The sequence below is a fragment of the Sciurus vulgaris genome, assembly GCF_902686455.1.
Source record: "Sciurus vulgaris genome assembly, contig: HiC_scaffold_629_arrow_ctg1, whole genome shotgun sequence".
Lineage (NCBI taxonomy): Eukaryota > Metazoa > Chordata > Mammalia > Rodentia > Sciuridae > Sciurus > Sciurus vulgaris.
The window spans coordinates 12,036,938-12,109,026 of NW_027632956.1; the positions used below are offsets into that span (position 1 = coordinate 12,036,938).

At 40.5% G+C, this 72,089-nt stretch overlaps 2 protein-coding genes across 3 annotated transcripts; both read left to right on the forward strand.

The window, feature by feature from the left end:
- Positions 1-18,744: 18,744 nt before the first annotated feature.
- LOC306652105 (uncharacterized protein) lies at positions 18,745-31,999 on the forward strand. 2 transcript variants are annotated; one of them, XR_013761307.1, is made up of 3 exons: positions 18,745-18,964; positions 27,472-27,770; positions 31,797-31,999. XR_013761307.1 is itself a non-coding variant. In XM_079125166.1 (3 exons), the coding sequence occupies exons 1-3, from the start codon at positions 18,779-18,781 to the stop codon at positions 31,943-31,945; spliced, it is 456 nt and encodes a 151-aa protein (XP_078981292.1). In that variant the 5' UTR covers positions 18,745-18,778; the 3' UTR covers positions 31,946-31,999. The 2 variants fall into 2 exon arrangements, 1 of the variants encoding a protein (XP_078981292.1); XM_079125166.1 differs by having other exon boundaries at positions 27,472-27,592.
- A 22-nt stretch (positions 32,000-32,021) lies between these two features.
- LOC306652101 (GRB2-associated-binding protein 2-like) lies at positions 32,022-39,130 on the forward strand. The gene is made up of 5 exons (XM_079125158.1): positions 32,022-32,047; positions 33,764-33,843; positions 35,423-35,517; positions 36,907-37,171; positions 38,824-39,130. Exons 2-5 carry the CDS (start codon positions 33,804-33,806, stop codon positions 39,030-39,032), a joined length of 609 nt encoding a protein of 202 aa, XP_078981284.1. The 5' UTR covers positions 32,022-32,047; positions 33,764-33,803; the 3' UTR covers positions 39,033-39,130.
- Positions 39,131-72,089: the final 32,959 nt, after the last annotated feature.

Sequence of the window (72,089 nt, forward strand, 5' to 3'; positions counted from 1 at the left end):
TGAGTGAGAATGCTCCCACAACTCACTCCTGTGATGTGCAAAGAGCTCACATCTCTGTGTTCTTGCCAAATGTTTAGCTGGAGTCTATTTGTGAGGAAACAATCAGCAACTCAGAAAAAGGGGCATTCTGTGAGTCAACTGACTCCAGACTCCGAAAACAATTGAATCCTTAAAAACAAACCAGAAAAAAGAGGAGGGGCCATTCTGTCCCAAGACAAATACCACAGGCAAACCTTGAGTGGATCTTAGTACACAATAAAGCATGCCAGAATAAAAGAGGGAATGCCTTAGGTAGGTAAATTAATGGTAATTCTTAAGGCATGCCATTGGTACAATAGCTATTATCAGTAAAACATGAACAATAATACTACTGTAAAAAAGTGTCCTTAGCCTTTTGAGCTTCTGGGATTATGGGTAAGTACCACTGTGCTCAGCAAATGCTGTGTCTTTTTAAGCTCTTGTGATATAATCTTAATTGGGTTGTGATAGCAGAAATATCATTTGTATTACAATTTGTTCTTTCTCTTTGTATTTGCCTATAAGTTATAAGTTCTTTGAGGACAGGGGCTTATTCTGGTCTTTTTCTCTGACCTTTAAACTATGTGATACATGGTAGGAATGCAGGAAGTATTTGCTTTGTACCACAGATAAATTGATGAATGGCCAGTGATTGCTTTGAAGGATATCCTTTATGGAATGATAACCCAAGTACACCAGTGCCAATCATGCAAAGTGAAATGAGAAGAGAGGTGAAGATGTCACTCAAAGTCTTGTTTCTGAACTGACCTCAAACACACTTGGGTAAAGAAATATGCAAAATAAAAAGAGCAATATTTGTTCAAACCTTTTGGCAATATGTACATCAAAGCATAGTCCTCATTCCACAGCGCCTGAAGCTAAGACTCATGGAGGGAAAGTGACTGGGGCTCAGTGGGGTTCCCACTCTATGCCTCCCCACTAGGGACTCTGTCTTTGGGGAGGGTAGAGTTGTGAGGTGTGAATCTCAGCACTGCCTCAGTGTTAGACTCTCCTGCTCCCCCTTATCCTGACCTGGTTGACCAAAGGTTACTCTGGTCTCAAGTGACATATGTGGCACTAATAAAAACCAGTGAGCATTAATCATATCTTCTTATTCTGTATCATTGATACTTTGACATCTTTGGGTCTTACTGATCCAGTAGAAACTTTCCTCCACCTCCAAACTTAGCTAATTCCTAGAGATGGCAAACAATTCTTGCCTGAGTAGGCTTTTCAGATGTGAGCCAGCCAAAGCATAGCCCATGCCCTCAACAGCCTCCTTTACTGAGATCCCACTCCGTGGACCACCATCCACCTGTCCTAATCCCCTTTGGATCAGACAGCAGATTATAAGGGTCAGCACTGTGTACCAGAGCCTACTGAAATTATTTAAGTCAGGCAACTCTAAACCTATCTACCCAACCCTACCTCTTCCTTCTCATGGAAAGCACACTAAGGACTCTTACTCATATTTTCCTTTCCCTTCCTCTGTCTCTGACTAATCCCAGTGCTCCAACCCCCATATGGCACTCATGCCATGTGGTGCCCCCTTTAACTGAGAAGAGAACATAACAAGCTACCTCTTCAGTGGCAGCTTACTCTGAACTTTTGGACTTACCACACCTAAACAATAATGAATACTATGTTTTAAAACACACATATTTTATGGACTTGAAGATTTGACACCGGACTTTAAAGACACTCTGGGGTATGGAATCTGCCCATTGATAGGCTGCCTATTCCTCTCACCTTCAAATAGATTGATTTTTCTAATTTCCTGTTTACTTGGTAGGAGTTTTTGTACAAGGGATTGAATAAAGGGTGCTTAACCACTGAGAAACATCCACGCCCCCCGTTTTTATTTTGATATAGGTTCCTTGCTAAGTTGCTCAGAGCCTCACTAAGTTGCTGAGACTGGCTCTGAACTTGAGATCTTTCTGCCTCAGCTCCCCAAGCTGCTGGTAATGCAGGCATATGCCATTGTTCCAGGCTACATGATAGACCTCTTAAAACATCACATGTATCATGGCAGTTGCTTGCTTAAGATACTACCATGACATTCCAGAGACCAAGGTTCTAATAGCCTGGAAGGACCTGCACCCTGCAGAATTGTTCCTCCAATCTTTGGTGTTCCTGGACACTTCCAGGACTTATCAATTGATAGACCTCTTCCTGCTCTCTGAAACACTTTCCCCCACTAATCCCCACAGCACAAACTCTCACTTCTCTCACATCTTTCCTCAAATGCCACCTTCATAGTGGGGATACCCTGTCTTCCTTGGCCTACTCTCCTTGGTGCCATCACACTTATCACCCTTTAATATACATTATAATTCATTAATTATGCTGATTGCTTTTTCTGTCTTCTTCCTCTTTTTACCTCCCTGAAATTACTTGTCAGCTCCATAGACTGCAAACTTTGGTCCTCTGATAGATTCCAAGGACCTAGAAAAGGAAATGGCACAGAGTAGACCTAAAATAAATATTATTGAATAAATGAATGGCCTCATAACACTTTGTGAAACAAAATAGCTGCTTTGTTAAAAGACAGTTTGAAAAAAAATAAACCTTGCCAATGGCACCTTGACCCTCTTCATATTGTCCAAATATTAAGCACATTGATAAAAATACGTTTTGGGGGAGGTTGTCCATCAAGGATCCTGAGAAGTGTCAAATGAATATCACTTGTGCTCTGGGCAAGATGGAGACACAGAATAAGAAATATAATTATTCAACCACCAAGAAAATGCAATCGGGGAGAAAGTGTCATTAACTGGGTAAAAAAATCAGGCCTGGTTGATGGATCTTGTAGGAAGTAAAACAGTCTATTTTCAACAGGCAAGAAACACATGGAAGTAATATGTTAGATGTTCAAAGAGTCCTTCACCCTTAGTTCTTTATAAAAAAAAATGTTTTGATACCCATAGTTAGCATAGTATGGGGTGGGAAGTGTGGGTTGTTCCAATGAAAAAGAAGATTCTATAGGGGCAGGGAGGAGACAGAGTCAACTCTGACAAGAATAGTATCAGCTGCCAGTTTCAGTAAGTAGCACTGGTGATGTTTTTATAAGTGCTCTGGAGGAAAATATGACCAGTCATCGGCAATGCAGCATGTGACCTTGGAACTTTCCAAGTAGTGGCATGTCATGACAATGAAGACAGACGTCAGAGGTGTTCAGGGTTGAGCATGTGGGCAGAGAGGTGGTAAATGAGTCACACTGGGGCAGATTCTGGAAATTCATTGAAGGAAAAATAAAGTGGAGAGGTCAGCTCTCATCAAAGGAAAGGACCAAGGAGGCACTCAGCACTGCTGCTGGATCACCTCATCCATCACAAGGAAGTAAATCCAGCCATAAGAAGGCATAGGTCATTATTCTTTGGATATCTGAAATGCCTCCTCTTTCCTCTTCCATTGTTCTCCCTCCCTAGCCTGCCCCCTTGGACTAGATATTTCTCTTAATTTTCCCTGTCCCCTCTTATAACTCTGTCCTTTTGAAAATCATCAAGCCCTCTACTGCTAGTGCCACCATGTCATGAATTCTCTGTACCCATTAATTTTCAACTGAAAAATCTCCTTCTCTAGAGGTCTTCCCCAATCATGCATCTGGCCATGGCTTCTCAGCAATAATGCAAGCTTTCTACTTAGACCACCAAAAAAACTCTTGTTAACATGATCTGTTTAATGTTCATATTATGCACCATGATCTTGCAAAAACAAGTGATGTTTCTGACACTATACATGGTTAATGGTTACTGTATTTTTGGAATGCATTAATGGAGTTCATGGGGAGCAGATCAACTTTCAACCACAAGACAGACCCAAAGAACAATAAATAAATGACTTCTCCATAGATGTGCAAACACATTCTCACACACTCTCAACCCTAACCCAATACTCTGTGCATTTTCTTATCTATAGCTTGTGAGCTAGTACTGTTTTGTACATGTATGTTCTGCTTTTAACATTTTCATAATGCTTGAAATAGAAAGGAAAGAACCCCAATTGGTGGGTAAGTTTTAATTTTGTCTCATATACCTGATTATTTTCATTTTTATCTCTTTTTTCCCTATTCCTTTTCTTCTTTCTTCCCCTGCTTCTTCAGCCTTTTGCATCTCTATCAAAGTTCATGGCATCACATCAGAATGGGCTACTCTGGCAAATGTTTACTCAAATGTTTACCATACTTAAAATTAGAAGAAAGAGATTTATAAGATAGAAAATTGTTGTTAGATAACTCACTCCAACCCCCAAATCATGAGCTTTTCCTCCTCTTTGCACATTCACACACTCAGTAGAGAATGAATCTGACCAAGAGATGCCAACAATTTGATGTTGTCCTCCATAGAGACAGCACTGATGGTGTAGGCCTTCAGCAGAGCCTGGACCAGACACCCAATGCCTTCAAACTGACAATACAGCAAGACAAACATGACTGTCACAAGCTAAGGATCTTCAATGACTGGCTCCTGGGAACATCAAATGATGGTCTTAGAGATCAACTGCTGAAGTCTGGCTGTAGAATCATTGTGAGCAATGTTCAAAGGGAAAACAGAGGAGAAGACATCAGTTGGACATTTCAGCACCATATGCAACAACTCCAAGTTGCCACCTCTATTTGTACTGGAACCAAAGTAGCTCTGCCAGGAAATGTTTCCTTCTTAAATTTTTATTTTGTAAATTGATTCTCTAGGAAACAGAAAATAACCATTTATTCATGTACATTCCCTTTTTTCCCTTCCATTGGGTGATATACAGAAATTTTGGAAAAACTAATGCTTCCTTTCTTCTGTTTGAAAGGTGTGGGTTTGAATTGCCCTCACTAGAGACATTACCTTTTGTGTACAACCCATGTCCTTCTTTCTCACTCTTATTTCACCCTCTGGGTTATGAATTCTTGAAGACCATCACTGGACTGATAGACATGCTCAACTGCTTCCAAGGTGAGTATCAATCCATTGATGGAACCACTGTATAGTGCCCTTTGGCAATAATTTTCTCTGGGAAATCTTTCCATTTGTTTATCTTTAATATTCCAAAAGGGAATGGTCTGTCAATTGCTGAACCTCTAGAAAGTATGTTGTAAGACAGAAAAGTGAACTGTTGGCATCTCTTGCTCAGATCCATTTTCTACTGAGTGTGTGAATGTGCAAAGAGGAGGAAAACTTATGATTTGTGGGTTGGGGTGAGTTATCTAACAATGATTTTCTGTCTTATAAATCTCTTTCTTCTAATTTTAATCCCAGTAACAGTGTGGTAGGCATATGAGTAAACATGTGGATGTCAGGATTATAAGATTGTTTTATTAGGAGGTAGTTTTATATAGAGATTATGTTTTTAGACTAAATAAGAAAGTTGCTCAACAGCCAAAGAAGCCTATTTTACAGCTAGGTGCTCAGGTAGTGGGACATGGCAGCAATTAGCTTAGAAAATACTTTTACAAAAATCTCTCAGTAGTGTGCAGTTATATTTATAAGCATGGGATAAGAAAGTCACATTAAAGTCTGTGGCAGTTTTGGGCAAACACTTGGCAGTGGGAAATATATTTCAGAATTTGATTTAAAGCCTGTCATTAGAAGACTTTCTAAAGTTTTTATCCCAAAGGTGTATGTGAAAGGAGAAAAGAAGGAATTCAGAGAGAAAGAGTAGGACACAAGAAGGTTTAGTGATTACAGTACTGCAGTATGTGCATGTGTATCTGAGCAGTCACTAATCCACCTGTAAAGTTTAGGGATGTGACAATAAGATGGTATCTAAATATTAGGAAAAAATAATCTATATGATATTTATGAGGAAAATACAGAAAGAAGTAAAAATCTGGACTGCAGAAGTGTTAAAAAGTGATTTAAAAATATTTCAGCTAAACAAAGCAAAACAAAAAACACTGATGTTACATAAATATCAGGCAGGATAGACAAGAAAAGAAACTGCTGACTGAATTAAGTAGAATGAAGGAAGCAATGAAATCGATCAAGGAAACCTAGAGTAGGCTCTTTGAGGGAAAATCAAATAATTAAATAGAACAACCAGGTTATGTCATTGACAGAACTCAGAAATATTCCTTAGGGAAGAAAAAAGGTGTATAAAAATGCAGGTTGCTACATATCACTTATGTATATTTTAAACTTAGCAAAGCTTCATGGTGCTTGCAAACCCATTGCCTAGAAATGATGAAAACAGACTAGTAGTTCACAATACTGTTTCCACAATAAGAATAAGTGTACTAATAAGATAAAGAGGGATGAGAAGAGTTTACACACAGAGGCAGGTTATACTCCTATGTACAACTTCATGAGCATGGGTCTTATCTGGACATGGCCTCCTTAGTAAGTCATCTCAACCAAAGAAACAGGAAAGTCTTCCAGGAAATGGAGACCACTGTTTTTTTTAAACAAATATATAGAAGAAATATATGCCATTAGTGATCAGATTTAAAATAATACTAAATTTGCAATTTTACATTAAAATTTGAATACAATTCAAATTTTGTGCTATTAGAAATTATTCACACAAAGGACAATGTACCTACAGGAAAGTAGAACTGAACATGTAGTTAAAGTTCAGTAATGAATGTTTATCATATGACAAAAGGAATGAGCAATTCAATTAAGCATATCAGGTGAAGAGTTTCTGTTGTCTTACAGTCTTTGTGTTATTTTCTTTCTATCAAATGTCTTTTCTGGAAAATGCATTGATTTGATTTTTGATGAAATTGTAAATGAGAAATTCTGTACAGAACTTAGTAAACAGAACTGTCAGTATCTCCTTTGGGGGATATATAGAAGTGCTGAAAGTTAACACTCTCCTAATTTGTTCTTTAATTTAAAATTTTAAGTCTAATCCCACCACATTATAAGTCTGTGACACAAGCATGTCCTTCAGACCCTGTCATTGCTCCTGACCCAGATCATGGTTGGGTCCACTAAATTCCTAAACCAAATCAGTACTCAGCAGTGATCCTCTGGATGATCACCAATCACACTCTCTCTTTTTATTTTGATTCATTGTACACAAATTGAGTACAATGATTGTTCCTCTGGTTGTACATAAGGTAGAGTCATACCATTCGCATAATCATATATGTATATAGGGTAATGATATTTGTCTCAATTCTATTATCTTTCCTTCCCCTGCCCCCTCCCCATCCCTCATTTGAGTCCCAATGCACAAGAAATAACAGCAGGAATCAATAATTGGGATAGATCCAAACTAAAAAGTTTTTATTCAGCAAAGAAAACAATCAACAATGAGAAGAGAGAGTCTACAAAGAGGGAGAAAATCTTTGCTGCACACACTTCAGATAGTGCACTAATCTCCTGGATCTATAAAGAACTCAAAAAACTATACACCAAGAATACAAATAACCCAATAAATAAATGGGCTAAGGAATGAGCAGACATGTCACAATCTCTTGTCCACCTCCCCAAGGTTTCTTGACTACACAGAGAAGCTTCAGGACCAAGTTGGTGTGTTGATTTAGACTGTGGAATTGAGGGTTTTGTGAACATTATAAGAGTTTCCTTATATGGTGGTACCCTGCTGGATCTTTTCATTTCCCTGTCAGATCCGTTGTTCACACTGGCCATAAATGACCAGGGATTAAGTCAGAAAATTCTGTGTCTGGGAACTCTAATTCAGGGAACCTTCTCAGTTGAAGTCAACAATACTGTAATTTAGTGTCTTTAAGTATTTCTTTCTTGAGCCAGGCATGATGGTACATGCCAATTAATTCCAGAAATTCTATGAGCTCAGGAGGTTGAGGCTGGAGGACAGACCTCAAGTTTGAGGCCAGCAAGACCTTGTCTCAATATAAAAAAAAAAGGGCTGGGATTGTAGCTCAATGGTAGAGCACTCCTGGGTTAAATCCCTAGTCACAAAAAAAGAGTATCTTCTTGAGTGTGACTTTATTCTGTTTTTAAACATGAAGTTGATGTCAAAGATTTATGACATGCAAAATTCTGTTTATTGAATATTCTTTTGTGTTACATAAGATGATTCACAGCCCACATATTTCACCTGCTGTATATGCTGTGGTTACTTACCTGCTTTGTGAGCTTGTGAGTTTGTCAGAATTAATAAAATTATGATTGTATGATTCATGCTTCATAATATTTTATAGGAAGAAATATTACATCATAGGCAGAAGTGTCTGTCCATTGTAGATATATCAGCTTTATGTTTTCACCTTTCAATTAATCTAAGAAATTCTATCTATTCATCCTCAAGGAATGAAAAATGGGAAATTCTTTCCTACACTTAGAGCAAAGACTCATTTTTTAATGAAGCCAGTAAAGTTGGTCTTTCGCTTTGCCTTCCATTTTCTTGACTATTTTTAAAGCAGTTTTATGTTAAGAGGAAAATTGAGAGAAAATTTAAACAATATATGTATTCCACTCTCCCCTATCTCTATGTACAAGTGTATGTTTTCAATGCACCTGGTGTGCACAATAAATGCATGGCCATTCAACCAGCTGTTTTGACAACACATGGCAGGGCTGAGATGCATATGCAAACACATGTTGATAATTTTTATTTTTTCCACTAGTGGGCAAAGGACTGAAACTAAAGCAAATTCCTCCAGGCAGTTCTTGTTCCCCCAGTTTAGCTAATCATCTGTTACCTAAGCAGCTGCATTCACCCAGGACCAGGTGAGTTGTGCCTGACTTCGAGCTTAGATTAGCACTCTTCTTTTGCCATGTGACCAGGATACCCAACTTCCCGTCCCAGTGTACTTTGCCCTGAGAGTCTGGTTCTCATGTGATGGACAGTCTTGAGAATCCAACCCCCATCCCATCTGGTGGTTTGTTTCTGGGATCTGTCCAGACCCTCCCATACAGAGGTACTCTGCTGTCTCAACAAGGCATCATGCCAGCATCTGATGATGGAGATTGATGTGCCCAGAATGGCTCTCTGCTCCATGCTCATGCCCAACACACCTCCCCAACTCAATGTCTGCTTGAAAGGCCCTCCACAGTAAGCATTTCACCACCAGATGCAGGCTCCAAGGTTTCAAAATGCCATCCTGCCCATCACACAAGGACCGTTCCCACACAGAGTTCAAACAATGCTCATCCATTTTGTGTCTCTGCTTGTATCTCAGGAATCATTAATTCCATTGTGTGCCACCCAGCCTGCCTGCCCACTTAAGTCAAGCCTGGTCTGCAGCATCACTATGTCCCTGAGTCAAGTACCCTAACCATGAACTGTTTCAAGCTGACAACGCTTTAACAACCATTTGTAAAATTCCTGAATACTTCCCTGCAGGGGTCCCTCCAGAGGATATCACTGATCTATTCCCCAGTTAGAGCATTCACTGCTGGTTTCTTTAACCACTAACTCCAGCACCAAGTCCTCAGTTCTTGGTCATTTGGGTGCTGGCTCATCTCTAACTGGGGAAAAGATCCTGGAAGCAAATTCTGTCCCTGGGTCCTTTTTGGCTGGGAGATTATGTGTCTTACTCACTGCTGTACTATTCTGTACACAGGTTCATTACTGAGTTTTCAGTTGCTGTGTGTTGTGCTTTGAGTATGGCCTCTTCTCCACAGTATGTGTTGAAGTTGATGGCCATCATGGTGGGATTGCAAGTGGAACTTTGAAGAGGCAACTGGATTGTTAGGAGGGCGTTTTTTCTCATAGGCCTGGTTTCCTTACCTCAGAGGGAGTTGCTAAAAAGCAAAGTCAGACTTCCTGTTCTTTGTCTTCTACACCCTGCCTTGGCCTTCCACTTTTCTGTCATGCTATGATGCAGCAAGGCCATTGGCAGATGTCCTTACTGAGTATGGATTTCCAGCCTCCTGAACTATGACCTGAGTAAATTTCTCACCTTAATAAATTAGCCAAGCTTGGCTATTCTGTCATAGCAACAGAAATCAAACTGAGACACTGTAACCAATCCTCATACACTACCTACACCACCCACTTAGTAGCACACACCTGTGCAGGGTTGGAGTCTTAGCAGAGTGTGAACAGCTTCCCTGCTCAGTCTTATGAGGCTGAGCATCTGCCATTTGCATTTTTGTCTGTGGCCCAAATAAAGAAGTATCCAGGCTGACTCAGGTTTGATGGGTCCTTCCCTGGAAGCTGTGGCACTGTGGCTGAGGAGAAGTGGCTCTCAGCTCCTGGACACAGTTTTCTTTTCCCACTGTAGCCCTCCATGATGCAGGTCAACAAGGGAAAATCTCCCTCATGTCAAATCTTTCTCCAACTTTAAATCACTTTGCAAAAGTCCAGTTCCTCTTAATGTCTGAACTGGTTAGGTCATGGTAGTCTCACTTTCTTCAGATTTCCTGGATAGGAGCCTGGGTTATATCTGCAAAACATTTTTTCCTTATGATGTAACACCATCCCATGTTACCATGCCATCAGATTTACCAGTCCCCTATGTTTAGAAGAAATTTGCTGAACTCAGAAAAATCCTTGGGGTTCCCAAGATATCCCTGCAATGGTACAGTTACAAAGAGCACAAAGCCAGAGTGTGAACTGAATCTGCAGTGTGTTCAGGTGGTCTTCATCCAGGGTAAATGTTGGCCAAGGCCATTATCAAAAGGAAGCTTTTTCAGAGAAATGTTCTGGATTACTGATCTTGGCCCCTGGGCCAGGAACCACTGGAAACTTAAGATATGTTTGTCATGTGAACAAATAAAGCCTCACAGAAATGTAAAGCATGACGGTCCTGAAATTGAAACATCTTTTCAGGCAACTAGACTAATGTCTGCATTGTGATTGTAACAAATTCAAGGTCCAGTTGGTAGTGATATCACAAAGACACCAAGCAAGGATAGATGAGCAGAGCACAAGCCTGAGGACCCCTATCACCCATCTTTTTGCCCCATTGCACTCCAGACTTTGACCTATGCTTATCTTGTCATTATTATGTGCAGGAAGACCCTCAGATACCCAGGGCAACAGCAAAGGCTTGTCCTTCAGCACCTGGCTTAGAACTTGGCAACGAGATCAAGAAGACCCAGTCATACTAGATTGTGACACTGAGCAGTAAATTATTATGGGACCATTGAGAGCACCATAGCACCATTTGTAGTTTCACATTGAGCAGATGATTCCAGGGGTAGGAAGCTGTCAGCACAGTTAAGTATGGTGTTCCAGACCACATTTCTGAGCAAAATCATATTCAAAGGCATTAATCAGAATTATTCTTGGACAATATTGGTGCTTCCTAGCTGGCAGTCCTCCATAGGGCATCATAAGCCATAACCTGAACATATAGAATGGCCACATTTTCATTTTATTACATGTTCTGCTTGGGACTCCTGTCCCCCACTAACCTCTAAGTGCCTCATGGGAAAGGATTGCAATATTTTGTTCCTGCTGGAGCGCCAGGTCCTAAAACGGTGCCTGGTACAAAATAGGTGCTCAATAAGTGTATTTGGAATGCAGAAAATGATTTCAGCTTGGGAAAAGCTGCACTGAGTGAAGTTCTGCTGGACACTTCACTTCAGAACCTCTCTGGGCTTGTGTTATAACATGGATAAGACTCCACAAGGTGATGTGGGGATTTAGCCTGTCCCAGTGGCAGCACCAGCATAGAGAGGGCTATTGATTATGATCTGAGGAGCACTCAAATGTTCTTGTAATTCCAAGGAGGAAAGTGAGGCTCATGAGGACAAGCAGCTTTCTCAAGAAGCTGCAGCTCATCCCCTGTGCTGGAGCCTCTGCCCTGCTTGCATTGGGACCTCTGTCTGCTCAACTGCACTCAACTATGGCATCATTACATTAATTTCTCCATCAGATGTGGCTGATATTTTAAGTGTTTTCCTGGGTCCAAAAGTCTATTATCAGGTGAAAGTATGAAACTTGATAGGACAATCACCAACTGCAGAAAGTACATAAGATACCTAAATGAATATATAGATCAAATCTCAGTATTAAAGAGTAATGCCATTAGCCATCTGAATTCATTCCCTGTAACAAAATTTAATTATGATTACACTCACTTGAGCTGAATTTTCAGAAACTTAGGGAGAGCATATCAGGCATCTCAGGACTATTGTTAGATGGTGAGAACACTTTGGAGGGAGAACCTGAGGTCACCAGAGAGAGAGCTGGACCTGGAAATATCCAACTTGGGTTTCCTTCTGTGTATCACTGACCAGCAATAGGAATTCAGGCAAGTAACTTTCTAGTGTCTCAATGGTCAGGAAGAAATGTCCTCTCAGTGCTGTGAATGAGACGTATGAGTGATTTCCTGTCCTGTTACCTGTAGTGCTGTGAGAACACTTAGATTCCAAGCCATGGTCCCTGGGATCTCTTGAGGAGTTCTGCAACAATGGACATAAAGCTGCACTTCTGTACATGGACCTGGCAGAGCCCTTCTGTTGAGCAGCCACAGGGCCAGCCTACCTGAGAACAAGATATCCTACTGCCACCAGCTGTGGCTTTGCATGGGTGGTCACCTGTGCCATGCTGTCAGGAAATCAACTCTGACCTGTATAAGTTTTCTTCATTCAGTAGACAGTATCTGCAATCCCTGGGGTCAATGATTTCATCAGATGGGGTCCATGCTCCCTGAAGAGAAGCACAAAACCAGTGAGCCTTTGCCTTTGTCCTCTGGTAGGACAAGGTTTGTCCTGCTCTTGAGCAAGCTCACTGTTCAGGGATCATCCCCAGAGGATTCCCATCATGAGCTTCCTCTTCCAGATTACACCTGGCATTAGAGACTTATCTCTGTCTCCCATTCCCACAGAGGTGTTCTTTCACAAATAGTTAATGAATGTATACCATACTTGGGAGTCTACAATATTAAGTATTGTGGGTCCTCAGGAGCTGCAAGCTAGCAAAGGTGAAAGAGGACTAGCAGGCAATGTCATCCAGTATGCTGGACAGAGAGAGAGCAGGTTACTATGGAGACAAGGGGCAGTGTGCCCTGCACTTGATCAGTTGGGCTATGACCTGCAGGACCATCAGAAGATGACAAAATAAAATGGGGAGGGCAGGGGGGATTTTTCCAGAGGACAGCATTGGAAAAGCCCAGGGGCCTGCTGCATGATGTAGAAATTCCAGGGGCTCAGCAGCAAGAATAGAGGGTGGATGATGGACAGTGTGGTAGGTACATGACAAAGGCCTCAGGAGTCTGGTTCACACTTTGATTGTCATGCTGAGGGTGAGGCAAGGGGATTTCAGGCATTTGCTGTGTTACTTGCCCATCATAGGGAGTTTAGGAAGGTCCACCTGGATTGCTCTGTCCCAGGTTGCCCTGGTCCTGGTTTCAGGAAGGACTGGGTGAGGAGTACCCTGGAGCTGGGCTTCAGTATTGATTCACCTTCTTCAAGGGTCCTGAGTAGCAAGGTGTTAGTGACCCAACCATGAAAATATATTACAGAACCAGAAGGGTATCATGCACAGCAAGAAGAGGGTGCAGATCATCTCGGGGCCCAGCACAGCAACATGAAGGACACCACAGTTGGGTATAACAGGAGGCTTTTCTAAGATGAAGGGACTACTGCAATCTGTCCATTGAGGGAGGTTCAGCTCTGACACAGTGGAAGGTAGCCAATAGGTATGTCTGAAGTAAAAACAGGCATGCTCAACATTTGGGATCCTGTCCTGGCCATGGGCAGTCCTGGGGACCCAAAGACCCTCTACCCTGCAATCCATCCTCCCACAGCCCAAGTTGGAAGCACTATCTTGCCACACTGTTTCACCGAATTACTCTACCACACTCTCTGGATCTAAACCTAAGGGTTTAAAAACTGCCTCATTTTCTCCAGAGAATGAGTGACTTTAAGGCTGGGCCAGGCCTTATACAGACTTTTGCACAGTGCCTAGAGTAGAGCCTGTTGATTGTGGATGGTGAGCAGATGTGGGTGGTGGCAGAGAGGAAGGGGAAGGCAAGAAGGAATGGCGCAGGGATGGCAGGAGGGAAAGAGAGACAGGAAATTGCCTGGTGGCAATCTGTTGGCATCAATACCATCCAAAATGCTGAAAAACTAGAAATACCCTAATTGATCAGCAATGGAGAAAACATTAAACACATTCTGGCTCTTCCACTGTGTGTAATACTTCAGAACAAAGGAAATAAGCTTATGAAAGACATGGAAAAATTAAAATATAATCACACCTAGTGATAAGGTGAAATAGTGCCATCCCCACACCAGGCCACATGCTCACTACACATCCCTCAATTCTGGGCAGTGCAGCCCATCTCTCCTCTGCAGCCCTCTTGCAGAGGCTCCTGTGAACTCAGGGCACATTCTCATATGGCAAGTATGGGGATTGTCGCCATCCTTCTTGGGCAAATCTCATTCAGAGAATGTAGGAAGTTGCAGGCCACATGCTCATATGTCACCCTGAGGATTCTGTGTAGTGCAACCTTCCCTTGAAGGCTCACCTCTAGGCTCCAGGGAGGGCAGAATAGATGCTCAAAATGCAACCTGGTAATTCTGTGTAGTACACACCATCTCTACACTGTAGGCCTCATGCAGAGGCTCCTGGGAGCCACAGACCACATTCTCACCACATTCCCCTGAGGAACCTGAGCAGTAGAATTCATCCTTCATATACAGCCTTCACCCAAAATCTCCTGGGAGTTGCAATACACATGCTCATAGGGCACCCTGAGGATTCTGGGTAGTGCAGCCCATCCTTCCTCAGCAGCACTACAAAGAGGAACCTGAGATTTCTGAACTACATGCTCATCACAATCCCTGAGGATTCTATCATTGTTGGCCATTGCTCTTGTGTGGCCCTCATGGAGAAGCTCCCAGGATCTGCATGCTACATTTCCACCACACATCCCTGAGGATTATGGCTAGTGCAACCTATTCCTCCTGTGAAGCCTAACTCAGAAGATCTAACCCTTGTGGAGACTAAGCCCACATTAATGGGCTAGGCATCCCCTACACTGGGACATCTAGCACTAGTCATTATAATGGGGCATCCCTTCATACTGAGAAGAATGATTCTTGCAACACACAGTGTGTAGTTGACTACTGACCTTGCTATTTTAATGTCCAGGAGACTTCTCGATTGTTGATCAACTCCATCTGCAGGTCTGCAAGGCAAGCTAGGTAGGCCCATGCTGTTGGTGCATCTAGGCAGAGGATTTTCCATCTTCTTTTATTCTGGTGTGGTGAAGGGGTAAAAGCCCTAATAAATGTCACAATATTAATTTTTCATTTATAAGCAATTTTATCTAATCATGTCCTTTCTTCTAACATTTTTCTCTTTGAGGACCTTAGTGATATTGTTCCTTTTTTAGGCAATTTTAATAAAAAGGAGTATTAATGAAAGTGCTGTTCTTGTGCTTGTGATTTGTCACTGAGTCTTCAAAAGGAAAGTACTTGTTGCAGACATGAGACTTCTCTCAGAGACAGTGATGGACAGCTCTTGGCTGGACCTAATTTACTGACCTTGGACTTAGAGGTATGATGTGCAAAATGTGTTAGTGCTGCGTGATAAAGAGAATGGGGGTGATAATATGCACTAACATCACTGATGAGAACAAAGTACGTAAGAGAAATTTCTGACATGCAGATCTGTCACCAAGATGCAAAAGTCCTGAGCCTGAATTGTAGGAGAGGAAATCATACAGAAATAAGTGGAACTTCTGCAGGCTGATTGGATACACAGAATCAAAAATTCTATTTCCCATCAATGATGTACTCCTTATGCCTTGGATTTCATGGGCCTACAACAATAGTATGAGGAAAGGGCTCCCATGTTCCACTGGGTGGGCACACACATGAGCTGCCACTCAGACATGCATTGTTGATAAACAATAACACCATATAAACACTGTCCTCCCAGACATTTCTAGCATTGTGGGGATCAGAGTTCTATCTTGGGGATACAGTCTACTATTTTTCATAGAGGTTCATGGATTTGTTACCATGTTTATAAAATGTTTTCTCATCTATTATTTCTTGACCATTATGTATAATCTTAGGAGATTTCTGAAGTATCTTGATCTTACTTTGCATGAAAGCATTATTTTTCTTGATTTTATATTAGCACAATATTTGCAAAAAGGTTTTGTACATTATTCAGAATTTAAATGAGATTGAAATACTTCTGACATTACTCAATAAAATTATTTTTACATAGGACAGACAATTTATGATTAGCTAGAACATTGAAAATTACTTGGACTTATTAGTTGCAATTCTTTAAATGAAAAGGCATAACTAGAAAAATCACTGTTTCTTAATATAACACAATTTAAAAATTGAACTTTTAAGTGCCATTAGAAGTTAGAAAAACCAATCTATGGAAAAGGACATTTCACAAATACAATTTGAATAGAGAGGAGTTAATTACAAAGCAATTCCAAATTAACTAAAATGAAACAAGAAGCTCCAGAAATAGAAAATACAAAGATGCATTGCGCTTTTTTTATCTAGATGTCTGACAAACCACTATGTCCAACATTTAATCATTAAAACATTAAGCAGGTGATCTTATCATATGCAATTAATACTAAAACTGATTTAAGAATGAATTCTGCTTCAAGTCTGCCTTTGTAATCTCCATTTCTTCCTTTTTTTCTTCATGATCTTATAAATTGTTTCAATTGCATTATTGATGCATGAACTTACTATAACCATATTTTTGAAGTTCCATAATATAAGGTCGTAAAACATGGGAAACTGGAAACTACAATTGATTTGTTATATTATCTAAAATGAACAGAATCTGTTTTAATATTTAACATCAGAAGCTGAGGTATGTATCTCTGTTGTGGTTTACGTAGCATACATGGAGTCCTGGGTACAATTCCCAGCAAAACCATGCAAAATGATGAATCATAGAATGTGAATATTACTAGCATGTCATGTAGCATAGAAATTGCCAAAGTCAGTAATAGGGTCTTGAAAGATAAACACTAGTTTCAACATAATTTTCTGTAGTTTATTATTTTGAGTTATTTTTTCCTTCATAATTTTTTAAAAATGGATGTTGAGATGTTTAATGTTTATAAGATGTAGATTAAATTCTTAAGATGTGGATGATTTATTCTTTGTTCAAATTAAATATTGCTTACTTATAGAAGGCATAATCTTCAATACCATATTATTCTTCACAAACACTGATAAGCAATAGATTTACTTTAAACATTATTAGATTTCTTAAGCATGCAAGTAGGTTATAAACATCAAAGTTGTATCACTGAAACATAATTACATTTAAATTTATAAACTTTTAGTTTAGATTCCAAAGTCACTTTAAATGAAGAACTTTTGACCAGTTAAACAAAGCAGTTTATTGAACAAGTCATAAGTAGTAATTCAGGAGCACAGGAGAAACAGTAGGGGCACAGCATCAGGGAGCACTTAGAGACAGAAAAATGCTGCAAGGTACAAAACATCTTAACTGTTAACAAAGTCAGCTTTGCATGTTGTAATTGGTGTTTGTCTCATTTGGTCAATTCAGATATTCCTGTTGTGATTGGCTGGGACTCTTCATTAGTTACAAAAGAATTCTCTTGTTTAGGCTTTCAGTGGTCTAAATACTAAATTAGCTTGCAAATGGAAATTAATTTGGAATTAATTTGGGTGGGAGAACCAGAGAAGCAGGATGTGTACTCAGAAGACATGGAGCCACACTAACCTTTCAAGACCCTATATTTCCATATGGAATTGTAAACAACATTCCAGGACCGTGTGTTTAAGGGAAAATGACCCTGAGGTGCTTCTGGCAGAATGTGACCTATCCCCAACTAACTGCCAGTCTTGTAAAGTTGCAATAATGTCCATGGGTCTGCAAAAGACCAAACTCTTGGGAAAGATGGGCATGATGCACCTGACTTCATCATACACCTCAGCTGCAGCAAAACCATGCAGATTTCTAGGGTGCTGCAAATGTTGGACTCAGCACAGGCACTAGGATATGAGAGATGTCAACACCACATTTCTTAGGCTAGATCACCTCTACTGATTTTTCTTGAGTTTAAGTGTTTAGATTTTTAAATGTTTAGATATTTATGTCTCTCAGATGTTTAGGATATAGCTGGCCCTCTGTATGAGAAGATCCATATTATCATATCCAACCAACCTTAGCTGCAAAATATCTAGAAACAATTCTATCTGTACTAAATAAATAGGTACATTTTTCATTATTATTACTACCTAATCTGTTAGACAGTGTTTGTATTCTACTGGGTGATATATGTAATTTCCATATGGTTTACAGCATGCAGGAGGGTTTGTGAGGGTTACATGCAAATACTACTCCATTTTCTATGAATGACATAATCATCCCTTGGTTTTGGTGCCTGTGGGGGTCCTAGAATCCATCCAAGCCAAAAGTTAAAGGATTTCTGGTGATGCTGGCCCTCTGCAAAGTTTAGGCAATGTCTGCTCCAGGCTACAGCCTCACAGATATGGTGTTTTGTGTCTGCAGCATCACACTGGTTATTGAAGGAAGTTAACCAAGGGAACAAACTTGGAATCCTCTCAGAGTGGCTGGGAGGGCCAGGAATGGGAGAGTGTTTCAGTTTTACAAGCAGATTGAAAGAGTAAAATTCCTTTGATTGGGGTGGGACAATGACCTGCTGGAATTTGAAATTCTGGAAATGGACAGGAAGCCAAGCTATCCTCATAATCTTACCTGTCCACATTCTATGAATACTCTATCTGCTCTAAAGAGGTGTGGCTCCTTCACTTAACTCTACCCCTTCCATCTCCCCACCCCACAAGATCCAGTGGGCATTCAGCCTCCTCCCCCCTTCTTCTGAGAGTGCTGGCAGGGTGATTTTCACAGAAACTTGGTGATCTCCTGCTGTGCACAAAGGAGCACTGGCCTAGGGGTCATGGTGGGGGCCACATCTATGGTTCCAAGAGCACCTGCTCACATAGACCTGTATAGCACTGCTCTCCTCAGACTCTGCCCCAACTCCATGCTCAAGGTGATCAAGGCTGGCAGCATGGATAGGAGCCAGGTGGTGCACTCTGACTGGCTGAGAAAATCACCCCCAGAGAAGAACTGGCAACTCTGTGTGAGTGCAGGCAGGTGTGGGTACTGGGAGAATACATGGGGCTGCAGTCAGTAGGAGCAGACTGGGGTACCTTCTCTACAGACTCTCCCCAGTTGGAAACTCAACCAATTTCAAAGTTTATTTTGAGGGCTTGGAAGAAAAAGAGTGGATTTATGGGAGCCACAGATACCATGGAAGTTCATGCTGAGGATCAATCAGGGACAAGCCCTCCTCCACCCTTGTGGTCACTTTTAGTGGTTTGCAGCTGCTGTTGACCAACAGTGCTGACTATGCCCTTTGTTTCTTCTAATTTAAAGCTGTAGTGAAGGAAAGGTGAGCAGAACCTTTCCACTCTTGTCCAAGGGCTCTTTCTTGCAATGTCTCATTCTTGTCTTGAGAAAGGCAACTTGCATGTATGCTGCTGGTTTTTCTCCTCTGAACCTCCTGGATGAGACTTATTCCTATGCTACAACTATGAGTCTGAAGTTCCATTAAATTTCCCTCCCAGGGTAGATTTCAGAACTCCAATCTGCATATCCAGCTGAAATGTGTTGCCTCTAGTGTCTCCCAGTGAGCACAGACTCACCACATCCAGAGCCCTGCACCCCACACCTGCTCAGTAAATGGTGATACCAGCAAGCCACTTGTCTGATGAGAAACATGGAAACCATATTTGAGCTAATGTCACCCAGTAATCCTTGACTGACTCCCACCAGACTAAATACCCTAGCTATGCATGACCCACCCACCACCTTGAGGCTGAGCATTGCTCATTTCTGACAGCCACCCGGGGGCTCATCTCTGTGCCAGGCTCTGTGCTTGGATCATTCACCTCTTGTTAATTCAGTATTTTTCACCCTGCCAGCAGGGTCATCTAGTTTTATCTTGTAGCCTGAGCTCTTTAAAAGTAGTAAATGTTTTATACTGAGAAAATTGAAGACCCACTCTGAGTCAGAAATGCTGAAGAGAGACCTGGTACCCTACATAGCCTTCCTGGATGACCTCTTTTTAACCCTGTGTTGTGGCCTCATCAGTTGCTGTCAGCAGCACTATCAGGATGCAGAAGGCCTCCAGTGCTGGGGGTCCCTTTTCTCTCCTTTTCTCTTCACCTATGCCCCTTCGCAGCCCTGCCACATCCTTCTCCTCTGACATCCATAAAGCTGTCCTCTATGTCTGTGAGCTGGTCATCTAACCAGTGTTGCTTCAGTGGATTCAGATGGTGTGTTATGGTTGAGATATTTTCAGCATGAGTCTCTGGGTAATTGTCCCAGCTGTTGCATGTCAACTGTTCATCTTCTCTTTAATATGCGATGTCATGGTCCATGATTGCACCAGTCTTTTGGCTCGACCATTTGCCCACTCATTTTAGTTCAGAAATCCGCATGCCTAATTCACATGAATGTAGGGTGTGCCAGGCTAGATCAAACATAAGTAATAGCCACAGAGTCAGGACACAGATCCTGGTAGTTGGGTAGGAGCAGGCTTGAGGCAAGTAGCCTGCAAACTTATTTTTTTTTTCAGGAAAAACCATACATTTTATAAGTTTTTTCCCCAATCACAATGTGCCACAGGAGATCAGACCAGCAGGCTTCTATACAGGTTTCCTTGTTAACACTAGGTCAACCTGGGGCAGTTGTTTACATTCCTAGGTGGTCAGAGTGGAATGCTCCTCTCTGCAAGTTTACACACTTGAGATATTAACTGCTGCAAGCCAAGAACCAGGATTTCTCCCAAGAATTGGACTCCTTTCATGTGATTGTATTCTCATAGAACTTGCCCCCTGAAGTCTTTTGTCATTTTCTTTTAGATTTATTTGTTTTATTTTATGTTGAATTTTGATAATACCTTACACACTTAAGATAGTAGTCCTATTCTCCAAGTGTGTTTTGCATTTTCTTTCTTTCTTTTTTATCATGGGGTTTCTTGGGGATTGAACCCTGGGATCCTTTATAAATTGATCTACATCCCCAGGTCTTATTTATTTATTTATTTATTTAATTGTATTTTTAAGATTGGGATCTCACTAATTTGCTGAGGCTGTCCTTGAATTAAGACTGAGGTGTTCCTCCTGCTTCAACTTCCCACATTTTTGGATGAAAGGCATAGCCACCACACAGAGTTTGTATGTCCACTCAGCCTGTAACTTATCCTTTTTATCTTCTGAACCAGCGTCTTCACTGAGTAGATGTTTATAAGTGTATTAATCTTTTCTATTCTAGATTGCAATTTTCTTGGCAAATTTTTGAATGCTTTCTTTAATCCTATGTCCCCATTTATATAACTGTTGTTTTCATAAGTATAATTTTTTGGGTCCAAAATATCCCCCAAAAGCTCAGGTGTCAGTGTGGCAGTGTTCAGAGGTAAGAAAACTGAATTACAAGCACTCATCAGTGAATTAACTCATCTCCTCAGTGAGTTCACCCATGCAGTGGATTAATAATTTGGAGCAGGCTGGTTATAGCTCTGTGGTATAACATCTACCCAGCATGTGTGAGGCCTCGGGTTCCATCCCCTATATTGGCAAAAAAATATATCTATATATATGCATATGTATAGATATATTTTTTGTATTTTTCTATATATATATAGACTTACTGAGAGATGTAGAAAGTGACAAGCAAGTGGAATTTGACTGTAGAAATTGGATCCCAGGGTGCTGCCTGGTGTACTGTAAGTCCACTGTCTGTCTCTCTTGCTTTCTGGCTACCAAGAGCTGAGAAGCTTTCCTGTTACATGTCCATCCACGATGAGATTTCTGCAGTGGAGTTGGCTGACCATGATTTGATACCATAAATTTAAGTAATCTTGTGCTCCCCTGAGTTGCTCTTCTCAGGTGTTTTGTTCACAGTTATGAGAAGCTCACCAACACACTGCATCTTACAATGTTGTGTTTTCTTTCATTTCCAAAGTCCACATTAATTTTGTGTAAGGTTTGAGACAACTCATTTCTTTTATGGCAGTGGTCAATGACTGCTTTCCCTGAACCATTGTTGACAAGCCACCCTTCTTTCACTGAATTAGTCTTTTAGTTTTGTGCAAAGCCAATTGACACATTTCTCGGGGTCTCTTTCTGGTGCTCTGTTCCAGTCTCTTGTCCCTGTGTCTCTTTGTCTGTCAGTCATCACAGGTGGTCTTCATAAGTGTGGGCATGCCATGATTCTGACAGTCTGGTGGACTAACTTCTCCAGCTTAATCTTTGTTTTCAATTTATTTTAGCTGTTATCTTTCTTCTGTATTACAATACAATGTTGATGGTAAAGGTGTTTGCATCCAAAATGCCTAGTTGTAATTTGTTTTGCCGGAGGGGCAGGGAGCTATAAGGGATTGAACTCAGGTGCACTGAGCCACATCCACAACACTATTTTGTATTTTATTTAGAGACAATCTGACTGAGTGGCTTAGGACCACACTTTTGCTGAGGTTGGTATAAACTCTTCATTCTCCTGCCTCAGCCTCCAGAGCCACTGGAATTACAGGTACACATCACTGTGTCCAGCTCTGGATTTGTATTTTTTAATATCAAATATTTTAACAATATTCACATTTTTAAAATTTTTATTTATTAAAAATCATAAATTTACATAGGGCAATATTATTTGATTCATTCCGTTACATTTTCCCCTCCACCCACCCCTCCCATCACTGTGTTTCCTCTATACAATCCTTCCTTCCTCCATTCTTACCACCCTTCTTATCACAAAACCTAAACCTAACACTAACACTAACCCCTTATAACCCCCTTATATATCCACATCTGCTTATCAGTGAGATCATTCGTCCTTTACTTTTTTTAGATTGTCTTATCTCACTTAGCATGATATCCTCCAATTTCATCCATTTGCCTGCAAATGCCATAATTTTATCATTCTTCATGGTGGAGTAATATTCCATTGTATATATAGGCCACAGTTTCTTTATCCATTCATCAACTGAAGGGCATCTAGGTTCGTTCCACAATCTGGCTATAGTGAATTGAGCAGCTATGAACATTGATGTGGTTGTATCTCTGTAGTATGCTGATTTTAAACTCTTTGGGTATAGGCCAAAGTGGAGAGCTGGGTCAAAAGGTGGTTCCATTCCAAGCTTTCTGAGGAATCTCCATACTGCTTTCCAGAGTGGCTGCACTAATTTGGAACCCAACCAACAATGTATGAGTGTACCTATTTCCCCACATCCTCAACAACACCTATTGTAGCTTGTGTTCTTGATAATCGCAATCCTAATTGGGGTGAGATGAAATCTAAGGGTAGTTTTGATTTGTATTTCTCTTATTACTGAGATGTTGAACATTTTTTCATATATCTGTTGATTGCTTGTACATCTTCTTCTGTGAATCGGCTGTTCATTTCCTTAGCCCATTTGTTGATTGGATTATTTGTATTCTTGGTGTAGAGATTTTTGAGTTCTTTATAGATTCTGGAAATTAGCGCTCTATTTGAAGTATCAGTGGCAAAGATATTCTCTCACTCTATAGGCACTCTCTTCACATTACTGATAGTTTGCTTTGCTGAGAGAAAGCTTTTTAGTCTATCCCAGTGGTTGATTCTAGCTTTTATTTCTTGTGCTATGGGAGTCCTGTTAAGGAAGTCTGATACTAAGCCAACAAATTGAAGGTTTGGACCTACTTTTTCTTCTATAAGATGCAGGGTCTCTGGTCTGATTCAAAGGTCCTAGATCCATTTAGAGTTGACTTATGTGCAGGATGAGAGAGAGGGATTTAGTTTCATTCCATTCCATATGGATTTCCAGTTTTAACAGTACTATTTGTTGAAGAAACTATCTTTTCTCCATTGCGTAGTTTTGCACCTTTGTCTAGTATGAGAAAATTGAATTTATTTGGGTTTGTGTCCATGTTCTCTATTCTGTACCATTGATGTACCTGTCTATTTTGGTACCAATACCATGCCATTTTTGTTACTATTGTTTTGTAATAGAGTTGAAGAACTGGTATTGCAATACCCCCTGCTTCACTCTTTCTACTGAGGATTCCTTTAGCTATTTTGGGTTTCTTATTCTTCCAGATGAATTTCATAATTGCTTGCTCTATTTCTGTAAGGTATATCATTGGGATTTTAATTGGAATTGCATTGAATCTGTATAGAACTTTTGGTAGTATGACTATTTTGACAATATTAGTTCTGCCTATCCAAGAACATGGGAGATCTTTCCATCTTCTAAGGTTTTCTTTAATTTCTTTCTTTAGTGTTCTGTAGTTCTCACTGTAGAGGTCCTTCACATCTTTTGTGACATTGATTCCCAAGAGTTTTATTTTTTTTTTTTGATGCTATTATGAATGGGGTAATTTTCCAAATTTCTCTTTCTGAAAATTCATCACTTATGTATAAAAATTTGTTGGATTTATGAGCATTGATCTTGTATCCTGCTACTTTACTGAATTCACTTATGAGTTCTAAGAGTTTTCTGGTGGAATTTCCAGGTTCCTCTAAATATATAATCATGTCATCAGTGAACAAGGATAGTTTGTGTTCCTCTTTTCTAATTCGTAACCCTTTAATTTCTTTGGTTTGTCTAATTGCTCTGGCTAGATTCTCAAGAATGATATTGAATAGAAGTGGTGAAAGAGGGCATCCCTGCCTTGTTCCAGTTTCTAGGGGGAATGCTTTCAGTTTTTCACTATTTAGAATGATATTGGCCATGGTCTTAGCATAGATGGCCTTTACAATAGTATGGAATGTTCCCAATACCCCAATTTATTCTAGTGTTTTGAGCATGAAGGGATGCCGTATTTTATCAAATGCTTTTTGTGTATCTACTGAAATAATCATGTGATTCTTTACTTTTAGTCTGTTGAAATGGTGAATTACATTTATTGTTTTCTGGATGTTGAACCAACCTTGCATCCCTGGGATGAAGCTCACTTGATCATGGTGCACTATCTTTTAAATATATTTTTGTATGCCATTCGCTAAAATTTTGATGAGAATTTTTGCATCAATGTTCATTAAGGATATTGGTCTGAAATTTTCTTTCCTCAATGTTTCTCTGTCTGGTTTAGGTATCAGGGTGATATTGGCTTCATAGAATGAGTTTGGGAGGGTTTCCTCCTCTACTCTTTTATGGAATACTTTGAGAACTATTGGAATGAGCTCTTCTTTAAACGTTTTGTAGAACTCGGCTGAGGACACCTTGTCCCAGACTTTTCTTTGTTGGCAGGCTTTTGATGACCTACTTCATTGCTTAAAATAGATTTATTTAAGTTATGTATGTCCTCCTCATTCAGTTTAGGTAATTCATATGTCTCTAGAAACTTGTTGATGTTTTCAAGTTTTTCTGTTTTGTTGGAGTATAGATTTTCAAAATAGCTTCTAATTATGTTTTGTATTTCACTTGTGTCTGTTGTGATAATTCCTTGTTCATTCTTAAATTTAGTAATTTGAGCTTTCTCCCTCCTTCTCTTTGTTAGTGTGGCTAAGAGTTTATCAATTTTGTTTATTTTTTCAAAGAACGAACTATTCATTTTGTTAATTTTTCCGAATGTTACTTTTTTTAAATTTCATTGATTTCGGCTCTGATTTTAACTATTTCCTGTATTCTACTACTTTTGGTGTTTGTCTGCTCTTCTTTTTCTAGGGCTTGGAGCTGTAGTGTTAAGTCGTTTATTCGTTGATTTCTACTTCTTTTGTTGAATGCGCCCCATGAAATAAATCGTCCTCTAAGTACTGCTTTCATAGTGTCCCAGAGATTATGATATTATGTGTCTTTGTTCTAGTTTACTTCTAAATTTTTTTTATTTCCCTCCTGATGTCTTCTGTTATCCATTCATCATATAATAGTGTATTATTTAATCTCCAGGTATTGGAGAAGTTTCTGTTTTTTATTCTGTCATTTATTTCTAATTTCAATCCATTATGATCTGATAGAGTACAAAGTAGACTGAGTCTCTCAATGCCTCTCCTTCCTGGGTTCTGAAGCGACTGGAGATGCAGTCACCCTCTAGTCTGCCATCTTGGATTGCCCTTTGGAAAAAGCCTGCAGCCTGAGGGGGGCAGGGCCACCTGGAGTGGTTTCTGGCCGCCCTGCCCTGGTCCCAGAGGCTGCTTGTGGGTTGGAAGTCTCCACTGGCTTGGCGACTTGTGGCTGGCCCTGTGTAGAAAGGCTCTCACTGGGCGGTGTGCTCCAAGAAGCTAGCCTAGAAAGGCACTTCCCGCCAGTGATAGCCGGGTTGCTTGGGGTGTTAGGGTCCCATTCCGACTAATCCCTGGAGAGTCAAAGTGAACACACGGTAATGCAAATCACACAGCTAAATACTTGTCCTCTTTTGGTTTGGTCCCTCCAGTTTATTTAAATCTTATTGGGTCCCGCCAAAACTGAACGGTCCTGGAGGGAACAGGGAGGAGGAAAGGAGTGAATTATGAGGGAGAGGGGTCAGGGCTAGGTTCCCCTGTCCTTGATAAATGGGGTCTCCAGACAGCTGCACATTCCTCAGGTAGATATCTCTGAACAGCCTTGATAATCCCAGGGCCCAGCACATCCCATTTGACCCTATATTGGCCCTCAAAGTTGCCACTGTGGCTGATGGCATCCTCAGTGCTTGCACGCCCTTTTCCTGGGGGTCCAGTTCAGAAAATAGCTTGTTTATACAAGAGGGTTACATGGATGGCACCCTGTTATTAACAGGGGAAGTCCCTGGCTGCCCTGTCCTGGTCTCTGAAGCAACCTGCAGGCCGGCTGGAGCTTGCCACATGCTGGCTCAGGGACTTGGAGCTGGTTCTGTCTTGATGTGGTTTTGAGAGAAATTTCCTTGTTCCTCAGGTCCCCATGCTAAGTATTTTTCTACATCAGGTGGTGCTTTGGCTTTTGATTCAATAATGAAACAAGAGTCAAGAGACTCAAGGAGAGAAGAGTCTGTTATATCAACATACTCTTCTGTTTGCTGGGTATTTTCTTCCTGCTGAGATCAACTAGGCCCTCATTTTACCATTCCTTACTAGAATGATATATCCTCTGGCCCTTCCACAGGGAGGGATTGCTAGTGTCAAGTCCGTGGTTTGCCTTCACTGGAGAACATCTCCCTTACCTCTTCATTCTGAAGGATATTATCACTGGAAGGCAAATTATGAGAGCTCTTATCATTTTGCACATTAAAAATGTGTGCCACTTTCCGCTAGCCTTCATCCTTGCAATAAAAATTTCAATGTCATTCAAAGGACTGGTAGTGCAGAAAACGTTGAGGTTTTGCTCTGAAGTAACAAAACTGGGCCATAGCTGGAGAGGACCACTACATCAAGTCAAGCCTCTGTTGTTTTTATCTATGATAGAAGAAGTTTGGTGTCATGAGCAGCCTGAAGGTTCCACACTCCACAGTATTATCTTACTGAACCATGAAAAACTTTGGAACACCTAGCATGGTGGCCCAGCAATTCAGAAAGCTGAAGCAGGAGGATCAAAAACTACAGGAAATCCTGTGCAACTTAGGGAGACCTCATATCAAAATAAAATTAAGGAGAAAAACTTTGAAATAATGAGTGAATTTTTTACCTCTTCTTACTCCTTCTGGTAGATTTCAGGCCTGGTGGAAATGTTGCTTCATCCTGAAGAACAACCTGGAAGGTGATGACCCAGGTGTCCTGGAATACTACAAGCATCATCAGTCCAAGAAGACTTTGCAGATCATCTTCCTGAGACTCTGTAAGCAAGTGCATTGCAATGTGGCCTTTCAAAAGAAGGGGCTGCCCTGTGGCTTTGTGTGCATCTTCAAGACCAGCGATCACATTTTTTATGTGGTAGCAGACAAAGAAATATATGCATAAGTGGTTACAGAGCATCTGCAATGTCTGAGGCTTCCAGCAGGAATTGGAAAGAATAGGTACAGAGTCACCAGTCTTCTCTAGAGGATGAAATATCCATAAGGTTCCCTTTGCAAGTTGAGCAGATATCATGGGGACCTCTGGACCTCACTGTACTCAAATGGCAAAAGAAGAAATGTGGGTCACAATGAAGCAAAAGATGTTTTATAACATATTCTCAGGCCCCTGGACCCCACTTTCATCTACCAGTTTGTCGCCTTCTTCCTCCTTCAGCTCTCACACATCGAAACTATCTGCCTTTCTATGGGTCATCTGCATGATCAGTGTGGCCAATATTGCAGTTCTTTTGAGAGGCAAAGGGGGATTAGAAAAATAAAGACTCATAAACACACATTTTGAAGATAAACCTGCAATCAGGTGGAGTTCTGTTCTCTGGTGCAGATGCAGATCTAAATAGTTATGCCAGAAATCTTTATTTATATATGTCTTATCAGGTGAAAGACTATGCAAGCATTATTCTTTGTATTCAGGAAAGTTACTGAAATTAGGACATCTTTATAGCTTTTCTTCAGTTTTAATCCACAGTTGCAAAGTGCAATGTTAGGAGCTTTGTGCAGCTCTCAGGAAAGAACATTGTTAAAATTTACTGTAAGGTGGGCAGGAATAGCAGAAGTGAAACTGGTGAAACATTTTGGTCATCTAGCATAAGAACTTATTTATTCCTAGGAGCAATATGCTGAGATCAAGGTCAGAGCTGATAAGACCCTTACCCAGAGTCACCTCATGCAGGGAATTGCCACAGCAGCTAAGTATCCTGTGACCTTGCACACAAACATTCACAGGCACCAGGAATGCCATAGCTATGAGGTCATCAGAGACCCCTAGTCTCAGTCACTGCTCTCCACAGTCCTCTTCTATCCAGCCTCTGCAATAGGGCTTGGCCCTTAGTCCTGTGTGATTATTGTTGACATAGAATCCAGGATTCCTCCACATCACCCTGGGAGAAGACAGGTGAAGGGGGATCAGAAATTTATCATTGGGTTTTGATGGCAGGTTTCATTTTGGAGTGGTCAGCAAATCTGGACATAGAGATGACATCAGTAAACCTGTGGGAAGGTACTAACAACAGAATTTTGCACTTTGAAATGGTATCACTGATGGAATAACATATAAACTTATGGATGGAATAACATAAAGCTATGGTAGCATTGATGGAATAACATATAAAGTGAATAACATAATTTTTTTTTTTAAAAAATAATTTTCTCTGGTTACTACTGATGGCAAAGCAGGTTCAGGTCCCCTGGACTTGGGACCAGCCATGTGGGTTTGTGCCCTGTGCTGCTGCATAGGTCCAGAATGCTACTGCACTCATACCAGCCCTTGGTACTGCTGTCCTGAGGTCCTGAAAGTTTTCAGTAGTGGGTACTGTTTTTTCAGGTTACACCAGGCTCTGGAAATTATGTGACCAGCTGGGCTTGGGGTGATGAGCTGCTGTGGAGATCTGCTTTTTGCCTTCCTGGGCGAAGGATAATGAGGCCACTTCCTCTCATTCTTCATGAAGCATGGTGTAGATTTTCAATGCAACTTTTAGTTTGCCTGGTGTGCTGTCTCTTTTGGGAAATTCCTTGACTCTCCATGCATGTCTTTCCACCCTGCTGTATCTGACGAGTTGGTAGATGTGTTCAGCTGACTCCAGGGCACAGGGCTGTTAACCTTGTGTGTGGATAGATGCCAAACCAGTCATGGGGAGTTCATCACCAGGCCAGGACATTGGCTTCAGCAACAAGAGCTGAGTGAGGGAAGGTTTATTAAATGATCAGGAAGATTGTTAGTGTAACAATCGAGTAGTTGGTCAATGTTTTGTCTTCTAAATTTTCCATTGAACCCTTGGCTTCCTGTTCATGAGGGTATATTCTCTTAACTGATAGGAGGTTCAGTTACCAGGGGGTTGTCATTAGTTGCATGTCAGAGGTTCAGCACTGTGAGATCTTTCTGAAGAGGACAGGTGGTTTGTCTTCCTTCTCAGTGGAGAATCTAGAGTTTCAAGTTTGCAACTTTCTTTTTTTTTTTTTGTATTTAAGAGTATATTTAAGAGTACTTTTTAGAGTTTTTTTTTCCATGAATCTTTCTTTTTTTTTTTTAATTGTACAAACAGAGAAACAACATGTATCAAGTTTGCAACTTTCTTATAAAGTGTATTGTGGCTACAAAACCATCAACAAGAATCTGAGTTTAGTCATCAGTGAGGGTTCCCAGCTGAGCTTGGGCTGTGAAGGAGCAAGGAGTCACCATCTGACCACTATTCATGAAAGAGCTTGTTGCTAATTGCTCTGTGAAGTTTTTCTGTTTTTGTAGTAAGGAAATGGAATTTATTTCCTGCCTTACACTGAAACTTTGCAGAACTGAAGATCTTTCTGTTGACCTGCACTGTGTTTGTGTAGGCATTCCATTTTAATTGCATAAAACTCCCCAGAGGCAAAACATTTTCCTTGCTGTGCCTGTCAAGAGCTTTCCCACCTTTGCTCTGGATCCATCCTTTTGTAGGAAAGGAGATGTCTGCATTCACACCTGACATCCATACTAACAGAAGGATGTGACAGCAGCTCTGACTTAACCATCTCCCTGAAAGCATAGACCTAGTATAAATCCCACTAACCAGCACCTCTTTAAGCTAGACAGGAATGACCCAAAGTCACATAACTGACACTGGGACACTGTCTCAGTCAGGTCTGCTTTTAATTGTGATACCTAGCCTCTTTCCCCCTGACATTTGTCAGATACCTCTGATCCTTTGGACTGAGAGCTCCCCTTCACCCCTCTCACTGGGTTCTTCCCTAGCCCTGGCTCCCCCCTCACTGACATGTATGGATTAGTGTACTGTGGTGAAACTGACAAAGTCCACATCACTTCCCAGATGATGTGAGCAAGTCTTTGGAAAGGCTCTGATACCTTCTGCTAAATGAATCAAATGCTTTTTTTCCTTTCTACCAGTGCTTCATGTGTGCATTATGTATACTTCAGAGAGCTAAAGTTACTATTCCTGAAAAATGGTTCAGTGGAGGGCAAGACCCTGAATCCATCAATCCATGAGACCCTACTGTGGAGCTCATAGGTGGAGATCTGCTCTCCTCAGTCCTGAGAGTTCCATCCTACTGGATTCCAGCAGATACACCATATTATTTTTCATTTCTTTAAGTGATTCATAAAGACCCATCACTTGTTTCAGCTGGTAGGAGTTTTGTGGCATAGGGAAACTTTCTCCTTTACACAAATTTTGTCTTTCTTTTTCTGAGATTGACTCTCCAGGTAAAATAGAGGCTGGCGTGACCTTCTGGGCTCCAATCCTCCTCCCATGTCAGCATCTCCGGTGCTGAGACAAGAACGTGTGCCTCCACACCCAGCTGTCTCTCTTTTTAACACTTTTGGAAACCCCTTGACATTTTTCCTTCAGCCACTTTCCAATTCTTCACATAATCCAAACAGATATATCCAAGATAAAGCCTGCAGCATCACGACCAGACTAGGAGGGACACAGTTTGAATATTGACTTCAGGTTGCAGGAAACAACTTGCTCACAGAAAGCTCTTCTCTGAAGGGACCCAGGGATGATGCTCACAGAGAAGGAGCAGTTCCAGAAATATTAAGAAGATTCAGTATCACATGTGGGGTTTGTTTCTTTTTTTTTTTTTTTTTTTTTTTTTTTTTTTTTTTATGGGAGCTTTGCTGTACCTGGGGGGCTTGCAGGGGCAGGAAAGAGGAACCCAGGCCACATCCACACACAGCAGGGCACATTCCATGTCCTGCCTCATGAGGCTGAATCAAAAACCTGAAATCAGAATAGGGGTCCTTACTCTCCAAGGGCTGACAATGGACCACAGGGAGCCACACTTCATGGGGCTAGTATAGAGTTGCAAGGAACAGATGACCTACCCTACTTGCAGGGAAGGCAGAAGGAGAGCAGGGTTGTGTTAGGAGTGAAGCCACAACTGGGTATGACCTTGATGTGCAATATACATCCTTCCTCTGATGACACCTTTCAGGATGAGGCCACTTTCCCACCTCTCCTTACTTTTTATCAACAGGCTCCCTGAGAAACATTTCAGCAGTCAGTCAGAAGCCTTGCTCCTCCAGAGCTGAGTTAACCCTCATGTCTGCAGCACCTCCAAGAACAAAGACGCTCTACCCTGCTACACCACAGTCAGCCTGCATGGCTGACAGGCAAGTCCCCTGAGTGGGATAAGGCACAGCCCACCTGGTCCTCCAGAGCACCACAGCACCACCTCTACCTGTGTCATTTGGATCAGTGCTTGAGTCATGGATTAGAGAGTGTGAGGTAGGAATGACAATAGCCATGTGACCACACTTAGTCAAGGGATTCTGTGTCCCTGCTTTAGAGCTGTAAGATGGGTCAAGCATGGTCCCATGGGCCACACTGGATCAAAGGTTCCCATGCCTTTTTTTTAAGAGCTTTAAGTTGGGTGAAGCTTGGTACCATGACAGCTCAAGGCTAGGGTTAACTCTCCCCTACATTAGAGCTGTATGTTACCATGATTACACCAGGGCAGGAACTCCCATGCCCTCACTTTGAAGCTATAACTTGAGACAAGTACATACTTCTGCTGGGTAGGAGAAAATGACCTCAGTGAACTAACAGGATTATTACAGGCTTGGGAAAATGCTGGGGTATTTGACCAAACTTAGCATGCAGTCAGTGTGATTGGCTTGTTGAAATCAGATAGGGTGTATGGCAGACTAACCCAGACAAGCAAGCAGGCAGTGTGATGCATGCGAGGGACCTGGTTTGCTCATATGGAAGACTGATTTACAATGAATAAGATGTCAGTATGAGGGGAGTGTGGGCATCTGCTGGTATGCAGGGAAGACTGACCCTGCTGAACAAGCAGGCAGGTTGAGGGGAGTGAGCACATCTGCTGGAGTGTAGGAGAGACTTACCCAGAGGGAGAAAGGAGGCAGCAGTGTGAGGCGTGTTTGGACACCTGGAGGGGTATGGGGAAGAATGACCAAACTCAGTAAGCAGAATGTGTGAGGAATGAGGAGAAATCTGCAGGACTTCAGGGAAGGCTGTCCCAACTAAGTAAGTAGGCAGTGTGAGGACATGTTGGGTGCCTTTTGGGGTGCAAGAAGAATTGCCCACAGTGAGCAAGTAGGCACTGTGATGGACATGACAAATACTAGTGAGGTGCAGGGAATACTGCCTTTCACTTAGCAAGCAAGCAGTGTGAGTGGTATGGGGAATCCCGCTGGGGTTCATGGAAGAGTCACCCACATTGGCAATCAAGTTGTGGAGGAGGATGAGAAAACCTGCTGTGGTACAGCAAAGGCTGTCCCACAGTGAGCAAACAGGCACTATGAGAGGCCTGTGCAAACTTGCTGGGGGCTGGGAAGACTTGTCAGCCATTGTGCAAGCTGGTAGTGTGTGACTGAAGACTGGTCATCAGTTTGAGGGACATGTGGACAACTGGTGGGATGCAGGCTAGTGTGATAGAGTTGAAAAAGTAGGAATTGTGAGAGATCTGTGTAATTCTACTCTAGGTCAGGAAAACTGACACAGCTGAGAAAGCAGGAAGTATGAGACATTTGTGGAAACCTGTTGAGGTGAAGGTCAGACACCCAGATGAGCAAGACTGCAGTATGATGGATGTGCAAGGAAGACTGAACCACAGTGAGGAATCACATTTTCTAATGTGTGGGGAAGAGTGAACCACATTGAGCAAGCAGGAAGTATTTTGGGAATCCCAGTGTGCAGGAAACCTTGCACAAATGATCAAATCTCCCTTGGATGAGGACAGAAGTAAACAATATTGAGTATCCACATAGCAGAGGCACTCGACTCCAGTTCAGAAACAACCTCCAGCATGTTTTTAAAAGCAGGTTGGCAATAATCTCCCAGGGTAAGAGAAAGACACAGCTAGAAAATGCAGATGCTTATGCTCTGCATGCTCCTTCCAAACAGTGGGCTGTTTGGGACTTTGACAAATCCACCAACCTCACTGGACTTAGTCCTGCATTGCCCTCCATTCTCTTTCAGGAGTGGCAGTTTCTTTGAAGATTCAAGGATCTCATTCTATATGAGAAGTGACCTGGTGACCCAGAAGGTTGTCTATGACAGTAGGTGTTGGGTCCACAGGATCTGTAGTCAAGCCCAAGACCTCTGTATCCCATCCAAGCCAAAATGGAGCAGCCTAGGTATCAGAGGTTTTAGCTGCAACTTCCCACATCACCTGGACTGCCAGGGCCACACCACAGGCAGCCCCACAAGCCTCAAGGCATACAGCAAGGATTCACACATTTTCATGGCACCTGTAGCAACATCACTCTCAGTCTTCCCAATACCCAAGACGCTCATGATGGATAAAAGCCAGAACACTTTGGAAGCTGAAGCTCCAGGGAACAAAGCCATGACCATCTCATGCTTTTCTCACAAGCCAAGGCAGGTAGAAATGCCTTCACAGAGCTGTACTTCCCAGGACCCTGTGGCTAGATAGAAGCGGTCAGTCTCTTTTTCTACCATCATGCCCTGGCACAGAGACTTTTCTGAACTGGACAGCAGCCAACCTCCAAAGGTGAGTGTCATGTGCAGCTAAGGCTGGGGGAGAGGGAGGTACCACAGAGTTCTCACATTTTGCAGGCCCTCATCATGCAGGCTCAAGGCAGACTTTCAGTCATCTGTGGTCACTGACATTTAGGATGCAGGCCTCCTTTGCCACCCCAGCTCTTTCTTGGAGTACTCCCTACTCAGTGAGGGGAACAGACCCTCCTGGTTAATCACAGTACGGTGTGTTCCAGGATTCATTGTGGCTCAAATCATAGTATTTTACACATCAAACTAAGGACTTAAAAGGAAATCTACTTCAGTCCAAATTGCTGCCAAACCTAGAGGTACTAACAGACTACTAAAACAATATGAGAAAGTAAGGTGATATTCTAACACTGACATGTTTGTGGTTGAATGAAATTTCACTTGAAATCTGTCCTTCCACTCTCACTGATTTTCCCTGAGTGTATTTCAGCACTGTGTGTACCTTATCTGCTTGATGCAAGAAACAGTCTCATTCCTTTCCATTGACCCTCCACCCCATAACCTGCACAGCCTCTTCTCACCAATCATGCAGCTTATGGAAGTTTTTCAGGGCAGAGCTGTATCTTCATTTCATATGATGCCTGGGGTTAGAAGATTTACACAGAAATGACTCAACCCCAAGGCCCTGGCATCTGGTTTGGAGCTCTATGCTCATCTTCTGGCCTGGAACTGAGGCAGAGAGGTTTGGAATCATGCTCCTGACTACCATAGCTCACCTCCAGCTGGGAAGTTAAACCCCACAAATATAAACCAGTGCCCATGTTTTTAATGTGGCTTCTGGAGGCTTCAAAGTCCTTATCTTGGAATTGCCAACAGTGTTGTGTTGCTCTGGGTGAGTAGGGAAGTGGGGTGAGATAGGAGCAGAGGGAGTGAGTGTACAAGTCAGGGGAATTCTGCAGATGCCTCCTGGGGCTTGTACCCCATACTCAGGAGGAACCTTCAAGCTCTCTGTTCTTGGTCAGGATATGTCAGAAGTGAATCCTGTGCTGGGAGATAAGGGCTTGTGTTGTATGGGGGACTATTAAGTCCAAGAGCAACTGGGGAGGATATGGGGAATGTCCATGCAGGACCATGTGGGACCACATGTGGTTTACTTTCTCTGTCAAGCTTCCTTCCCTGATACTCTCAAACATTCCCAGAGTGGAACAGAGAGTGTAGGACCCTCTGATGAGTCCAGGAGCCTTGGAGCCAGCTTTCTCCAGGTGAGTACATTTTGACTGGCTCTGTAGAATGCTTGGATGGGTGTAAGGCCACACCCTATAAGGTATCAGCACATCCCCAGTGATGGCAACTGCCTCACAGAATGGTGCCTGGGCTTACCTCAGTTCAGGGCCCCAGGTCAGTGCAAGGTCCCTAATTTGGAAGAAATTAATGTGCTGAAGTGGACTGGGGCACAGGCTCCCTGACTCACCTAGTGAGAAGAAAGGGGAATGCTCAGTGGGGTCTTCTGTCATGACCTGCATGACCATTAATTTAGAAACAGACAAGGGGTGATAAAGGATTAAGAAAACTAAACACTTAGAAGGCAAGTTGGGATCAGGTAGGTACTGTCCTCTGATAGAGGAACATTGACCCAGAACTGGTTCCACATGTTTCTCATATAGGCTTTATCATCAAGAGGCTATTTGTGAGAATGTTTATGGAAAGCAGCCAGGCTTGAAGGCCACAACATGCGTGAGATATTATGGTTATCTTAATATGTTCAGAATTCTCTATTCTTAGGAACAGCATCTGTGACTCAAGGTTAAAACTGACAGCTCTGGACATTTGTCCAGAGAGGACATGCCATAGCAACTGGGGAAAATTAACCCTATACATTTGCACAGGGGAATCCCAGTGAAAGCACACCACAACCACAAGGCAATCCTATGCCTTGATTCATATCACTACTCCCCATAGTCTCCCATTCAGCAGACTCACCTCCAGAGTCTCTTCTAGAAGGGGAATGGTACAGTGAGGGATGAGTCAGGTGGGAGAGGATGATGACTTGAGTTCAAGAGCCCAGGCTGTGGGAAAGACTCTGATGGTGCCCAAAATGTCAGCAAATTAGTGCATTGAATACAGTGACATGCAACTTAGAAGCAACTGAGATGTATGCCTCACTGTGGGCCCAGGGCTGAGAAGGCAGCTTAGCTGCTGACCTCCACTGCAGGTGTGGCCTGCCCTGAAAACTTCTGGGCCAAAACCATAGCCCCAGTCTCACTTCCAGGGCCAGAACTGCCCATGTGTCACTTCCCCTGATGAGCTCTGAGAGACTCAATTGTTTGGTGAGGCTTGAGGCACATCCAGCCCATGCAGTTGCAGGCAGGGCTGTCCTTGCTCATCAGGCCTCTGGCCTGGGTGGACCCATCCACCAGAAGCATTTTACACTAGACATATCACTGATGCTTCATGTGTCCCAGGAAAGCTAGAAGAGGTCCATCAACCGCCCTACTGCCCATTCCCACTTTGGCTTCCTGCTTGAAGTCCACAGTCTCCACATACATAATGTGGCCAATCTAGTGGTGGCTATCTTGACATGAATACAGATTTTTCACTTCCTTCTTTATTCTGGTCAGTGATGGCTGTTTCCTTCACTGTCCTGTCCATAGCCAGCAAGAACAGTTGTGCACCATCTGAATGAGGTTCATTCTGAAGATGACTACCTACCCTGTTGCACAGGTCCTTCTACTGTACTGGCCATGGGGGGAGCACATTTGAATGTCCAGCATGTCCATAACCCCAGGAGCCCAGGGAGTGACCACTTTTACTCTCTTAGCTGCCCATGTGAAGCCCTTCCTTCACTCAAAGTCCTTGTCAGAAGAAGTGAGATCCAGCCACCTTCTGTAGACTGCAGTCTCAAGCCAGGCCTGAAAGGTAAGTATACTCTATTCCTATACCACCCCTGGACAACACCCAGGTCTGCTGGCTTTGCTTATGTATCAGATGGATCCTGGACTTGGGGTTAATACCTTGGATAAATCACTGAAACTCAGTCTTGTTTCTTATCTGTGAAATTGGGATAGCACCTGCCCCTAGGTTTGTGGAAGGAGAGACCCTAGGACAGAAATAAGGGCACTGCATGTTGCAGTCAGATCTGGCCCTTACACAGGCCAGGAGGAAGGGCTTCAAGGCCCAGGTCTGCATGAACCTGGGTAGAAAACCCTGAGGTTAGACCATGTGTACCATTTTGGATCCTGGACATGTGAATAATATAGACAAATAGGAAAAAAATATATTTTTTTGAACCTGAAAAACAATGTGAGGCTGTGCCCTAGTTTCTCCATGTGAAGCTGGAGTGGCCATGACGGCCTCCAAGAACATGCCATGGGACTGAACATGTGTGCTGTTGCTGTCCTTTTACAGCAAAACCAGTACACCTGGTCTTGTGTGTCAGCATCCTTGGCCAGCCCTTCTCCTGGTCACCCAGGGCCATGTAAGCAGGGTTGGTGGGGAGGGGTGAGATGAGTGGGCTCTTACTGGTCTTAGGATCAGGAAAGCTGGAAACAAACTGCTGCTGCTGTTGCCTGATATGCTTCCTGAGGCTGGGTACTTTGATCTTTGAGAATGGACAGTTGCATCCTGTTCATATATTATTCTGCAGATGGAGTAAATCTCAGGCCAGCTGGACATGACCACAGGTAGCTGAGACTCCTCTTTGTCCTTCCACAGTGGCTGTATCTCAATCTTAAGCTCCACCCAGAATGTACACCTCACCCCCACACAGAGCACCACCAGGCTGCACCTGGGAGACAGTAAGAAAATGCACGTCTTTCTCATGAGCTCTCTAGGGCCCACTCCCAGCTCCCTGTGGCTCTGCTCACTTGCCTCAGCCCAGGGCTTCCTACCTCCTTTGGAGAAGAGTCTGGTGCAAATCGTTCCTGAGTACAGAGCACCATCTCTAGCTGGAGGAAAGTGTAGTTCCCAGTGAAGTCTCAAAAACTCTTGACTCTGGTGCAGGTGGCAGAATCCCTGTCATTGGAGAGTGGTGCTGGAGGTAGGGAGGTGCAGGGTGCAGGCCACAGTCTGAAATGAGCAAAGGCAGAGCATATGGGTCATCCCTAAGGTCCTTGCTGACAGGGCACAACTGCCCAGTACCTGGTCAAAGAGCTCAGGCTCCACCTATATCATCACAGAGGACCCCAGGAGAATCCTACATACAGAGCAGGACATCATAGTGGGGTCCAGGCTACTCCAGTGTGACCACCCAATTCAGGCCATGGGTGGGAGTATCTGGTCCTGATTAGAGAAGCCACAGAAACCCTACAGAACATCTAGGGGCAGTGTGCTGCCTTCTGTCTCTCAAAGAGCAGGCAAGAAGCAGACCCAGGACTGCAGCTGCACAGTTCTGTCACTGTGGGCAGATCATTGCGCCTCTCTGAACTAGTCTATTCATAACCGGATCTATAAAAGCAGCAGCAGTGCCTGTTGCAATGTCACAGCACTGAGGGACTGCCGGATGGGCAACTTTTCTGTCAGGGTTGTTTCCCTGTGCTCACTGACTGCTTTTCCTCCTTTTTATAGCAGAGCTCAGATGTGGGCTCCTTTGATCTGTTTCACCAGCAGTCCACTAGCCCCAGGAAGAGCCCTACCAGTGAGGAGTACTTGGCCCTGGACTTCCAGACAAGCTTCCCGTGTGCCCACCACTCAGCTGCCTGCAGAGATTGAGGTTTCAGGGGAGGCAGACTTCGGCCTCTTTCCTTCCATACCTAGCAGTGACAACTTCAACCTGATTTAGCTAGGGTCCCCCTCAGGGTACAGGGTCCCTCCCACCTCACAGCCACATGCATGAATGCAGAATCCAGACTCACTCAGTGTTGTGGACTCAGTGGCAGATGGAACTCAAGCCTCCTGCCCTCCTGTTCTGAAATTCTGCTTTGAGCAAGCACTCCACTCCTGGGGCAGGAATTCAGGACACAGTGGTGTAGAGGAAGGAAAACCAACCCAGTCTAGACAGAGGATGGAGGCTCTGTGTCTTGCAGGGTTCAGGGCTATCAAAGGAGCATACAAAACACCCTGTGGCCCAATACCCCATGCCCTCCCTCTGGATGCATCCAGGCTCATCTACCAGAACCAGGGAGCAAACACGAGCCCTCCCATCCTGAGCCTCATTCCCATGGATCAAGGAGGGCAGAGACTGAGGCCTGGTCTTAGTCCACCATTGCCATGGGAATACAGGCAGAGCCCAGCACCCCATGCCTTCTTCCCCAGGGTAGTTGGGGAGGAGACGCGGACCCTGAGCTCATCCCAACAGCCAGGAGAAGGGCCTGCTGTACCACAACTGGGACCCTCAGGAGGCTTTCAGGGTACTGGTCACATCATGCTTAGAAGAAGAGAGCTTCTGAAGGAAGGCAGGACCACCTCTTGTCCCCTTCAGCCAGACCACCCCACACATCCACCACCTCCCTGCCTGACTAGTGACTCAGTCACTCTCCCCTCAACCCTTTAGGTCATCTGATGCTTCTGAGGAGGCCAACTACATTGAGGTGGACTAAGAGAAGACCAAGGCCCTACAGCGCACCACAAAAGAGAGGGCAGACATGCATCAATACCCAGGCCCTGCCAAGGGCGGCAAGCCACAACAGTACAGTATCCATGCTTCCTGCCCTCCACCCACCTCCTGCCCACTGAACCTCAACTTTGGGAACTTGAACACTTGCCTGGGTGGTGATGGCTGACCCAGGTACTTCCTTGGACCCCCAGGACTCCTGTGACCCAGTGCTCCCTTGACCACTCAAGATGCGTGTGATTTCTATCAGCAAAGCAACATCCTAGTGAGAGGTGTTTGTCAAAGTGCAGCCTCGGCCCATCCTCCAGACCTGGATATTGAGAAAAAACAAGCCTATCAGTATTTTCTGTCAAACTGAGAATCTCCATGTTAGCCCTTCTCTTTCTGACTGCCCTTCCCTACAATGGGTGTCTTTCTAAATCTGCACTTCCTCAGCTTCCCTTCCTCAGTATTCAATCACATCAAAGACTGTACAATCATCCTGACCAGTGGTCCATGACAATCTACTTGTGTCAGGGATAGAGAACACAGACTCCCTTCCTGGTGTGCTTGCTTTCAGTTTTGGTAGCTATGTGCTGTTCCATATGTAGAATAGAGTTCTTGCCCTGCTGACAGAATTGATTAGTTTCCCCTTATTGTTTTTGTCCTGTGGTGCCCAGGACTCTGAATACTTTCAATATAATTTTGGGCTCTGGGCCAGGATTCATGTCCAAGTTCCCTCTCAGACTCAGTCCTCTTCCCTCAGTCCCCAGGCCCAGAAGAGGATAAGTTGGCCCTCTGGCTGGGAAGAATATATCAGCAGACCAGGTCAGAGTGAACTTTTTATCCCAGATTTTGCTGGGGACAAGGGTTGCCAATGAATGGAAGAGTTAAGAAGGAAGCCAGAGGGCAAATGACAGAATCACAAATGTGGAAGAGTAGCTGACTCCAAAATCTGAGGTCATAGCAGGGCAATTGCAGCCAATGTCACAAGAAAGGAAGAGGAGAGACAGCTGGCAGCAATGGCCATGGTGCACAGCACAGAACAAGGTTGCCAGTCATAGGTTGACCCAGAATTTGGAATTGGCTGTCCTCTAACCCTGGGGTGGTGTACTCTTCCCCACCCCTTGGGGCTTCACCCCACATGTAGCACCATAATGCCAGTCATGTGGGGTGTGGGAGGGAGCATGTGGTGGAGGTGATGTGCTGGGACCATGGGTCAGCATCAGGCTGGGCAGTCAGTGCAGCAGAGGTCTCCTGGTGGGTTGTGAGGCAGGGTAAGGCCATAGAGTAGATGCAGGGATAAGTGCAGAAGGGCTGGTGGAAGCTGAGCATGATGCATTGTGGACTGCAGGGTGGTAAAAGGCACAGAAGAACATGTGGATTGAGGTGGTGCAGGAGTGGGTGCTGGAGAAAGCAGTGGGCTAATAATGAGTGCAGCAGAATTCCCCTGGTGGGCCATGGGACAGCAGTGTGATGGGAATCAGTGCAATGGAAGTCTCCTAGTGGGCTGTGAGACAGGGTGAGGGTGCACAGAAGATGCAGGGACACTGCCACAGGAGCTGGTCAAAGCTGAGCAAGGTCCAGGGTGAAGCAGAGGAAAGGAGTGCCAAGTACAGGGAGTCATGTGTGTGCAGTGGGACCAGAGAAAGTCTAGCAGAGCTGTAGCCAGAACTTGAGCTAGGCCTAAAGGTAGGGTCAAGTGCTTCTCAGCTCATCTTACCTCTTTTGAACCCAGCATTTCAGGTGCCTGGCAAGACTTGATCTACCTCTTCTACTTACAAGGTCATCCAAAGTCAGGTGTCCTCTGAAGCTCTTCCTCTTAATCTATAAGGCAATCTTGTTTTTTCACATTAAGATCATGACCAACATTATGCAGATTTGTTCAGATACTGATGGCTTTTATCCCCCAGTGATGCCCCTGGACTGAATATGCCATGAGAATCCATCCCTTCCAAGTATGTCAGGAGGGGAAGGAAACTGGTCTCAGGACTTGAACAGACTCAAGTGGGTTCTTTTTGTGGTGACATGAGGCATTGGCTAGGAGCATACAGAAAATTGCAGACCCTTAGAAATGTCACCCAGAGGGGGCTCCCATTTTCCTGAAGGGGCTGAAAGTGGGCCCCATCCTGGGCAAGCTGAGGTGACAATGCCACATATGGCTCACATATTCTCAACATGGTGTCACCTCAGTCCTCTCCAAAATGATCCCAGGAAGGTCAGTGTGCCAAGCTTGGCTGATGTCACACTAATAGAAGTCAGTTGATCTTCTTGACTGGGAGAAAAATAAGTCCTCTGCTAAGGAGTTGTTTCTCTGATCTGTTAAGTGGAAATGTACCAGGGTCTGCTGGCTCATGTCTATCAGACACATTAGAAAGAAGTTCTCTGACATTTCCATGGATGGGAAACTTGGAGCAAAAACACAGCTCCACCCATAGGAGAAGATAGCCCCTCATGGCACACTGGTGCCCACTCTGACCCTGCTTCCCACTGTTCAACTGTGCAAGAGAGGATGGTCAGGGTGGTGCTCAGGGCTTTTCAGGGTAACTCAGAGTTTCTCTCTAGCTACAGCAATGGGCCATGTTCAGGGGAGGAGTGAGGTGCAGGATCTGTAGCCACAGGGAACTGCCTTCTCAACCAGTCACTGATCTGTGTCCAAGTCCAGCCCAGTAGAGGTCACCATCCACCTTCCACCTCTCCAGGTTCTCACAGAGAAGGAAAGAAGGTGGTGTTTGCAGCAGGTGTTCTAGGAAGCCCAGACTTCTTAGAATCTGAAAGTCTCCACCTGATAGGGAATCATGTGCAGTGTTCATTGGGCATGGCTTGACCTGAGATCCTTCCCCCTCCCTCCTCCCTTCTCTGCTTCCACTTGATTTTGTCCTCACTGCCATTCAGCTCTTCTTTCAGTTTCTCCCATCCTGGCACTAGTCAGGTTCGTGCTTTTATTCACAGTGCACATCAGTGAAAAGTCCTCTCCCCCTTGGTGTTGCATTTCACAAATTACCAGCATGGGTGTAAACACAGATGAGCCTGGGGTCACAGTTACCTACTTCCCAGAAGGTAAGAGGACCGGTGCATGCAGACCCATGAAGCTACCTAGCCTAGTCCTATTCCTGACTGAGGACATGGGTCTCCTCCCCATTTAGGAGGAGCTAGATCAGTGTTAGTGTACAGTGAGATCAGGATCTGCCAAACATCAGGCCACACCATGTCTAGCTGAGCCAGCAGGCTTCCTCACACACATCTCTCAGTAAAGCAATGAATCCTCTCAACCAGAAGTGATACTGACAGTGGAACTCAGGCCCTGTAATAGGCAGTAAAGGGGCTCCATTGTACTCCTCCCCTCTATGGGATACTCATCATGTTCCTCCCCTCTATGAAGAATTGGCCATGCTCCTTCCCTCTAAGAGGTATCTGCCATTCCTTTCCTCCCCCTACTTGGTAGGTGGTGGGCAGGAAAGTCATGAGACCAGATCAGCTCTCTTCTGTGATCCTGTGTCATGCTGGTTCACCCACACAACTCCCACAACTTAGGAAGGGTACCCAAGAGACCCCCCACTCAACCACTGTAACATCCTTGGAGGAACAAGATCCCACATTGGAACAATTCACAGCTTCTCCTTTGTGCAAGGGCTTGCACCCCATTGCACTGTGGATACCTCAGAGGAGTCATTATTTGAAATAAGCTGAAAGGAAAGAGCTACCTGCTGGGAGGGTTCAACCCTCAGTGCTTCTGAACACAGGTGATCACCCAAGTTAGAGGGGCAGGGGCAAAGCCTAAATATGCATCCTGGAAAGGGACCACCATATGGACCAAGGGGAAATGTACTCTGGGCCTTGGCTCATAGCCATCAGAAGAATGCAGGAGCTTGGTGTGTGTCACCCCACCAGTGTCAGCTTTGCTTCATTGAGGATATGGTGTCCTGAATGCACACAGAGGAAAATGCCTGAATTGAGCACACCTGTAGCCATCTATCATCCCATCCCTGTAAATAACCAAAAATGGAGCTCTCATCTTTCATCCAGGAAGTCAACAGTCCTGATGGAGATACTGTTCCCAGAAGAAAGATCAAGGCCTCTCCTGAGGTTGGTTGGTGCCCCCTGATTGTAGCAGGCAATCTAATGTGAGAGAGCTCACATTAGAAAACCAATCTATATTTTTTGATACAGTCTCAAACAAAACTGAAAAATGTGATCAGATCAAATTAAAAAGCTTCTGAACTTCCAAAAAGTAATTGGCAGAGTGAAGAGACAACCTCCAGAAAGAAGGAAAATACTGGCAAGCAATTCATTTTAACAAGGGGTAAATGCCCAGAATCTATAAGAAATTCAAACAACTCCATGGCAAACAACCAACAACAAAAACACACACACACACAACCACAACAAAAACACTAAACAATGGATCAAAGTCCTAAGTAGACATTTTTCAAAAGATACATGAGTTGTACGACTGCAGGTTCCTGGTGGAGGCAGCCCAGATGCCTACCTATGGGCTGGCCAGGAAGACCTGCAACCTCCCCAGCTCCATGTGGCTCTGGCACACACACAATAGTAATATTCAGGGCTTGGAACTTTCTTGGCCTAAAATGTGCAAAGAAAGAAAATACAAAACAAATTCCAAGAACAGAAACAGAAGATGGGCAGCAAGGACAAGTCCCTTGGGGAGAGGTCTCCAATGACTTCTGGGGAAATGAAGTCAGCAATAAACAAAGTAAAGAGACTGATGGTGAATGGCAGAGTCAGCTCTCTTTGCCCTGGAGGTCCTGCAACAGTGCTACAGAAAAGACCCAGCAAACCAGGGACCAGGGTAGACCTAAGATTCTGTTCACTGTTCTTCTGGATGAAAGGCAATGGATAAAACATAAAGGGGACCAAAAGGTCCTCGTGGGGCAGAGAAACAAACAAAGAGAAGGCAGTAAGGCTTCCCTGGAGGTGGCCCGCATGGAGCCATGGGAGTGGTCCTCATCTTTATTAAGTTGGAGGTGTGTAAGGGGGCACCAGCCACCAAGGCCCATTGCAGGAAAGAGAAGCAGCAGAAGATGAAGGGGATCATGCCAGTGACTCTCAAGAATTGACTGCAGTTGCTGAGCCAGCAGGCACAACAAGGCCCACTGGAAATGATGCACTGGGAGCATCTGGTAGGTCCACAATCTTGAGACCAAAAAGTGGAACACCTGGCTGTGCAAGGTGGAGTGTGTGATGATCGACAGCAATGCACTCCTGTAGTTGAAAGCACCTAAGTGCAAGGGGAAGCCCATAAGTGCATGGAAAACCCCAGCTACAGTTGAACCAGTGGGAGAAGTACTCAGCCCCCATGGTGGAGAAAGCAGCAGACTCAGTATAAGCAGCACCAGAACCTGTGAAAGAAGGCAGCTGAGACCAAGTGGTGCCTGCAGATGGTCAGGAGGATGGGCGGCAGGGCTCCAGGACCTGGAGTGGCCAGACTTTTCTGGGTGCAGTATTCCTCACATCACAAGCGCTTGCAGTCCCTGAGCAGGCCCCAGCTGATACTGGCCAGGGTGGCTCTGCTCAGATTTGCAGCACTGGCTCCCTACTGCCCAGTGCCAGGGTTCCTTCATCACAACCAGCCTGTTGGTTTTTACTATATCTTTCAGTAAGTCCTCAAAATTTCTGGTGAATCCATAGTTGCTGTAAACTTCCTACCTCACATAAATATGCTTCTCCTGTTTGGGTCATTTTCTTGGGATTGGGGAAAGAAAAGAAAGTTATGTTCAGTGGTCCATTTCAGAGTCCCAAGTCTAAAACCTTAACCCTAGTGTTTACAACATCAAGATGCTTGTGGGTCAGGGGATATTTGTTCCACATGAATAGTAACATGGTACTGGAATTGACTGGGGATCCCATGTATGTGATAAAACCTCTAATAAACCACCAAGAACCTTCTTATGACTTCAACTTACAAGGTTATTTTTTTTTAATTTTTGAAAGAATACTGTGCTTTCAAATGGGTGACAATGAGCTAAGCACACTCAAATAGAGAGCAAGAGAAAGGGAATAATCACCCAAAATGTATACTAGACTATTGACTCATCTCTTTTTTCCTGACATAATCTTCTTTAATGAGAACAGTGGAATTCTTGCATCATCTCAACTGCTCAGGAGGTTTAGGTGGGTGTCTCAATTGAGCCCATGAGTTCCAGAATAGAAGGAACATGAAAACACAAACAAAACCAACAATAACAACAAACAAAAAAAATCAGTGTTTCTTGAGATGTGAGAAAGCACTTCAGTTGGAAAGAGTTGAATTGCTACAAAGAGGTATTTTTATGTTCCATTTCTCAGTCATCTTTTTCTTCTCTTTTCTCACAACTGTGGCATGGTGGAATCATGGATAGGCAAAACTCCTTTTGCATAGAGGAAGCTGAGGCCCACAGTGATGAAGTATGTGGGACACAGTGACACAGCTGACTAGCAGCAGGACCAGAATGGCAAATTCCATGTGAAAGATCCCAGAACTGACCAACATCTGCTTGCAGGTGCAGAGACCTGAGGCAAATGGACCCATGCCTTCACCCATCTTAATTCCAACCACTCTGCAGGACAATACCTATTTGGGGAAACAGTGTAAGCAGTCACTTCACAAATGCAGTGTGCACAGCTTCTGCAACCCAGAGGCTCGACTACTATTGATACTAGGGCAACTCTCAGAAGCACAAAGTACCTTGTGCACTCCCATGAGTCTCTGAGCATTCCCACATCCCAACCACTGACACTGTCAATAGCATAAGCAGCATTGCTGCCCCTGAAGCACATTTCAAAGCCTAAAGTCTCTGAGCACTTTCTGAGGTTTACATCTATGTTACTGCCTACAGAAGAATAAGTGTCATGCCAAAATATCAATATTACAATTGATCCAGCAAGAACATAAAGCAAATTTATGTCCATGTCTGTAGTCTAGATAAAATATCATCATCTTAGCCTCAATTACATCACTTAGAGCAAGAAAACAGAAAATGTTATTGTGATGGAGGGTGTTCCTCTGTGCGCAGGCTGCTCATTGAAATGCAATTACCAGAAGGCTGACTGTTGAATGCTGGCCCTCAACAACAGGAAGAGACCTTGAACAATGGCTGAATCAGAATTATGCAGTCCAGGACAGAGAAGCCATCTGAGGTTTAAAAGTCTCATGACCCCCAAGCCTCCCTGGAAACAAGGCCTTCCTTCTTGTATCCTGTTTCCATTATGGGATCTGCCACCATCACTCTGTCTTGACACCCACTCCTCATCAGACTGTGAATGCCTTAGGGTAAGGGGGTTTTCCTGTTTGTTATTACATTTTTATTGTGATAAAACACATAACATGCAAATTACCATCTTCACTCTTTTCAAATACACAATTCAGATATTTATTTTCAGACTCATCACTAAGGATAATATCTAGTTCATGTCACAAAGCAACTGATGATTTGATATGCAATTAACTATTTCTATATGTGAAAAACTCAGAAGAGCCCCCATTAGTGGTGACCAAGACAAAGTCTAGCAGATTCAAGATGATAGAAAATCTCTACTGGACTTCTTGAGTATCATTTGATGACTCCACTGATGAGGCACATTGGTGTGGCAGCATGGCAGCCAGCCCTGGTGGCCTTGTCAATGAAGCTGGTGCAGGAGTGTCCTCAGCATGTCACTGTGTCTGCTTTTCCATACAGCAGCAATGATCTCCTTGTGACTTCCCAAGAGAAATTTTCCTGCCACTTTAGTACAGGAAAAGCAGTGAGTTCCCCAGCAATGATTGTTCCTTCTGCAGTGCTGAAGGAGTGACTCCTGTTGATTCACTTCTGACAGCCATTAACAGGAAGCCTAGGCCTGAGTCTGAAGTTCTCAGAGGTTCATGCCTCCAGTGTCCAACTTGGGTTGCCTCCCTTTCTTGCCAAATTACTGCTAATCATTCTTGTTCCCACTCAGTTATAATTTGGGCAGCATTAAGCAATCCTTAGGGCTACAACTGGAGACCACTGTGGTGAGGAGGCAGAGAGGCAGAGGGACTCTTATGCACATGACAATAGGAAGGCCAGTTTTGGAAGTGAGCAGATGCCTTCAGTGTTCTGATTACCCTCTGAAAAGGAACTCACCTGTTCATCATGTACTGTGGCATCATCTGAATTGGGTGCTGGGGGGTTACCCTTCCTCCTATCTGCTCTACTTTCTCAGACCACTGACTCATGATGCAGTTTTGAAACCCCACAGACTGTGCTAAGTCTTGAATAAACACAAGCTGTGCAGTCTGGACTTAGAACTTCTTGGCAGTATAAATTTCCTTATTTTTTAGTAGGCCACAAACCTATTTGCTCCATCAGTACACTTGTCAGTGGCTACATTGAAGTATTTTCTTAAAAATTATGTTCCAACTGATATCAATCTATACCCTGAATTCCTTGTCCCTTAATTTTACCTCTTAAGTAAAATGAAGACAACCTGAAAGTAGTTTTATAGGCTGGTTTGATAGTAATCATGGCATGGGGAGAAAAGGAATATTCATAATCTATCTTTGCTATAGAGATCCATAAAAATGGTCCTTTCTCCCTCAAAGACTTGATCAATCTTCTCTTTTACCATTCAGGATGTAGAAAGAGTTGTCTCTTCCATTAGAATTTTTGGATTCTTTCTGTACTTTCTATTCTGCTTATAAATCAGGTGATTCTTATCTCTTTCTGATATTTTCTTCTAGGACACCCCCATGCCAACCTACACTTTTACTTTCTAATTCTTTTCCTAGAAGTATAAGTTCATTAGCTACAAATCTGCCTCCTAAGACAGCACAGAAAATGTTTTAACCAATTGTTTTAGACTTTATGACACAGAAACCATCAGACCTGCCTCTAACATTAGTATCCTTGCTCTTTGACCCCCAACCACTGAAATATGAACACATTTTAGATTTCTGTTATGGCAATACCCACTCCAGACACATATTTTAATCTCAGTTAATACCACATTCCAAAATCTCAGTGGCTTTACACAAAGTCCAAACTAATGATCTTGATTGATGGGCAGTCTTTCACCTGATTATTCAAGGAACCATCCTCCTCCCATTTGTAACTCCATCCTTGGAGTCCTCTACAACCAGCCAAAAGGTGGGAGAAAGAACTAAAGAGTAAGGGAAGAAGACATTCATGGGCTAGGCCTGGAAATTGTACATGTCAGTTCTCATATTACTTTGCCTAAAATACAATCAAATGGATATATCTAAATGCAAAGGCAGCTAGGAAATGCAGTCTCGTTGTGACCCCTGCATGAAAAGAAACATTCCCCTAAGCAAATATCTAGTCTCTAATACAAGAATGACAGCATATAAAAGGGATATATAGAACCAGAAGACCTGATAACATCATGGAGGAATGAATTCACATAAAAAAAAGCATCCAAGAACTGAGCTTTGGGCCACTTCAAAATTTAAAGTGAGGGATGGTTAGGAAGAGTCCTCAAATTAGACCAGAAATAGGCAAAGGTGAATTAGGAGGAAAACCAGGCAAAAATGAATTCTCACCAAAAGAATAAAATGTGCTTCAAGGTAAGATCTTCACTGGCCAGTACTTTTGGCAGGTCATGAGACATGAACACAAATATGAACTTGAACAGGAACATGGTAGAAAGCATCACTGCTCTTAACGAACCATTTTCCAGGTAGTATGGGAGACAAAAGCCTGGAAGAGGGGGAATAGAGACAGTGATCACTGATGAGACTTATGGAGAAGTTTGTGATCAAGAACACAATATAAATGGGTGGTAGCTTGATTTAAAAATATACATGTCAAAACTAATGCAATAGCAAAAAGTAAAACATATTAATTTCACTGAATAGAGAATTGCAGGAAAAGAGGAAAAATTTATGAACAGCTCAATTTCATTTCAGGCATTGAATCATTTGGTCTTAATCTATGTGCAAGTATAATTTGAATATAAACAGATAATAGATAGATATGAAATAGATATGATATCTGTTTGAATATAAACAGATAATAGATAGATATGAAATCTTTGCCATCAGAGTGGCAAAGAGGTCAAATAAATAAAGAGATCAGAATATTTCCAATAAATTTAGTCATGAGGAACTTATTTAGTGGCATTGATGAGACCAATTTCAGAAGCAGAGTAGAGGTAGAAATGAAAATTGAGAAGAATTAAATAAAGAAAGGGAAAAAATATGGTATCTAACTCAATTTTCTGTTGCTATAACTGAAAACCTGAGACTGGGTAATTTATAAGGATCAGAGGTTTATTCTACTCTGTCCTGGACTGTCTCAGCATCTGGTGAGGGCTTCCTTGCCATGTCATGGCACAGGGGAGGGCACCATTGTGAGACAAAGCAAGCAGGCTAGAGAGAGTTCACTTCATAACAGCCATTCCTCTGATCATGAACTCAATCCTGTGACCCTGACACTAACCCACTCATTAGCATAGAACACTCATTAATCCATTAGTTCATTCAGGAGGGCAGAGGGATTACATCTCCAACCATCATCTTTTGAGGGTCATATTTGAACCTCAGCATATGACAGTGTAAAGTGTCTTAAGTTAATTTTAAGGAACAAGAAACAGCTGTGACAAGAAGAAGAAGGAAGTGTAAAGTCACAGGACAACACAGGATTGATACAGAAAGACACTGGAGCATCTCAACAGACTAAGAAGGAATAGCCAGAGTTAAGCAGAGAATAAAGCTGTCAGGGAAACGGTGGACATCACGGAATGTAGTAGCTGGACAAGACCTCAGAGGAGACTGGGGTTCTGGAACTTAGATGAAAACCAAAGTCTTGGCCATACATAGGAGGAGGCATAGTTCATTCTCTGAGACTGGAGAAAATCAGAGTGTGTATAAAGTTAGGTGACATAAATGGATGAGGGTATGTTCTGAACTGCACAGTGTCCATGCCAAATTCATTTGTTGAAGCCCACATCCCCAGTACCTCAGAAGGTAAACTTAGTTGGAGATAAATCCCCTTCAAATAGGGGATTAAGTTAAAGTGAGGTCATTAGGGTATAATCAAGACCATTATGAGAGGGGTCCATATAAGGGGAAATTTGGCCACATCAGGCAATGAAGATCATGTGTGCTCAGAGGAATGACCATGTGCAGAGACAGTAAGAGGGCAGCCATCTGCAAGTCAAGGAAAGAGGTCTCAGAGCAGGCCAATGCTACTGGTCTGCTATCTTGTAATCCCAGCCTCCAGACCTGTAAGACACTACACAGTCCCTGGAGTCTTCCTATGGTGGCTCTAACTAACCAATACAGTGTGGGTAGGCCAAGGTTTCTTGGGGGTTTAGAAGATAACCAACTTTAAAGTTAAAAGAGAAATCAATGGGAGATAACTAAACTTCAGAAGGCTAAAAAAGCTAGAAAGAGTTACTCTTGGTTATTTCATATAGGGTTTGTCCCCTCTTAAATATATAAGGGAGAAATGACACAGTGAACATTAAATTTATACTCCAGGTCAATGGTTCTCAACTCATGGAAGTTGTGACAACCCAGGGAGCATTTGGAAACATCTCAAGGCATTTTTGGTTGTCACACCTGGGGGAGAGATGGTGCCAGTGGTATCTAGAAGTTGACACTAGTGATGTTATTAACCATCATGCAAAGCACAGAACATCCCCTATAACAAAGAATTAGTCAGCCCAGGATTCCAATAGTATAGAGGTTTCAAACCCCTGATCTAAGTGGATAAGAATGATTCCTAACACAAGATCAGGTTCTGATGAGTCCACAGGTTAAATAGATCAAATATATGTAGATATGGAGTCATAAAGACAAACTCAGTTACTCATGTGAGAGATTCATGTTCATCACAATGCCAGGCTCAGCCAGATTACCCCTCTAAAAGAGAAGTATAATGAAAAGTCTTTAAAATCAAATAAAATTAATTCAAACTCTATTACTTTATAGCTTCATGGCCTGTGAGCTTCAGAAAATTAAATGGAAACCCTGCAGTTACTATGTGGTTACAATAAGATACCACATGTAAAATGTTATGATTTAGATGTGAAGTGTCCCCCAAAAATTCACAAGTAAGACCATACAGGAAGGTTCAGAGGAGAAATGATTGGGTCATGAGAATCTTAACCCGATCAGTAAATTAATTCCAGATGGGGTTAATTGAAGTGGTAGAGTGTGGCTGGAGGAGGTGGAAATTGGGTTGTGGCTATGGGGTATATATTTTGTACCTGTACCTCTCTCTCTGCTTCTTGATGATGCAAGCTGCTTCCCACTGCCACTAGAATCAAATCCTACTGTAAAACCTGATACAGGAAAACAGTTAGCCACTTGGAAAAAGTCTCAATCTGCTGCCAAATAAACATATCTAGTTTACAAGGCACAAGATGAGCATAAACCTACTTTTGTTAGATGATAGATGTATATCCTGTTATCCTAAAATGGATAATCCTTTTTCCTTGAATTATTTCCTAAGAATAATTTCCTAAGTAGCAGAATCAATAAAATATTTGTCTTGTCCTTAAATAACATAAAAATTAATTTCCTCAAGGACTATACCTATAGGTATTCTAGATAACAGTACATTTATTTTAACTTGTGTATGTTTATATTTCTCTATGTTCTTTATCTGATACTTTCTCCTAAATGTTCTTTCTCCTGTAATCTTTAAATGAGTTCCTTATACAGCATGCATTAATTCATGGTTGATCATATATTAAGAGAACATTTTCTCCATTCTAATTTTCTTTTTAATTTTCTACTATTTAAATTTAAATTTTGGTCCAATATAATTTTCCTACCAAATACAAACCTTTCAAAAGTCCTTAAATATTTATTTCTGAAAGACATTATATTCTGAGATATGCAATAATTATATTAAGCTTAGGTATTTCTTCATAATTCTCAAAATAAAACAAAGAAAATCAAATGAGATAGTAACATAAAATATCTTGTGCATTCTACCATTTTATATAGGACAAAAATGAAACAAGATCAATTAATGTAGGAATAAAAAAATACCCTAAAAGACTTGTTTAACAATAACTGTCATGTCCTACTCTGATTATTAGGGCAAAAATTTTGTATGAGAAAACTTCACACAATGCAGACTACTCACTCCATGTTTGAGAAGAAGTGATACAACCAAGCAGGTTTTAAATGTAATTACTTCCCAGTCCCTTATAACAGTTTTACTATCTTGATATAATTAAAAATGAGCTTGTATTCCCTGAGTTCTCAGTATTCCACATTCCAAAGACTTGATTGATAACTGCATGATTATAAATAATCATCATTGGATGAAGATCAAACACCTGCGTTTGAAGTTCTCCAAATTCAATTGCTGTCATTCCTACAATCCAGATGTCAAAAAGTTGGTTGTAGCCACCATCCATCTCTATTGCCACACTTCTGAAGCTATCATAGAAAGAATCAGTGAACATAATATTTTCATTTAATAAAAATACTGCTTCTTATAACCATTAGATTTGGAAAGAAAGGAAGCTAAGAGATTTTTACTAGGAAAGAAGAAACTTCACCAGGAAAGACTTAAATATTTCTGTCCCTCTTTCTCACACACATATACATACTCTTTTAAAATTCATGTTTTAAAAATCTTGAATACTGGTGATCTGAGAAAATCCTTGCTGTATACTTTAGTTTGTTAGGTGAATCTTGTTATATAACACAGGAAAATGGAAAAGAATATCTAAAACCCTATGAAAATCACAGAAAACTTCCCAAAGGAGATAAGACTTAAGAAATGAATCAGCAGGGAGCTAAGGTGAGTGAGGAGTCTGAGCATTTAGGATGCAAATGCAGGTAGACAAGGAAAGTGCATGGATCACCTGGAGAATTGCTGGGGCAGGGAAACACAGTATGTGTGATCCACAGATGAGATGGGTCTTACACTGCTATTTATTATTCAGCAACAAGTACAGAAACAGAGTAAGCATTCTCCCTTGTTCAAATGATCAATTTTTAGCAATTAATTTTACTTTATTTTATAAAAGTTTGCCATGATAGAAAATTGAAAAACATTATCCTTTGTAAGAGAGGATTTAGAGGGTTTAGACAGTGTAGGAAAAATGAGCCTCAAAAGTATGGGCTACATGATGAATAACCTATTGGTTACTAAAGGATATTCATTTAGATTTTCTGAACCTCCTTGAAAGACATAATTATGGTAGGAAAATTAATCTAGAACTCACAATAACATGAAGAACAGTGTGAGAGAAGGTAAAACCAGTAGAACAGGTGAGTTAGAGAAAAAATCCAAATATGCAAAGGAAAAAAGGAAAAGGACATTGTGAAGACTCTGGTAGAGAGAATTAAATAAAAGCGGCTGTCTGAAAATATTGATTTCAGTATAAAATGCTGGTAGGATACTGAATGAGATCTATTTTTAAGAAACTGCTAAGTGTATAGAAGACTGAAGATCAACTGAGTAGCTGGGCTGGAGTTACATACTTGGGAGTAAGAGATATATGATGACATCTGACATTACACAGTACAGATGATACTACCCAGAAGAAATAGTCATTTTATTTTGATATTTACTGTTTTAGAATTAATTTCTATTTATACTGATTATACACAAGTTGCTCTAAAAATAACTTTATTTGTTTATTATTATTATTTTTTAATGTGGTGCTGAGGATCAAACCCAGTGTCTCACAGTGTGTGTGCTAGGTAAACACTTTATCATTGAGCCATAACCCCAGCCCCACAAATTGCTTTTATATGCATTTAAGTTACAAAAAGTTCTACTAACAAACTGCCTTTCAATTTAAGTGTGGTTAATTATGTGTAAGACATATACTAAAAATGCTGACCTGTAAATATATATTAACTGTGAGTTCTACATACATAAGAATGGATCCAGGACTACAGAGAAGAAAATGATTACTATGAGTATGATGATAAAAGGCAAGTTTCATAGCCAAAAGATGTTGAACTGGAGTCCAGAAAAAAAAAATCAATTTCATATCCTCTGCCCACTAGAATCATTTATTGGTGGCTAACAGGGATGCCAAGCTAACATTGTTGTGCTCCATGGCTCAGTGGGAAATGGAGCTGTTGACCCATCAGTCTGCCATAGGTGATGAAAATCACCCTGCAATGGGGAGAACTTAAGATAAAAGTAGGAGAATGTGTTCCTGAAGAGAAAACAAATAAGACTAACATAGTACTATCAGGGTACAAAAATAGAAAATTTTGACTGGAGAAGAGTGTTTACAACAGAAGATAGTCATAAAAAGAGGCTGAGGAGGGAAATGGGCATTGCACTGAAAGGAATTCTATAGATAACATAACTAACCTGTGCTTTCACATAACATTGATTGGTGCTTTCCTGTTGCTAAACGCAGCACGTGGTAACTGAATAGAATTTGGAGTACATGAAAAACAAGTGAAGCACAATCTCAAGCAAAAAGAGTCACTCTTTCACACATTCTCATTCATACTTCTTACTTAGACATGTCTTTTATAAAACACAACTTTCAAATTACCTTGCATATACTAATTTTAATCTTGACTTTTTTTTTTTCTTTATTGGTACCATGGATTGAGCTCAGGGGCACTTTACCACTGAGTCACATCCCAGCCCTATTTTTTGTATTTTATTTAGAGACAGGGTCTCACTGAGTTGCTTAGAACATTGATTTTGCTGAGGCTGGCTTTGAATTTGCAATCCTCCTGTTTCAGCCTCCCAAGCTGCTGAGATTTCAGGTGTGCACCACTGTGCCTGACTTAACCTTGACATTTTTATTACTAATCTGACATAAACTTAATCCACTGACTTTTCATCTTTTACAACATAATTTTTATTATTCAGCATACTTTTCCCTTGAATTGAAAGGTATACATGATTCCTTTAACATATTGCAGGAGGTGGCTCAGTTGTAAAGCACCCCTGGGTGCAATTCTCATTACCAAATATTAAAAAAATTAAAAACTCAAGAAAGTGGCTTATGGTTTACAAAACACATCACAGCTAAATTACTCTTCAAAATTCTTTTGATCTCAACTTATTTATTTTTTTTCCAGAGAAGCAACAGTTTCTGGGCTATGTACATGCACTTTGAATAAAGTATTCAGTTCACAGATGGGTTTGCTGCATCATTCACAATTGACCTTGCAATGATACAGTCTTATTTATTTATTATTAGAGCTTTAATGTTATACACAGTAGTTTGGTTTATCCTGAAAAATTCATACATACATGAAAATTGATTTAAGTTTCTTCAAAAATTTTCTACCAATCTTCATTTTCATTGTCAAAGGTTTAGTGATAGAGGGGATCATTCATGATTCCAGATGCTTTCCAATTTGATAAAAAAGTATGTTGATGTTTATTTAATTTTCATTTTTGTTCAAGGGAAACACTTTTCATACTTTAAAACTTCATATATATGTTATGTTAATAACTGCCTCTAATGAAACATTCTATTGACTTATGAGATCATATATTAAAGATATTAAACTTCATTTGGTATATTTCAGCCAGTATTTCCTATTTTTTTACTTAAATTTTAAGGTGCCCAACATGCATTTTTAAAATTTTCATGTAAAATTGATCAATCATTCCCTTAAAAGTTTTATGCCAAGAAAACTTCAACTCTAAAAGTAGATAGCTACTGATGGCTCTTTCAGCATTAATTATGAAGTATGGAGCTACTTTACTTTTTGAATAATACACTATCTGAATTATTTATCTGCATATTAAGGAGTCCAATCTTTTACATGTATAGTCAAATTCTATAACAATAAATAAATTACTTTACATATTAAGGGTTATTATTATGTCTCCTATTGTATTTCAATCATCTGTCAATAACTAAAATAGCATTTTAGAAAGATTATTTTGCCAGTATCTGGAATTACTACCTATGGAGTTTAATCACTAAACATGAAGAGACAAAAACATACCAATCACAGTAATGTCGTACCAATAAGATGTGCCAACAAAAGATTTTTGCTTTGCTGTAGTAGCTGATATATTTGCTGCAACCTCAAAATGAGTAGTGAGAAAAAGAATAGAATAGAAAATTTTAAGGGCTGGGGAGAAAGCTTAGCTGGTAGAGTGTTTGCCTCGCAATCACTAAGGCCCTGAGTTTGATCTTCAACACTGCAAAAAAAAAAAAAAAAAAAAAAGAAAGAAAAAGAAGACAATATTTTAATTCTTTTCAGAGCAAGTAATGTTTCTAAGTTTCACAGTTCCAATTATGCTATAGGCATAACATTAAAAATTCAGATGTTTACATCAGGTAATTGTACATAAATTGAATACCTTAATCTTTCTTAGTTTACAACAAACTCAAAACAATTTAATAGAATTTTACTACAATGAAAATGTATTTTATTAAGAACAAATTCAAGAAAAGTACTTTTATTAAAAGCTTTCTGAAGTTAATTTGGGGAACCAAAAATATATTTAAACACGTGGGCAAAACACATTCCTGAATTTCTTTTATACTAACTTAGCAGGGATAGTATCTTACTATTTTTAGAAATGTACTTTTTTTGATATATCACTTTTTATATTGTTTATTGTTAAAAATCATTATAAAAAACTAAATAGAGTTCATTTTGTCATTTAATATTTCAGGAAATTTTACCCTTACATATTAAAAATATTAATTATTGAAATATATTCCATGAGCAATAAATTGTGGTTTAACAGTTTTTGTATTGCTACAACTATGTATTTTTTCTAGCAAAAGTAAATACCTCTAAGAATATGACTTTTTCATCTTTAGGATTAATTTGTACAAACTGAGTCTCAGGACTAAAAATTACTGTGCCAAAGCATAAACATTATTATGATTCAATATGAAAATTAAAATTAAATGTCAAATCTTATCTAAAATTTTATTAATTTTTGGAAAAAAATTTTGAAATCTGAAACATACCTAATTTTATAATCACCATGATCTATCAATAAAATATTTGCACCCCCCAAAAATAGAGATTCTAACAAATTAGCATTAGACTTTTCTTCCAATACAATTAGCAATTTAAGCATATAAAATGAATTTACTTTCATATTCCTATGCATTTTGCCTTCATTGTGCAAATAGGCAAGGCCTTAGACTTAAAAAATAAAATGTATCTATCATGAGCACTAAAGCCCGATGGCTTGCCTCTTTCCCTCCTCTAACACCTGCTGGAAGCAGGGTTTGCTCATGCGCCTGAGGTTGCCCTGGGTGTTTGTGTCTCATGGAACTGCCACGCACATGAGCAGAGCTGAGGAACAGAGCGGAAGTGAGAGGGCTCCAATTCATCTGAGTGCTGGCCTAGGCGGTCGTGGCATCCTCCAGAGGTCTCCTGGTTTCCCTGACAGTGTTGGTGCTGTTGCTTCTGGGTCTTCTGTGGCCCCATGGGCAATGGAGCGATGTGCGTGGCATCACGGAGGAGAACTGGAGGGAATTGCTGGAAGGAGAAAGGATGATAGAATTGTGAGTGTGGGGCGTTTGTCCTGTGACACGAGTCAGGTCCCCTTGGAGCTTGCTTACCCGACTTCATTCCCTCTTCCTCAGGCAGGCCCCAGCTTCCCCAGACTTTGCATCCCAGTCCCTCAGCGGGTGCCCCAACTCCTCCAGCTCCCCAGCTCCTTTTCATTTGCACTGTGTTCTAGTGTTCCTTTTCCAGTGCTGTGGTGCCCCAAAGGATTTGTGCTCAATTGAATTCTCTCTTAACTTTTCTTCAGAACTTTGAGACTGGGATTCAGGAGTCATGGGGTGGGGGTGGAGTCTATGCTAAGTTGAAATAGGGTTATTTAAAAATATTTGTGCCAACTGAGCTATCTCCACAGCCCTACCATCTCATTTTTCCATTGTGTATTTTCAATGTAGAGAATCCTTGAGTTGTGATTCCTTGGCCTTTGTAAGTGATAGTGCATTAAGAAATTATTACTTTAATTATTACAAACTCTTAAGAGCATTAGGTTGCAGTAGTTCCAATAAAACCCTGTGTCTTGTGTCTTGGTTCTAACTTAAAGTTCTTTCTGCTACTATAGGAAATAAATGTGTTTGTTTTAGACGCAAAATAGTTGTTGGTGGTAGTATGACTGAAAAGAGTGGTGTAAAAGATATTAACCAATACAACTATTATTGAATATTGTCTGTCTACTGCACAATACAATAAACTTTATTTGCATTATCATATTTAATTCCCTAATTATAGTTACTATTATCTCACTATACAGATGAGAGAGAGATGTCTAATTTATCTGGCCATATATTGGTATATTGGCTTTCTTTGGGCCTCCAGAATAAGCATGGAGTAATTGTTAGAACACTGCTTCTTTAACAAGACTCATATTTTCCTGGATCATGTATGAAGTAAGTTGGCAATTAAGGAAGCAAGGGGTGTCGACATCCCAAAGGGAGAACCCAGAAGACAGTAAGTAAATTTTGAATCAGAAAACAAAATAACAAAAATAAAATAGGGGAAAATATTTAGTATGCACATACTCTGTTTTTGAAACTGTGGAGGAGGGGAAATATAACCAGTGGCAGTATTTTTTTTTTTTTTCATCAGTATCTTGTTTTAAATTTGGGTCTGTGAAATATTTAATGTTAAAAAAATGTTAAGCAGTAGAACTTATGAATTTATATGCAAAATACAAATATTCAAGATATTTTTAAATTCATTTGGTCAAACAGTAAATATAGCATCTGAAGAGGTATTAAGGAGAAACAACAAACAAAATACACTGACAGTGAGTTAAATCCAAATTAGAGCATCTATCAGAAATTATAAAAGTGTTTTCCTTCTTTGTCCTTGGCTAAAGATTTAAGGTTCTACAAGTCTTTAAGAAACACAAGATACAATACATTTGAAAAAAAAAAAAAAAGAAATGATTGCTGGACAGGGTGGCACACACCTTTAATCCCAGACACTCAGGAGGCTGAAGCAATTCCTATCCCTGATACAAAATAAATAAATAAATAAATAAATAAATAAATAATAAAGAAGAAGAAGAAAAGAATTAAAGAAAAAGGAACTAGTATTCTTAACAGTGTACTTTTAATTATAAGTGAATTATTTTTGGTTAATCTATTCCTGATCAGAAGTTGTTATAGAGATATTTTCATTGTGATGTAACTTATTATTAAGGAGTTTGATTTATGTATCATACTAGTTTGCTTTATTCTGCAGTCCTGTTTTTGAAATTTTCCCTAAAACAAGTCAAGAAAATATGAATACAGAAATTGTATTTTTGTTCTTTAACATGTGTAGACTTCATTTGTTCTGGTTCTATAAACTGAGGGAAATTACAATCTACAGTAAAGTAGAAAAGCAAAATTCAAGGGAAAAATTAGGACCTGGACGATTATGAATGCCATTAAAATGCTATTATTTTTGGTCATAGAATATGTAAACCCAGGATCTTGGAAACTAACTGGCCAAGAGTTTTATTTAGCCTGCTTTAGTATTTGTGTGGGGGTTAGGTTTTGAAATATTTGTATATAAAAATGAAGGTCTCTAGCTTCTTTTAATATGAATAGCCTTCTTCCTGGGCCTGCCATTCCTGTGGCAATCCTGCTGCATAGTAGTAGTAGTAGCTGCCTTAATTTGGAACTTGGATTTCCTCATTCTCCATAGCCCAGGGGACTTTCTATTTTTCCAACACCTTGCAATTGACTCTGCAGTATAAAATTGTTAAAATGGTAAACTTCAAAAAAATGTCTTGAGCTTTCTGGTGACCACATGGTAGTAGAAAAATTCAAGGGTTTCTAAAGAGCTGTTTTTCATAAGGCCCTTGTGTCTTATGATTTTCTCTTTGGTTTGTTTTATTATAGATGGTTATGATCCTTAAATTATACTTCTTAATATCCAGATTGTTAGGCCCATAGATCTGTTTCAATGTGCATAAAATTAACCACTTTATTTTCAGTTTTTAGTGTAAATATTCTTAATGAATTATATGTTTAAAATATTCTTGGGCTGGGGTTGTAGGTCAGTGCTACACTGCTTTCCTTGCATGTGTGAGGCACTCAGTTCAATCTTCAGCACCACATAAAAATAAATACAGGTGTAGTGTGTCCCTCTACAACTAAAATATTTTTAAAAATTCTTCATAATTTTTCTTTATCCCAAGAATAGTAATCATGAGAGCACTTAGCTTTTTGTTCTTAAACTATATTTGAGTTATGTGCTGTACTGTCCTGTTTGTCAAAATCTTCAACCAGAATGGGAAAGTTTTGCTGAATGGGGAGGAGATCTTCAGGTTATTGTTGAAAAAGTAGATGTTGCAGAGCAGACAGGTACTGTAAGTCTGGATGATTTTGTTTCTTTTCCAATTCTGTTGAAATTTATCGTATTTTTAAACATCTTATGCTCTTAACCTTTCATTACATTTTCAAAACATAGTGTTTTGCATCTAGTTAAATTAGTTCAAAATCAGTTAAACTCACTTGACTTATCATCTCTCTCATGGGAGTTCAGCATGCAATGACTGCAAAAAGCAGATTCCCTAGTTGTGTATAGAGCTCATTGTTTGTGTTGTTCTAAGGGAGCTTGAAGACATCATTTGCTCCCTATTCCTGCCCATATCACTTTCTCTTATCTGTTCTTGTGCTCCAGTCTCCTACTGTATAAGATGTCTTTGAGAAGTCTTAGAACACTGTGGTCCAAGTAGACATTGGCCAAGTCATTATTTTCAACTCACCAAGTTTCAGAATAAGGGAATGTTTCTTTCAAAGTTAAGGTCACATTCTCTGATTAGACTCTGAAATTGAATTTCAGGTTTAATACCTATGATTTGAGAATGTGGGCTCTTAATTACAAATCCCTAAGATAGTAGTGTCAAATACACTCTTGTCATGGTCCCCTGCCCAAGTGTGGGTCTTGTCCTTGATGCTTCTGTCTTGACCAGCCCCAGTCTTGTTCTTGGTGGTCACAATAAAACTGGGTTCTGGTTGCACTGTTCCAAGTGGTAACAATAGGAGCTCTTTTGTTGACCATTTACCTGTTGCAACTCTTGAGAATTTTTTTATTTCTGGTTTAATACTCACACAACCTTATAAGATATGTAGTATACCATATTACAGATAAGAAAACAGGTTAATTCTCAGTCATCAGTGCTTGACACATGGTTAATAAGAAATGTAAGCTGTAATTGTTATTATCTGTCTTAAGAAAGATTCATAGTCTTTCCCATGTTTAGCAATAATATAAACTGCCTTTGTTCTTGCATGTCAGTTATGATTTGATTTGAAACCTAAGACCATATTGTATTTTCCCTTGACACATCACTATTAGTTGTAGTCATACATTAGTGTAATTGACCAAGTGCTTACATATATATAAAAATGTCTTCATTGATCAAACTTGACAAACTTTTAAATTGAACTAAGAATAATGTGTTTTCTAAAGTTGCTTTAAGTATATAATTTATATTTACATTTTTATTATAAATTTCTACTATTTTAGGCATAATTTTCATATTTTTAATAGCATTTAAATAATTTTGAATCACCTTATACTTAGTGATTGTCCCATATAAAACCAGATGTATGTTCTTTATCACTTGTAGGACTGAGTGTATGGTTTACTATAACTGCTATTCCTACTATTTATCAGTAAGTATTTGAAGATTCTCAGTTATGGAGAAGGATGGATCATAGTGTAATTTGAATAGTAGGCCTCTCTTGGATCATGTTTGAAGAGCTGAGAATCTGATCTAGCAAATATTTTACAGAACTCATTATGCTTTTATAGTCCCCTAAGGTCCTTTAGATAGATGGATGATACTTGAAGTAGTCTTTGTTGTCAGAGATTTATAGTTAATTGGAAAGTAGTGCTCTTGTGAAATGGTGTGATCCTCTTCAATATATGAAATGGTTGTAAGCCCAGAGTGCTGATATATCCTTTGGGAAATAGGATGAAGGGGAGATCTTGCTATTTGCTGGATCAGTTTCTGGAGAACACAGGGTTTAAAGAAAATCTTGGAAGTAGAACTTTTAAGAGTGAAGGGTAAGCATTCCACTCCATGGACATTCTCATAAACAGGAATGTGATATTTTCAAAAAGTAACTAAGCCTTGAGGAGAAAGTAGTGGGTGATACAGTAGTGTTAAGTCAGAAGGAACAGAAAATGTGTAGTCTGCAATATCAGGTCTTTTAGTTTGACTTTATTGGTATTCTAATATGGAGGTAGGAAATCTCAAATCTGTCCACCTGCTGTACCTTGATGGCATCTAGGTCATAAGCTAAATATTGAGAGGTATTTCTCCTCATTTAAAATTTCAAAAACAATGTTGCAATTCTGTTGAGTTTCATTGTGCATGCTTGTAATCCTAGTGACTCAGGAAACTAAGATAGGAGAATCACAAGTTTGAGGCCAGCCTCTGCAACTTAGTAAGACACTGTCTCAGTATAAAAATAAAAAGGGTTAGAGTTGTAGCTAAGTGATAGAGCACTCCTGGGTTCATTCCCCAATACTGCCAAAAAGAAAAAGAACAGAAAAACCAATTGGCAGTTCCTTATGTATGTCTGTATCTTGTTTCCTTTCCCATTTTTTCCACTTTTTTGTTTTACTTCTTTATCCACTTATCCTCCCTTCTTATCTATTTAAATTTCTTTTCTCTGTATCCCATAGGTGCTTCTATTCCTCCCTTTTCTCTCATTCCTTTTCTCCCTGTGTTCCTTAATTTTTTTGTAATCAGTATTCTCAATATCACTGAATTTATATGGAATTTCCTGCCCTTTTTCTCTTAGTCATGGCATTTACCTTGCTTTTTTCTCTTCATTTTTGCCTGTTGCAATCTTACTTGTCCTTCAAAGAACTTCTTCAATTCCATCTTCTCCTTAAAACTTTATGTTTTTGAATGGGAGCTTCTCTGTAGTCTTTTTCTCTGAATGGAAAAAGAATCTCCTGTCCCGTGTAGTAGGTAGTAGGGAACAATGGAGCTTTTGCACTTGAAGATGCACAAGACTGGAGAACAGTTAGGACTATTTGACAGAATCCCATACATAGGGAATGGAAAGGTGGAAGGGATGGAAGAAAGTGTGCAAAGTTGACTGTATATAGAATCACTGAAGTCCCTGGGAAGAAAGCACTGCCACAGATGCTTTCTGTAATTTAAAACTGAATGGCAGAGGTGATGTGACTATGATGGAAAGTTCCACAAAAAACAAACAAAAAGCTTTTAAACATAGTTTTAAAATAGCTAATAATTGTCATGTTTCAGGCATTATTTTAATAAATTTTCATATGGTAATACTTTTAATATCTATGTTACACATAAAACTTAAGCATCACTTTTTGAGATTTATCTGCTTACTGTGCTTCATAGTACTTTCATACTTGGAAGAGTGAGAACAAAATCTCAAGTCTTATGATTGTATTTGGGGCTGATATGTCATCAAGAGTAATTCAACAGCTTCTACATTGCTAATGCTTTTGAATATTAGGATGAACTAAAATGAGGTGATGAAATAGTGAAAACAAATACAAAATTTATTTTCCATTGCTATTAATATTTAATTCTGATCTTTAGTTGTGAGGATGGTTAATTTTGACACTATCCAGGTCTGAGAACTAAGAAGGACTTCATCAACTTTAAAAGTGGAAAAGAGTGGAAGAATATTGAACCTGTTTTATCATGGTTTGGTCCAGGTTCTGTTCTGTAAGTGTGAGGGTTTTTTTTCTTATTTACTTCCCAATTAATTGGAAGAGATAATTATATTTTTATTTCTTATAAATAAACACATGTACACAGTTTGTTACTTGGACACTTAAGGCATATTTGGATTTATTATGTGTTTGGTATTTTTAGTTAGATATTGTAAATCAAACACATAACCTTGATACTTACTAAGCTATGTGAGGCTATTCTGTAGAATTAAGCTTAGTGCCTTTTTAGGAATATTTTAGATGTTTAGATTTGAAAATATGTGTCATTAAAAACTTTATAGTGCCCCAAAGACTGAAGAGCGTAATGGGCATGTGGTAATTTGAGAGACTCAAACATTATTTACATATATTACATTTAAACTATTTGATGTACAGTGATTAATTATGTGTGATTATTCTGCCCATCTAACTTGTATGGATAATATGTCTGCACAATATCTAATGGTATGATTAATCTCTGAGCTTAAATTTAGTTAGAAGACAGGTATTTTTTTTATACCAGTTAGGATTGTGAATGGCAAGCCTATTTTCTGCTACACAGTTGGAGTGCAAGGCCTCAGTGGTCATTCAAGAGACTTTTGGGAATGGCGAGTTTCATGGAGGTTATCATGTTCTCATCTTATTCTAATCTCCTCACCATACTTGCCCTTGGGAGATGGGATGTGGATCACCAACTATCAGAGAAAAGTACTTTGGATTCTGGGAGTGGGAGAAAGATTAGCTCTAAGCAGTAGTTTGTAATTGAAGTATATATTTTTCTTTTGTGCCTCCAGATTATTCTTTAGATATCAGAACTTCTCATTGAACCATCATGTCCAGTGAAATGATGGAACCTAGTATTACTGATATAATTTAATTAGTGCAGACAATAGTGAAGCCACACAGAAATTTAAGTTCCTTATTGCTATTCCTACTTGTCTTTTTGTTGTTGTTGCCATAATGGGGATTGAACCCAGGAATTCTCTGCCACTAAGCTACATCCACAACAAATTTTATTGTATTTATTTATTTTGTGGGGGTACTGGTAAATGATCTCAACCACTGACCACATCCCCAGGCCTGTTTTGTATTTTATTTGGAGACAGGGTCCCACTGAGTTGCTTGGCACCTTGTTTTTGCTGCAGCTGGCTTTGAACTCACAATCCTCCTGCTTCAGCCTCCAGAGCCATTGGAATTATAGGCATACACCATCACACACACCTGATTTTATTTTCATTTTGAGATTGGGCCTTGCTAAGTTGCTGAGGCTGGCCTCAAATTTTTGTCCTCCTGTCTTGGCCTCCCAAGTGGCTGGGATTATAGGCCTACACCATTATACCCAGATGGACACTTGGCCTGTTAAACAACAAAGGCCATGAGATTAAGCTAGTTTTCAATGTTGAACTTAAAATGTAACTGATTTATGTTTTTTAATATTTTAAGTGAATCTTAACCTTTTTTTTTTGTGGTAAAAAAGGCAATAGCTTGTAAGTTTCTGTGAAATCCTAAAGCCAGCAGGCTGTACCTTTCTTATTAGGAGACTGTGTAGAGGGGGCATGGCATGTGTAAGCTTTGCAGGTTCATCCACCCCATTATTTTTCATTGGATTAAGCCATCCTTTCACTTTGCATGAAAAAGCCCTTGGGAACACCAACTTCTACTTCTTGCTAAAGGTGATATTGTTTGAAACACACAAATCCTTCTTTCTGAAGCATGCTTTTTTTAACTGCCCATTTAAATCACCTGCATTTAATTTCATAATAATAATTATTATTTTTACTTATGATTTATTTCTTATGTAGTCATTTATACATCATTGCAAGTTGTCATATTGTGCTATTATAAATTTTAATTTTTTTTTAGGTCAAGCAACTTTATTTCCATTTACTTCATGGTAAGTTCACAATAACAACAAAAGCACTTAAAATAATATTTCACCATCACAGGGGGTGATACACAGCAACTTGGAAGACTGAGGCAGGAGGATCACAAATTCAAAGCCAGCCTCAGGAACTCAGCAAGGCCCTCAGAAATTTTCAAAACCTGTCTCTAAATACTTTTTATTACTTTTTTCTTTTTTTATTGAAAACAAATGGAATACATGTTGTTTCTCTGTTTGTACATGGAGTAAAGGCATACCATTTGTGTAATCATAAATTTATATAGGGTAATGTCATTTGATTCATTCTGTTATTTTCCCTTCCCCCATGCTTCCCAACCCTCTTTTTCCTCTATCCATTCCTAACTTCCTCCATTCTTGCCCCCTCCCTAACCCAAACCCTAACTCTAACACTAACCTTAACACTAACCCCTCCCAACCCCCTTTATGTGTCATCATGTGCTTATCAGTGAGATCATTCATCCTTTGGTTTTTTGAGATTGGCTAATCTGATTTAGCATGATATTCTTCAATTTCATCCATTTGCCTGCAAATGCCATAAATTTTATCATTATTTATGGATCAGTAATTTCCAATGTATATATATACACCACAGTTTCTTTATCCATTCATCAGTTGAAGGACATTAGGTTGGTTCCACAATCTGGCTATTGTGAATTGAGCAGCTGTGATCACTGATGTGGCTGCATCTCTATAGTATGCTGATTTTAAGTCCTTTGGGTATAGGCAAAGAAGTGGGATAGCTGGGTTAAATGTTGGTTCCTTTCCAAGATTTCTTAGGAATCTCCATACTGCTTTCCAGAGTGGCTGCACTAATTTGCAACCCCACCAACAATGCATGAGTGTGCCTTTTTCTCCACATCCTCGTCAACACCTATTGTTCCTTGTGTTCTTGAGAATCACCATTCTAATTGGGGTGAGATGGAATCTTAGGGTAGTTTTGATTTTCATTTCTCTTATTACTAGAGATGTTGAATATTTTTTCATATATCTGTTGATCGCTTTTAAATCTTCTGTGAAGTGACTCTTCATTTTCTTAGCCCATTTGTTGATTGGATTATTTGTATTCTTGGTGTAGAATTTTTTGAAACTGTTATAGATTCTGGAAATTAGTGCTCTATCTGAAGTATGAATGGCAAAGATTTTCTCCCACTCTGTAGGCTCTCTCTTCACATTACTAATAGTTTTCTTTGCTGAGAGAAAACTTTTTATTTTGAATCTATCCCAGTGGTTGATTCTAGCTTTTATTTCTTGTGTTATGGAAGTCCTGTTAAGGAAGTCTGCTCCTAAGCCAAAAAGTTGAAGGTTTGGACCTACTTTTTCTTCTATAAGATGCAGGGTCTCTGATCTGATTCAAAGGTCCTTGATCCATTTTGAGTTGATTTTTGTTTGTGTGAGAGATAGGGGTTTAATCTCATTCTGTTGCATATGGTTTTCCAATTTTCCCAGCACCATTTGTTGAAGATGCTATCTTTTCTCCATTGCATATTTTTGACCCCTTTTTCTAATATGAGAAAATTGTATTTATTTAGGTTTGTGTCCATGTCCTCTATTCTGTACCATTGATCTACCTGTCTATTTTGGTACCAATACCATGCCATTCTTGTTACTATTGCTTTGTAGTAGAGTTGAAGATGTGGTATTGGAATACCCCCTGCTTCGCACTTTCTGCTAAGGATTGCTTAACTAGTCTGGGTTTCTTATTCTTCCACATAAATTTCATAATTGCTTGCTCTATTTCTGTAAGGTACATCATTGGAATTTTAATTGGAATTGCATTGAATCTGTACAGCACTATTGGTAGCATGGTCATTTTGACAATATTAATTCTGCATATCCAAGAACATGGAAGATTTTTCCATGTTTAACAAAATAGGAAAGAAAATTTTGTTTTGGATGTGCTGGGGGTAAAATCCAGGGCCTTGTACATTCTGGGCAAGTATGCTGCCACTTTGTTACATCTCTAGAAAGAGAGAAGTGATTTTATTTGGCAAGAGTCCTATTAACAAGTGTCCCAAATTATTTCTTCAGTCTCCCTTCTATGTTTTTTTTTTTGTTTAGAGGATTTTAAGGGTGAATAAGACCTGCCATTTCCAACTGATTTCACAGAGCTCATAGCCTGTTTGTTAATAGTTTGTCAGTATTTTGAGGAATCATCAGATGAAAGTTATAAGTGAATATTGAACTGTAAGCAGAGGTGCATGCCTGTAAACCCAGCTACTTGGGAGGCTAAGACAGGAGTATCACAGATTTGGGACCAGCCTTGGTAATTTAGTGAGACCCTGTCTCAAAAGAAAAAGGGATGGGGGATGTAGCACAGCAGTATAGTACTTATTACCTAGGACATGCAAGACTCTGCCTTTAATCCTGAGTATGGGGGGTGGGAAGGAAAAGAAAAAGTGACCATTGAAAACTGTAAAAAGAAAGAAAGAGTACCAAGTATTTTATTTATGAGATGATCCAGTGATGACAGCCTTTCAGAAACTTAGATTTTATGAGCAAACCTTATTAAAGTCATGAAATGATTGAGTGATAACTTTTCTTAATAGTAGCAATAATATCCATTGTTGTGTGAAATTATGGACTAGAAAATAGGAAATATAGACAATGCTGTGTATCTTACTCAGTTTTTAAATCATCTTTTTTTATTTTAGGATGAGTAGTATGTCAGCACATTTTCAGCTGTCTGTGAACATCAGGTTATGGATTAAAAGTTTTCTATCTTTATCTTTCTTTAAAGAAACCACTTTTAGTTCATTTTTTTGCCTTTTGATTTCACACTTGCTACAAGTATTATATTCAAAACCTTGGATTACTCCTTTGGGGATCATACATATTTTTGCTTTAGCAACTCTGCTTTCAGGATTGTCATTAGGACTTCTGAGTACTTAGGTTTTAGAGCACTAAAAACGTTTTAAAATAATAAATTGCATCAGTTGTATTATATGTAATGATTCTATTTATTTTTACAGTGTATGATATTTGTAGCAAATTGCCTTTGTCCTTTAAAAAGGCACAACTTCAGCCATACCTTTTAAGTAATTATATTTTAAAATGCTTTTGTTTCTGGAGTTTTATTTTTTATTTATTTTTTCTGTGTGCATCTGAGGCCTAGCACATGCTAACAAACAAGTTTTTTTACCACTGAGCTACATCCCCAACCCTGAAGTGTTTATATTTTATTCACTCATTCCCTTTTGCGGATTACCACTGTTCCTAGCCCAGGTTCCTCCATGTGGCTCGCTGCCACTTCTTGCTCTCATGGCCCGACCAGCAGGACAAAAGACATGTACTCTTCAGAAGTTCATGAAGCAGCTTCCAGCTTTATTCAGATAACACCCTCAATACATAAGCAGTCTCATGCATAAGCAATTGTAACCAGATATGTCCATCCAATCCTGTTAAAGGTCAAGCAATCACTACCTCAAGCATACATGTAATGTATATCTGTCCATGCACTAGGTGGCTAAACTGATTATCATACAGCCAATTTTAAACACTTCCTGCCTTCCTCCAGGCATAATCAGGAGGCTGTTTGCTCTCTGCCAGTCGTCATCTTTAGATGCATGTGGCATAACCCTGGGCCCAGGGTCTTGCCCACCACATCCTTTGTTTCTGTAAACACAGTTACACATTTAGTAGGTTCCTCTTCTTCTTTGGTTCCTATGTTTGGAGTGGTGGCCTCTATCAGTTGTATAAATGAATGGGGAGATGTGTACATCATGTAAAAATGTTAGCCCAGTGAATTTTGGAATATTGTTATTTTCTTGACTCAGAGAATTTCAACATTGCATTTAGCTTGTAGCTGTTTTAATAACATTGATCTGATGTCAGTGTGCTTGCATAGTTAAGAAAGCTAAGGTTTAGAGAGATGAGGGATTTCCCCAAAATCACACAGAAATTGCAGAGCAGAGTGTAAACCTAAATCAAAAACACATGACAATCATGATATTTCCTATATTTTGCTGCCCTTCTTAAGATTTATTGAGGTCAAAACTCCTGAAATAAAATCAGTGACTATTTCATTTACAGTGTACCTATCCTTTCCAGATAGTTGTGTTGATAATGAAAGGGGCAGTTAAGAGGTAAGTAATAATTCTGTCCTCCAGGGGCTACTGACCTGCAGGAAAAAAAAAATGTAAACACAGATTGTTTAAGGGATAAATTTATTATCAGTTGTAAGATTTTTGCAGTGATATGAAAATAATTCATTCACCAACTCTTAAGTTGTGAATAAAAAATAACATTTGATTTAGCAAATACAAAAATAACTATATAGAAATACTTTTTATTATTAATTTGATTGATTACTATTCAGTGCTTCTCTTCTAAGTTCTGTACCTGTCAGAAAATTTGTAGTTTGATAAGGTCTGACTGACCATACATACCAGGTCATGCTGTATCACACTATATAGACTGAATCATTTTGGGGGCAATTGCCAGAGTCTCCATCAAAGTCATCTGCTGAGAGGGTACTCTGGGAGTCTGCATCGATTAATTTCTGTATCTAGTAACATAGGTATTGGAGTCAGAGATGTCTTCCAACTGGAGCAAACTTGAATGTATATTGTACTTGCCAGGAGAACTTGTTTACAACAGATTGTTGGTCCCTGCCCTGGTTTTGGGAATCAGATTCTGTGATGAGGCTGGGAATGTGCATTTCTGAGCAATTCTAGGTGAAGTTATTGCTTCTGGTCTGAAGACTGATCTCTGATTAATACTGTCTTGGACAAAATGGTTACCAATAGAAAGCTGTATAGGTCTCTGCCCATGAAATTAGGTGTTGACATACAAATGCTTCAAAAATAGTGACTCTGATAGGTTTCCCTCTGTGGAATAAACTGTGGAATTTATTCATTGTATACATAGAAGGATGTAAGTTCTCAAAATAGGAGGTTGGAACAGTGAATAGGTATAATTTCAGAAATTTTCTGAAATGAACAAAAAGAAATGGCAGAGATAATACTGTACATCTTTTTGCAAGTTACAAGAAAATTAATATTTTTAGAAATTTTTAAAAGTGACAGCTAATTAATGTGAAACTACTTAAGTTTTTCTCTTCTTTACTGATGTCCATAGTAAAGTTACTAGAAAAGACTATACCTTTTAATAACTTAATTTTCTTAGATTGAAAAACATAAAGTAATAGTTTTTCTAATGTATTTCTAAAAGATAAGTTGGTAATACTCAAATTATTCTAATGATGCATAATAAGTTCTTAGTATGCACTCTCCATATGCTTAAGCAATTTGCTTTTCTTTAGTGACATAATTGATAGATAACTAATCTAAACTTTAATGTGATGATACCCCTTCTGGAGCATGTTTTGAGTTTTTTTCCTTATAAGTCTATGAGTTATTTAGAAAAAAACAAACAAACAACTCAGTCCACATTTTGATCATATAGTAAGAAGTCTGAGGACAGAATTGAGGAGATCCTTAGTACCCAGATGATTTTATTAAGATGCTGTGTTTCTTAATACCTCAGGTCTCCTTACCTTGTTGCAGTCTCAACTCTGAGTGATTCTTTCTCCACAAGATAATCAAGGAAAGCCATCACTCACAGGGAGGAAAAAGGAAATCCACTTTCTTCTTATACTCCCCTAACTTTGAGAGAAGTTTCACTGCATTCCACTTGTACAGGGCTCACTTCAAAGATTTACTTTAAACCATGGTTTCCCAAGCTTGACTGTTTTGCCCATTTTGCGCAGATGATTTTTAATTGTATGAACTACCTTTTGTATATTTTTGGATGCTCAAAGGTATCTCAGTAGTTGCTAGTAGCACTGCCCAGCTCCCCCACGAGATATAATCCCCCCAGATATTGC

What these genes read in the sequence shown, in the direction of transcription:
- LOC306652105 (XM_079125166.1), top strand. Translation starts at nt 18,779, where the DNA reads ATGGTGGGGGCCACATCTATGGTTCCAAGAGCACCTGCTCACATAGAC. An exon ending in AGAAGAACTGGCAACTCTGT is followed by an intron (nt 18,965 to 27,471) that starts GTGAGTGCAGGC and finishes GGTAGATTTCAG; the next exon opens with GCCTGGTGGAAATGTTGCTT. An exon ending in GATCATCTTCCTGAGACTCT is followed by an intron (nt 27,593 to 31,796) that starts GTAAGCAAGTGC and finishes TTTTATCAACAG; the next exon opens with GCTCCCTGAGAAACATTTCA.
- LOC306652101 (XM_079125158.1), top strand. Translation starts at nt 33,804, where the DNA reads ATGAGAAGTGACCTGGTGACCCAGAAGGTTGTCTATGACA. An exon ending in CCAGAAGGTTGTCTATGACA is followed by an intron (nt 33,844 to 35,422) that starts GTAGGTGTTGGG and finishes TTCTCTGTCAAG; the next exon opens with CTTCCTTCCCTGATACTCTC. An exon ending in TCTCAAGCCAGGCCTGAAAG is followed by an intron (nt 37,172 to 38,823) that starts GTAAGTATACTC and finishes TTTATAGCAGAG; the next exon opens with CTCAGATGTGGGCTCCTTTG.